The 72,089-nt window shown below is 46.7% G+C and overlaps 2 non-coding genes across 2 annotated transcripts; both read right to left on the minus strand.

The window, feature by feature from the left end:
- Positions 1-33,076: 33,076 nt before the first annotated feature.
- Positions 33,077-33,140, minus strand: LOC123073167 (small nucleolar RNA snoR101). The gene has a single exon (XR_006435619.1). It is a non-coding gene; the product is annotated as a small nucleolar RNA snoR101 (small nucleolar RNA).
- Positions 33,141-33,447: 307 nt separating this feature from the next.
- On the minus strand, positions 33,448-33,510 carry LOC123073169 (small nucleolar RNA snoR101). The gene has a single exon (XR_006435621.1). It is a non-coding gene; the product is annotated as a small nucleolar RNA snoR101 (small nucleolar RNA).
- Positions 33,511-72,089: the final 38,579 nt, after the last annotated feature.

Below are 72,089 nucleotides of genomic sequence, written 5' to 3' on the forward strand. Positions count from 1 at the left end.
CCGCTACCTTTACCAAATCGTGTTCACACACTTAGCTCACACACAGTAGGACATGTTTACACACCTCCGATTCATTCCCGATGAATCAGACCTGACTCAACTCTAAGCAGTAGCAGGCATGACGAACAAGCATGAATGAGTAGGCACATCAGGGCTCAAACAACTCCTACTCATGCTAGTGGGTTTCATCTATTTACTGTGGCAATGACAGGTCATGCAGAGGATAAAGGGGTTCAGCTACCGCAGCAAGTAACAATTGAATCATTATTGTCCTAATGCAGTAAAAGAGAGCAGGAGCGAGAGAGTGGGATTGTATCGGAATGAACAAGGGGGTTTTGCTTGCCTGGCACTTCTGAAGATAGTATAGTTCTTCATCGGTGTCATCGAACTCATCGTCGGAACAACGTCTACTAAGGGGGGGACAAACACCGGCAACAGAGAAAGAACACAATCAATGCAATCTAACAATATGATGCATGCTCATGACATGGCAATATGATGTGGTTTGAGCTAACGCAACTAGTAGCAGGTTAAATGAAGTTCGTTTGAATCCAGGATTCAAATTCAAACTCCATATGTGAAGGTTTAAATGCCATTTATATGATTTGTGCTAAACAGCAGCTATAAGTTGTTCTAACATGCATGAAAATGGTGCAGATGGATAGATTGGATTTTTCTGATCATTTTTCATATATAAATTATTTCATTTGGAGTTACGGTTGAATTTCTATGAATTTTAGAAGTTTTAGACATTTTCTGGAATTACAGAGTTATTTTTAATCCAGAAAATGATTTACTGCGTCAGCCTGACGTCAGTGTGACGTCAGCAGGTCAACAGGTCGGGTACAGGTCAAACCTCGCGCGTGGGTCCCGCGTGTCAGTGTCATTAGTTTAACTAACGAAATTAGCATTAGATTAACTCCTAATCTAGGTTTGACCAGGGGCGGGGCCCACATGGACAAATGGGTCAAACCCACCGGCGACATGACGCCGGCGAGGCCCGAGATGGCGGCGCGGTTCGGAAACGCAGCACAGGCGATAAAACGAGCGGCGGTTTGGCTTGGCGAGAAGCTGGTGCTCGTCCGCATCCAACGGAGCCATCAGCTCGCGCCGGAGTTGACTAAATCGATGACGGCGGCAACTTTTGCGGCAGCCGGAGTTCGTGCAATCACGGGCTAGACGCGAGGATCTGTTTCTGGATGAGCTAGTGGGTTTGGTTGGCTCCTGGGAGCACGAGGAGTGCGGTGGTGTGCTTCGCTGCAAGCTGCAGTGGCTGTAGCCACGGCGGCGACATGGCTGTGCGGCGGCGAGCTTCGGGCACGGCGACGTTAGCGCTAGAGGACGTGTGGGGCGACGGGGACAGGGACGAAATGAAGAGGGGCTCACCCCGGGTCGGTTGGAGGCATCAGCGAGCTTGGGGGAGGCCGGACGATGATGTGGCGTTGCCGGGGATCTCAGGCGCTGAAGGTTGAAGACGACGGTGGTGGCGGCGTTGCAGGGGCTCCTGCGGTCGCGTGTTTTGCCGTGTGGCTCCACGACGTTGGGGCGGAGCTAGCGAGCCGGACTGTGAGGCGAGGCGTGCGCGGTGGCTGCGGTGGCGGTGAACGGCGGCGACGGGCTCGCTCGGGTGGCTGCGGGCGCGAGCGCTGGGGGGAGAGAGAGGAACTAGAGGGGGGAGATGCAGGGGGTGCCAGGCGTCTCCTGGCGCAGACAGGCTCGAAGGGGAGGCCGCCAGCACGAAGCAGGAGGTGGAAACCTCAGGTGCATGCGCGGGCGACACGCCTCTGCCTACTGGCAGAGGTTGAAGACGGTGGGGAGTTGGGCTAGCCTCAGCCACAGTGCTGGGCCAGGTGGGGCGCTAGGTGGGCTCAAGGTAAGTCTAGGTAAACCTTTTTCCTCCTTATTTTCTTATTTGTTTTCTATTTTGTTTGTTTGTTTTTAAACTTTGCCACTATTTAAATTCCAAAACAGATTCTAAACAGTGCCAAATATCCTCTGGGTATTTCTATGTTGCTGAATGAACTAATCCAAAGCACATAAAATGTTCCAAGGTATTTGAAAATATATTCTATATATATTATGAATATAATTCAAATGCAAATAGAATAATGATTTAAATTCAGTGCCCAAAATATTCCTCAAAAATGTTCATTATTTTTGGTTTGGTGCAAAACCTTTGCCAATGTATAACCAACATTATTTAAGGCCATTTTGGAAATACTGAATGCATTTTCCAGGGTTCTTTGCCCTTCTCTTAAAATTTGTGAGGCTTGGAAAATTCCCTCAATTCAAATTCCTTGAATTTAAACATGATACAACACCAGATGCTAGCACTTGGCATTAACAGAACTAGGGACGTGACAACTCACCCCCACTAAACAAGAATCTCGTCCCGAGATTCAAGCATAGGGTAAGATGAAGGGGGAACGCAAACTAACACATTCTTCACGATCCAAGTTGCACTTCATAGGGGCGTTGATTTGATCACCATCTTTGTCTCGACGTCTTGCTCTGAGAACTCCATCCAACATGACAACAAGAAGAAAGGAAAACTCTAGAAGAATCGATCTTCTCGAAGATCGAGCAACTCACGGAATGAGACGTAGAACCATCTCTCGGGTTGAGACACAAAACACACATCTAGAGGGATGGAGTGGAACAGATGACGAGGGTTCACTAGGTAGACAACAATTCCACACTTAAGAAGGTGGTAAACGATTGCCAACGTAGCGAGGAGTTGAGTTGCCATGATACCATAACGGGGCACCTTAGGGAAGGTGACTTGTAGAAATATCTCCTTAAGTGGCAAAAAGAATTACCTTTGATTCAGAGATCATTGAAACTCTTTATACCAGCCTAAGGCAATTCTCAAGCGATCATTTGGAGGGGTTCGGTAGAATGACATACCCGAATTAGAATGGATGATGTGGATTACGTTGTTGAAAACAACACAAGGAATGATTTTGCTTGCGCGTGCTCTCAAGAACTTGAGCAATTCCATAATCATCATAGTTCTACCAACATTTATGAAAAGAATGTTAATACAACTACATACTACCATGATGAATAACGATGGAGGATGCAGATGGAAAGGAAGACAACACTTTCTCAGATTTCACCCTAGCAATGCTAAGGAAACAAAATCTAGAAGATCGACCGAGAGACATTTAGTACTCCGCTTATAATGTTCTCCTTGATGTGCTAGCGTAACCCATTCATAGATATGGTTTGATATCTAGAACATCAAGTAAAAGGTCAGACTTCGGGAGCATAAGAATCCATAAGGGACAACTAGGGAGTAAATCCTATGAAATCCTTATGGGTAGTGACCAAATGGCTTAATCAAGATACTACAATGATAGTACTTTCAGCTAGGTGCGTCCACTTCACTGGAACCTATATCATAGTTCTTGGAATAGTTCCAACCATCATATGTGCCTGAGATTCAGATCTGGTTGGTAACAAGACATTTTAGACAGCATGTCTGGAAAAGAAAATTTGCAACACAAACCGAAGAGATGACATTGCGAGATTCTCGGGAAAATGAACTATGATAGCATTCTCCAAAACATGAGCTAGTTCTGATACAAACCTATGAGCACGCTGTACAAGACAAGCATGACCACGTAGTAGTCTTATAATAAAAACACTACCGAGTTCAAGTGGGGAACCATCATCAAGGATATCGAAGTATAAGTCTTGCTCTTAAGAAGGAACTACTTCTCCTTGAACAATTCAATTAGTGGCTTGGTGTGCTAGGAATACATATAGAATGAAGGTTGCAAGTCTCCAAACCACAGAATACTTCGCACGTATACATGACTGACTTGGGATGGTTCCAAAGAAAGCAACATTGACTTTCTCGAATCCACGGCGGCAACTTGCATCAAATGCACATGAGTTAGAGGAAGTCACTTATTTCATCCGGGCATGTGCTTCATGCATGGGACATGAAGATAATGCTTATAGAAGTTTCCAATACTAGCTGGATGTTCAACAAAATTATGGAAAATACAAGGATGTTGTCGCTGGGCTCAACAACAATTCATCCAGGTTTCCATATAAATGGAATTCCATAATTATGTGAACAAGGTGATAGCACTGGTCAGACCAAAGGATGTAATGGTGTAAGCTCGAGGGATCAACCACGAGTAAGACAACATTACGAACATCATTGGTTCTGATTCGATTTGACGATAGCCCATACTCAAATCAAAGTTTTTATAAGACAATAGGTCCAACAACTGATCACAGGGACCAATCAATGAAGATATCATCTTTCTTCAACTAAAACACCAACACCAGGATATCCCTTTGAAACAAACTAAGTTAGGTAAGCTTTTATCTTCCAACTCTCCAAGTTGTCGTTTAGCTTAACCAACTAGCTCAGGGGTATCCAACACAGATTCTTGGAGAAAGGGTGGTTTCGAAAACCAACTTGATCACGAGCTCAACATAGCGGTCAGGTGACAACCTGGTGATACTTCCGAGAAGATAATTGGAAAATCACGAACCACCGGTATGCTTCTAAGCTCGAGAACAATCTTGCTTTTCAGGGCAAGACGATATGATCAAATAAGCAAGGGATTGGCACAATCCTAACTCATTGATCGAGGAGTGCACCGGAAATAAGGACTAGGTAGCACGATCAACCCTAGGGTGACGATTCAATAATCAACACGCTAAGGATGAGATTGTTGTCCATTAACTACCAAGCAACACGGTTGCTAGGAGTATTGACTTCACACATCATAGTTCACTTGTCGGCATTCCGGCTGCGACAACACGAAACCGAGGAATGAATAATGATGGCAAGAAGTATCACTGTATCAAGAATTCAAAGGAGGGTGTGCAATTCCCATGATATTCTTGATATAAAGATGGTAACACTCCAAGGTGGAACAAAACAAAAACTGGATTAGTATTTTGATCTACGGAGTATGACTACTTTGACCCAATCCTAGATATGGATGAGGTACTGGAGTTCATTTCTCCTAGTCATTCTGGAATAGAATGATTTAACGGACCACAGAATTAACAGGCATCGATAACACGAATGCATAACTACTCCTGACCATCAATTGATAGACGAGGGCTAGAAGACAACTAAAGAGGGACAACTCAAAGGAACATATGATTTTCTGAGCTGTGGGTGCATAGATTAGCATGTCGAACGAGTTCAACATATTTCTTAAGGATAACCCATGCCGAAAGGTTGAGCTGGCAGAGTCATAACATGGAATCGAGAACTCATCAAGAGCACTCTGGTGGTGATCTTTTGGTTCAAAAGAACTTCTGCCATAGGCAGTTCATGGTATTTGGAAGAAGGAAATACCACAGACCTCGAGGACTATTGCAAAGGTTGCTAATAACCTAAAGGAACGAGCAAAAACTATCAACATGAAGCAAGTAGGGTGAATCTCGGGTTCAAAACAAAACCCGGGAGTAGAATACCTACTACTAAGTGGCATCACGGGATGCTTTCGAGAATGATGGCCAGAATCATCACACTGGGAACACAAAGCATGGCTGGATTACTAGGTGATACTCTAGACACCTAGAGTCATAATAATAGCTCCAACTTATATATCGAGGCAATGAAGTACCTCAACACACTGGGTAGTGTGGTTAATCTGACCCAAAAGGACATCAGGAATAGAAAGAAGGGATTTGCAAATGCATCAGACTATTTAGAAACCTGGGTTGACTCGGACAGCATAACGACTGTAAATGCTCAAAAAAATTGAGACATCCTGCAAATTGGTGGCGTAACCACTCAACATCACAAAATCAAGGTTCTGAGGCCAGCTATGAACACACGAAAGTAGTAGGGACTGAACCGAGGCTTGAATTCATCAATCTTACAAGTCTACAGATTAGTAACATGTGATCCTGATAGAAAGAGGAGATAGCCTAATTTCTTAACCCCGCAGGAAAGATAAGATGACTCAGATCAGAAGGGCATAAGGTATAAGAAGTAAAAAAGAGCCTTACGTTCCATCCCACAATCAATTCCCTCATATAACTAAAGAATTTCTAGACTCAACTTCGACCATTTTGGCTTGGTAATCCTACAGGCAATCAAGCTCTGATACCAAAGCTGTCAGGACCCCGATCCTAAGTCACACCGATCTAGCATGTAACACATGATATCATTTTGCGGCCTCACGCACGGTATTCCCACGGGTGCCACCTTACCTGGCCCGGGACCATTTGCGCCTTTTGGCTCACGTATATGATAGTGCCGCTAGCATCCATATGACAAAGAACCCAGGCTGACATGGCTAGTCGTGAACCCAAAGTGGCACTAACTTACAGGGACAAGCATACATGACCCAACAAAGAACGTGTCAGTCATTAGCGAGTGAATCCAGGCTGTAGCACTGGGCTAGCAGGACTCCGGTGAACCGGGCTATAGCGGGCTAACAGGACTCCGGAATTCATCGCGTGACATTTCCCCGAGGGGACAGACACAGGAACGAAGAAGGACACATGCCGGCCAGCCTAAGTGTTCCGGAGCGGTAGCAAGCTACCATGGCTCAGTGGAAACACTAGGAGACATTTCCCGGTAAGAGAGGCTACTAAGGATAAACAACTAGATAGTCAGATCCCACACATACCAAGCATTTCAATAACATACACACAATATGCTAGATATGTGCAAATACAACATGGCATCACAACATAACTCTATGACTCAAAGTATTTATTCAATAGGCTCCGAGGAGCGAGATATTACAAACATGGGTCACTCGACCCAGCATTCAGAGCATACAAACAATAAGCACATGCGGAAGCTTAACATGTATGAGTACAGACATCTACAAATGAAAAGGGCTGAGAAGCCTGTCTATCTACCAGATCCTGCCGAGGGCACAAGATCGTAGCTGAGGTAACAAGCTAAACGTCGAAGTCCATGCGGAACTACTAGTGAGACGGAAGTCTCTGTAAAAACATAAAATAGGCAAACATGAGTACAAATGTACCCAGCAACACTTACATCAGAACTAACTACATATGCATCATTATCAACAAAGGGGGTGGTGGGGTTTAACTGCAGCAAGCCAGCTTTGACTCAGTGGCTAACCTGAACTACGACTACAAGTAACTCTTTTGAGGTGGCACACACGAGTCCACATATTAACCATATCAATACACCACTATGGATCCGCTCCCGTCTCCCTACGAGAACGCCATCCATAGCACTCACGCTTATCTTGCGTATTTTAGAGTATCCACTTTCACTTGTCTATGAACTGTACAGGCAACCCAGAAGTCCTTTACCGCGGACACGGCTATTCGAATAGATCATATTAACCCTGCAGGGGTGTACTTCTTCACACACGCTCTCACCACTTACCGCCGTTTACACGACATGTACTCGGCAACCTTCAAGCAAAAGCCCAGCGAGGGTGTCGGCCACGACCTGACTAACCACACAAGTCTCTCGTCCAGGTTTATCGCCTATTCGGGTTCCATCCGCAAGGAGATCCAGCCGGGGTGTCGCTCACGGCCCCAAATGATGTGTGTAGGGTTCCCAAGCCCACCATCCGGGTGCCACTTGGTACACCGGGCCACTGTGCCTAGTCTGTCCCAAGCCCACCTGTACCGGGTGCCACTTGGTAGACTACTAACACTACCTACAAACACCAGAAACTAGTTGCAACTCCTGGACAGATATCAGGTTGATTAATAAGTCGAGAGAGCTTGGAGCGCCCGGAGCCCAATGTGTGGTAGTAACTGTTCATGGATCACAAACACAGAACTCAGTTCCTGAGGACGGCTGCAATGAGACAACCCACCATGTACTCCTACATGGCCTCTCACCGCTACCTTTACCAAATCGTGTTCACACACTTAGCTCACACACAGTAGGACATGTTTACACACCTCTGATTCATTCCTGATGAATCAGACCTGACTCAACTCTAAGCAATAGCAGGCATGACAAACAAGCATGAATGAGTAGGCACATCAGGGCTCAAACAACTCCTACTCATGCTAGTGGGTTTCATCTATTTACTGTGGCAATGACAGGTCATGCAGAGGATAAAGGGTTTCAGCTACCGCAGCAAGTAACAGTTGAATTGTTGTTGTCCTAATGCAGTAAAAGAGAGCAGGAGCGAGAGAGTGGGATTGTATCGGAATGAACAAGGGGGTTTTGCTTGCCTGGAACTTCTGAAGATAGTATAGTTCTTCATCGGTGTCATCGAACTCATCATCGGAACATTGTATACTGAGGGGGGAACAAACACCAGTAACAGAGAAAGAACACAATCAATGCAATGCAACAATATGATGCATGCTCATGACATGGCAATATGATGTGGTTTGAGCTAATGCAAATAGTAGCAGGTTAAATGAAGTTCGTTTGAATCCAGGATTCAAATTCAAACTCCATATGTGAAGGTTTAAATGCCATTTATATGATTTGTGCTAAACAGCAGCTATAAGTTGTTCTAACATGCATGAAAATTGTGCAGATGGATAGATTGGATTTTTCTGATCATTTTTCATATATAAATTATTTCATTTGGAGTTATGGTTGAATTTCTATGAATTTTAGAAGTTTTAGACATTTTCTGGAATTACTGAGTTATTTTTAATCCAGAAAATGATTTACTACGTCAGCCTGACGTCAGTGTGACGTCAGCAGGTCAACAGGTCGGGTACAGGTCAAACCTCGCGCGTGGGTCCCGCGTGTCAGTGTCATTAGTTTAACTAACTAAATTAGCATTAGATTAACTCCTAATCTAGGTTTGACCAGGGGCGGGGCCCACATGGACAAATGGGTCAAACCCACCGGCGACATGACGCCGGCGAGGCCCAAGACGGCGGCGCGGTTCGGAAACGCAGCACAGGCGACGAAACGAGCGGCGGTTTGGCTTGGCGAGAAACTGGTGCTCGTCCGCATCCAACGGAGCCATCAGCTCGCGACGGAGTTGACTAAATCGACGACGGTGGCAACTTTTGCGGCGGCCGGAGTTCGTGCAATCATGGGCTAGACGCGGGGATCTGTTTCCGGACGAGCTAGTGGGTTTGGTAGGCTCCTGGGAGCACGAGGAGTGCGGTGGTGTGCTTCGCTGCAAGCTGCAGTGGCTGTAGCCACGGCGACGACATGGTTGTGCGGCGGCGAGCTTCGGGCATGGCGGCGTTAGCGCTAGAGGATGTGTGGGGCGACGGGGACAGGGGCGAAATGAAGAGGGGCTCACCCCGGGTCGGTTGGAGGCGTCAACAAGCTCGGGGGAGGCCGAACGACGATGTGGCATTGCCGGGGATCTCAGGCGCTGGAGGTTGAAGACGACGGCGATGGCGGCGTTGCAGGGGCTCCTGCGGTCGCGTGTTTTGCCGTGTGGCTCCACGGCGTCGGGGCGGAGCTAGCGAGCCGGACTGCGAGGTGAGGCGTGTGCGGTGGCTGCGGTGGTGGTGAACGGCGGCGATGGGCTCGCGGGTGGCTGTGGGCGCGAGCGCTGGGGGGAGAGGGAAGAACCAGAGGGGGGAAAGATGCAGGGGGTGCTAGGCGTCTCCAGGCGCAGACAGGCTCGAAGGGGAGGCCGCCAGCACGAAGCAGGAGGTGGAAACCTCAGGTGCGTGTGCGGGCGACACGCCTCTGCCTACTGGCAGAGGTTGAAGACGGTGGGGAGTTGGGCTGGCCTCAGCCACAGTGCTGGGCCAGGTGGGGCGCTAGGTGGGCTCAAGGTAAGTCCAGGTAAACCTTTTCCTCCTTATTTTCTTATTTGTTTTCTGTTTTGTTTGTTTGTTTTTAAACTTTGCCACTGTTTAAATTCCAAAACAGATTCTAAACAGTGCCAAATATCCTCTGGGTATTTCTATGTTGCTGAATGGACTAATCCAAAGCACATAAAATGTTCCAAGGTATTTGAAAATATATTCTATATATATTATGAATATAATTCCAAATGTAAATAGAATAATGATTTAAATTCAGTGCCCAAAATATACCTCAAAAATGTTCATTATTTTTGGTTTGGTGCAAAACCTTTGCCAAAGTATAACCAACATTATTTAAGGCCATTTTGGAAATATTGAATGCATTTTCCAGGGTTCTTTGCCCTTCTCTTAAAATTTGTGAGGCTTGGAAAATTCGCTCAATTCAAATTCCTTGAATTTAAACATGATGCAACACTAGATGCCAGCACTTGGCATTAACAGAACTAGGGACGTGACATGTGCGGTATTGAGTACTTTGCCCCATCTGATTCTGAGTGCATCTTCCGCTGTTTTGAGCCTCCGCTTCTTCTTTTTCAGGCTACGGGCAGTGGCAAGGAGCCTTTGGTGGAGGTTCTGATGTTCCAGCGATTTGTCCGGCGTGAGGTCGTCCGGACTATAGTCCTTCCCGGAGATTGGTTGTTCGGATTGTGTGCCCTGTTTGGACAGTTGCTCGATGGCATGTTCGTCTTCCATTGATTCGCCCTGCTCTATGGCTGGGTCTTTGTCGAGGTGGGGCTTGGCATGGCGCTTATGTCGCCGCTTTGATTGTTTATCGAGAGAGCGATCCCTGGTTACGCCCTTTTGATCCTCGTTATCATTTCTCTTAGGTGTGTCCACCATGTATACATCGTATGATGAGGTGGATTTCCAGTGCCCTATAGGTGCTGGTTCTTGGTCGTCTCCTCCATCGGCGTCCATACCGTCGATGTTTCGGAGTCGTAGTCGAGCATGTCGGTTAGATCGTCGATAGTGGCTACAAAGTGGGTGGTGGGTGGGTTTCGAATTTCCTTGTCGTCCGTATCCCAACCCTGCTGACCATAGTCCGGACAGGGCTCTCCTGACAAAGAGAGAGACTTTAGTGAATCCAGGATATCGCCAAAGGGCGAGTGCTGAAAGACTTCCGCGGCAGTGAACTCCATGATCGGAGCCCAATCGGGTTCGATCGTGAGAGGTGCAGAATATTCGGAGTCCGGAACGGAGTCCGGCACCTTGGAGTCACGGGCCTTGCAAAGGACTAGGCTGGTATTCGGCTCTATCACCGTAGAGATTGAGGCTCCTGGGGCGGCGTCCAACCGGCCGTCCCTGACTAGCGTAGTCGGCTCTGAGTTAATGGTCAGAGCGGACACCTGAGCGGCGCTCCGAGCGCTGTCTGGCGGCAGAGCTAGATCATGCCTATCGAGACAGTGCGGCACACTCGGCCGTGGCTCGAATCCATCGAAGATCATGTCCCTGCGGATGTCGGCCGTGTAGTTTAAGCTTCCAAACCTGACCTGATGGCCAGGGGCGTAGTTTCCGATCTGCCCCAGATGGCCAAGCGAGTTGGCCCGCAGTGCGAAGCCGCCGAATACGAAGATCTCTTCGGGGAGAAAAGTCTCACCCTGGACTGCGTCACAGTTGACGATCGAAGAAGCCATCGGGCCTAACGGTGACGACACAGAGGAACTCTAAATGAAAGCACCAATGTCGGTGTCAAAACCGGCGGATCTCAGGTAGGGGGTCCTGAACTGTGCGTCTAGGCGGATGGTAACAGGAGACAAGGGACACGATGTTTTTACCCAGGTTCGGGCCCTCTCGGTGGAGGTAAAACCCTACTCCTGCTTGATTGATATTGATGATATGGGTATTACAAGAGTTGATCTACCACGAGATCAGAGAGGCTAAACCCTAGAACCTAGCCTATGGTATGATTGTTGTTCGTCCTATGGACTAAAACTCTCCGGTTTATATAGACACCGGAGAGGGCTAGGGTTACACAAAGTCGGTTACAATGGGAGGAGATCTTCATATCGTATCGCCAAGCTTGCCTTCCACGCCAAGGAAAGTCCCTATCCGGACACGGGACGAAGTCTTCAATCTTGTATCTTCATAGTCTGGGAGTCCGGCCAAAGGTCATACTCCGGCCATCCGGACACCCCCTAATCCAGGACTCCCTCAGCCGGCCTCCTCCTCCCTTGCTCCTTTATATACGGGGGCAGGGGGCACCCCATAGACAACAATTGATCTCTTGATCTCTTAGCCGTGTGCGGTGCCCCCCTCCACCATAGTCCTTGATAATATTGTAGCGGTGCTTAGGCGAAGCCCTGCGATGGTAGAACATCAAAATCGTCACCACGCCGTCGTGCTGACGAAACTCTTCCCCGACATTCTGCTGGATCGGAGTACAGGGAACGTCATCGAGCTGAACGTGTGCTAGAACTCGGAGGTGCCGTAGTTTCGGTGCTTGATCGGTCGGGCCGTGAAGACGTACAACAACATCAACCGCGTTGTTCTAACGCTTCCGCTTTTGATCTACGAGGGTACGTGGACAACACTCTCCCCTCTCGTTGCTATGCATCACCATGATCTTGCGTGTGTGTAGGAATTTTTTTGAAATTACTACGTTCCCCAACAGTGGCATCCGAGCCTGGTTTTATGCGTAGATGTTATATGCACGAGTAGAACACAAGTGAGTTGTGGGCGATACAAGTCATACTGCTTACCAGCATGTCATACTTTGGTTCGGCGGTATTGTTGGATGAAGCGGCCCAGACGGACATTACGCGTACGCTTATGCGAGACTGGTTTTACCGTCGTGCTTTGCACACAGGTGACTAGCGGGTGTCAGTTTCTCCAACTTTAGTTGAACCGAGTGTGGCTACGCCCGGTCCTTGCGAAGGTTAAAACAGCACTAACTTGACGAACTATCGTTGTGGTTTTGATGCGTAGGTAAGAACGGTTCTTGCTCAGCCCGTAGCAGCCACGTAAAAATTGCAACAACAAAGTAGAGGACGTCTAACTTGTTTTTGTAGGGCATGTTGTGATGTGATATGGTCAAGACGTGATGCTATATTTTATTGTATGAGATGATCATGTTTTGTAACCGAAGTTATCGGCAACTGGCAGGAGCCATATGGTTGTTGCTTTATTGTATGAAATGCAAACGCCCTGTAATTGCTTTACTTTATCACTAAGCGGTAGCAATAGTCGTAGAAGCAATAGATGGCGTAAACGACAACAATGCTACGATGGAGATCAAGGTGTCGCGCCGGTGACGATGGTGATCACGATGGTGCTTCTGAGATGGAGATCACAAGCACAAGATGATGATGGCCATATCATATCACTTATATTGATTGCATGTGATGTTTATCCTTTATGCATCTTGTCTTGCTTTGATTGATGGTAGCATTTTAAGATGATCTCTCACTAATTATCAAGAAGTGTTCTCCCTGGGTATGCACCGTTGCGAAAGTTCTTCGTGCTGAGACACCACGTGATGATCGGGTGTGATAGGCTCTACATTCAAATACAACGGGTGCAAAACAATTGCACATGCAGAATACTCAGGTTAAACTTGCCGAGCCTAGCATATACAGATATGGCCTCGGAACACGGAGACCGAAAGGTCGAACGTGAATCATATAGTAGATATGATCAACATAGTGATGTTCACCATTGAAAACTACTCCATCTCACGTGATGATCGGACATGGTTTAGTTGATTTGGATCACGTGATCACTTAGATGACTAGAGAGATGTCTGTCTAAGTGGGAGTTCTTAAGTAATATGATTAATTGAACTTAAATTTATCATGAACTTAGTCCTGGTAGTATTTTGCAAATTATGTTGTAGATCAATAGCTCGCGTTGTTGCTTTCATATGTTTATTTCGATATGTTCCTAGAGAAAACAGTGTTGAAAAATGTTAGTAGCAATGATACGGATTGGATCCGTGATCTGAGATTTATCCTCATGGCTGCACAGAAGAATTATGTCCTTGATGCACCGCTAGGTGACAAACCTATTGCAGGAGCAGATGCAGACGTTATGAACGTTTGGCTAGCTCAAAATGATGACTACTTGATAGTTTAGTGCACCATGCTTAAAACGGCTTAGAATCGGGACTTCAAAGACATTTTGAACGTCATAGACCATATGAGATGTTCCAGGAGTTGAAGTTAATATTTCCAGCAAATACCTGAGTTGAGAGATATGAAGTCTCCAACAAGTTCTATAGCTAAAAGATGGAGGAGAATCACTCAACTAGTGAGCATGTACTCAGATTGTCTGGGTACTTCAATCGCTTGAATCAAGTGGGAGTTAATCTTCCAGATAAAATAGTGATTGACAGAATTCTCTAGTCACCATCACTAAGTTACTAGAACTTCGTGATGAACTATAGTATGCAAGGGATGACGAAAACGATTCCCGAGCTCTTCGTGATGTTGAAATCGACGAAGGTAGAAATCAAGAAAGAGCATCAAGTGTCGATGATTGACAAGACCACTAGTTTCAAGAAAAGGGCAAAGGGAAAGAAAGGGAAACTTCAAGTAGAATGGCAAACAAGTTGTCACTGCCGTGAAGAAGACCAAAGCTGGACCAAAGCCTGAAACTGAGTGCTTACACTGCAAAGGAAATGGTCACTAGAAGCGGAAATGCCCTGAATATTTGGTGGATAAGAAGGATGGCAAAGTGAACAAGGGTATATTTGATATACAGGTTATTGATGTGTGCCTTACTAGTGTTTATAGTAGCCCCTGAGTATTTGATACTTGTTCGGTTGCTAAGATTAGTAATTCGAAACAAGAGTTACAGAATAAACAGAGACTAGTTCAAGGGGAAGTGACGATGAGTGTTGGAAGTAGTTCCAAGATTTATATGAACATCATCGCACACTCCCTATACTTTCGGGATTAGTGTTAAACCTAAATAAATGTTATTTGGTGTTTGCGTTGAGCATGAATATGATTTGATCATTCTTATTGCAATACAGTTATTCATTTAAAGTCAGAGAATAATTGTTGTTCTGTTTACATGAATAAAACCTTCAAATGGTCATACACCCAATGAAAATAGTTTGTTGGATCTCGATCATAGTGATACACATATTCATAATATTGATGCCAAAAGATGCAAAGTTAATAATGATAGTGCAACTTATTTGTGGCACTGCCGTTTGGGTCATATTGGTGTAAAGCGCATGAAGAAACTCCATAAAGATGGATTTTCGGAATCACTTGGTTATGAATCATTTGATGCTTGCGAACCGTGCCTTTTGGGCGAGATGACTAAAACTCCGTTCCCCGGAACAATGGAACGAGCTACTGAATTATTGGAAATAATACATACCGATGTATGCGATCTGATGAGTGTTAAGGCTCGCGGCGTGTATCGTTATTTTCTGACCTTCACAGATGATTTGAGAAGATATGGGTATATCTACTTGATGAAACATAAGTCTGAAACATTTGAAAAGTTCAAAGAATTTCAGAGTGAAGTGGAAAATCATCGTAACAAGAAAAATAAAGTTTCTACAATCTAATCGTGGAGACGAATATTTGAGTTACGAGTTTGGTCTTCATTTGAAACAATGTGAAATAGTTTCACAACTCACACCACCAGGAACACCACAATGTAATGGTGTGTCCAAACGTCCTAATCGTACTTTACTAGATATGGTGCGATCTATGATGTCTCTTATCGATTTACCACTATCGTTTTGGGGGTTATGCATTAAAGACAACTGCATTCACGTTTAATAGGGCACCATCTAAATCCGTTGAGACGACACCGTATGAACTATGGTTTAGCAGTATACCTAAGCTTTCGTTTCTTAAAGTTTGGAGTTGTGATGCTTATATGAAAAAGGTTTTCAACCTGATAAGCTCGAACCCAAATCGGAGAAGTGCGTCTTCATAGAATACCCAAAGGAAATTATTGGGTACACCTTCTATCACAGATCTGAAGGCAAAACATTCGTTGCTAAGAATGGATCATTTATAGAGAGGAGTTTCTCTCAAAAGAAGTGAGTGGGAGGAAAGTAGAGCTTGATAAGGTAATTTGTACCTTCTCCCGAATTGAAAAGTAGTTCATCACAGAAATCAGTTCAAGTGATTCCTACACCAATTAGTGAGGAAGCTAATGATGATGATCATGAAACTTCAGATTAAGTTACTACAAAACCTCGTAGGTCTTCCAAAGTACAGTCCGCACCAGAGTGGTACGGTAATCCTGTTCTGGAAGTCATGTTACTAGACCATGATGAACCTACGAACTATGAGGAAGCGATGATGAGCCCAGATTCCGCGAAATGGCTTGAGGCCATGAAATCTGAGATGGGATCCATGTATGAGAACAAAGTGTGGACTTTGGTGGAGTTGCCCGATGATCGGCAAGCCATATTGTATAAATGGATCTTCAAGAGGAAGACAGACGCTGATAGTAGTGTTACTATCGACAAAGCTCGACTTGTCGCAAAAAGGTTTTCGACAAGTTCAAGGTGTTGACTACAATGAGATTTTCTCAACTGTAGCGATGCTTAAGTCTGTCTGAATCATGTTAGCAATTGCCACATTTTATGAAATCTGGCAAATGGATGTCAAAACTGCATTCCTTAATGGTTTTCTTAAAGAAGAGTTGTATATGATGCAACCAGAAGGTTTTGTCAATCCTAAAGGTCCTAAGAAAATGTGCAAGCTCCAGCGATCCATCTATGGACTGGTGCAAGAATCTCAGAGTTGGAATATACGCTTTGATAAGTTGATCAAAGTATATAATTTTATACAGACTTGCGGTGAAGCCTATATTTACAATAAAGTGAGTGGGAGCACTGCCGCCTTTTTGATAAATATATGTGAGTAACATATTGTTGATCAGAAATGATGTAGAATTTTTCTGGAAAGCATAAAGGGGTATTTGAAAGGAGTTCTTTAAAAGAAAGACCTCAGTAAAGCTACTTACATATTGAACATCAAGATCTATTGAGATAGATCAAGACGCTTGATAAGTTTTTCAATAAGTACATAGCTTGTCAAGATTTTGAAGTATTTCAAAATGGAACAGTCAAAGAAAGAGTTATTGCTTGTGTTGCAAAGGTGTGAAATTGAGTAAGACTCAAATCCCGACCACGAAAGAAAATAGAAAAGAGAATGAAAGTCATTCCCTATGCCTTAGTCATAGGTTCTATAAAGTATGCTATGATATGTACCAGACCTATTGTATACCTTGTTCTGAATTTGGTAAGGGAATACAATAGTGATCTAGGAGTAGATCACTGGACATTGGTCAAGAATATCCTTAGTGAGGACTAAGGAAATATTTCTCAATTATGGAGGCGATAAAAGAGCACGTCGTAAAAGAGCTACATCGGTGCAAGCTTTTACACCGATCCAGATGACTCTAAGTCTCAGTCTGGATACATGTTGAAAGTGGGAGCAATTAGCTAGAGTAGCTCCGTGCAGAGCATTGTTGACATAGAATATTTGCAAAATACATATGGCTCTAAATGTGACAGACCCGTTGACTAAGCTTCTCTCACAAGAAAAACATGATCACACCTTAGTACTCTTTGGGTGTTAATCACATAGCGATGTGAACTAGATTATTGACTCTAGTAAACCCTTTGGGTGTTGGTCACATGACGATGTGAACTATGGGTATTAATCACATACAGATATGAATATTGGTGTTAAACTACATGGTGATGTGAACTAGATTATTGACTGTAGTGCAAGTGGGAGACTGAAGGAAATATGCCCTAGAGGCAATAATAAAGTTAATATTTATTTTCTTATTTCATGATAAATGTTTATTATTCATGCTAGAATTGTATTAGCCGGAAACATAATACATGTGTCAATACATAGACAAACATAGTGTCACTAGTATGCCTCTACTTGACTAGCTCGTGAATCAAAGATGGTTAAGTTTCCTAGCCATAGACATGAGTTGTCATTTGATTAACGGGATCACATCATTAGGAGAATGATGTGATTGACTTGACCCATTCCGTTAGCTTAGCACTTGATCGTTTAGTATGTTGCTATTGCTTTCTTCATGACTTATACATGTTCCTATGACTATGAGATTATGCAACTCCCGTTTACCGGAGGAACACTTTGTGTGCTACCAAACGTCACAACGTAACTGGGTGATTATAAAGGAGCTCTACAGGTGTCTCCGAAGGTACATGTTGAGTTGGTATATTTCGAGATTAGGATTTGTCACTCCGATTGTCGGACAGGTATCTCTGGGCCCTCTCAGTAATGCACATCACTATAAGCCTTTCAAGCAATGTAACTAATGAGTTAGTTACGGAATGATGCATTACGTAACGAGTAAAGAGACTTGCCAATAACGAGATTGAACTAGGTATTGATGTTGGAGAACGTTGCAGAAAATAAAAAATTGCCTACGGTTTCACCAAGATCCATCTATGAGTTCATCTAAGCAACGAGTGATGAGAGTGCATCTACATACCTTTGTAGATCGCGAGCGGAAGCGTTCAAGAGAACGGGGATGATGGAGTCGTACTCGCCGTGATCCAAATCACCGATGACGAAGTGCCGAACGGACAGCACCTCCGCATTCAGCACATGTACGGAGCGGATGACGTCTCCTCCTTCTTGATCCAGCAAGGGGGAAGGAGAGGTTGAGGAAGAAGGCTCCAGCAGCAGCACGACGGCGTGGTGGTGGTGGAGAGGCAGTACTCTGACAGGGCTTCGCCAAGCACTTAACGGAGGAGGAGAGGTGTTGGGGAGGGGAGGGGCTGCGCCTTGGATGTTGTGTGCAGCCCTCCCCTTCGCCCCTCTATTTATAGGGGAAGGGGGAAGGGGGCCGGCCCCCTCTAGATGAGATCTAGAGGGGGGGCGGCGGCCAAGGGAGGGGGCTTGCCCCCCAACCAAGGGGGGCGCCCCCACTAGGGTTTCCCCCCAACCCTAGGTGCATGGGCCCAAGGGGGGGCGCCCAGCCCTCCAGGGGCTGGTTCCCTGCCCCCTACGGCCCATGAGGCCCTCCGAGAGAGGTGGCCCCTCCCGGTGGACCCCCGGAACCCCTCCGCTGGCCCTGGTACAATACCGATATGCCCCCCAAAACTTTCCGGTGACCGTATGACAACTTCCCATATATAAATCTTCACCTCCTGACCATTCTAGAACTCCTCGTGACGTCTGGGATCTCATTTGGGACTCCAAACAACATTCGGTAATCACATACAAGTCTTCCTAATAACCCTAGCATCACCGAACCTTAAGTGTGTAGACCCTATGGGTTCGGGAGACATGCAGACATGACCGAGACGGCTCTCCGGTCAATAACCAACAGCAGGATCTGGATACCCATGTTGGCTCCCACATGCTCCTCGATGATCTCATCGGATGAACCATGATTTTAAGGATTCAATCAACCCCGTATACAGTTCCCTTTGTCAAATGGTACGTTACTTGCCCGAGACTCGATCGTCGGTATCCCAATACCTCGTTCAGTCTCGTTACCAGCAAGTCACTTTACTCATACCGTAATGCATGATCCCATGACCAAACACTTGATCACTTTGAGCTCATTATGATGATGCATTACCGAGTGGGCCCAGAGATACCTCTTCGTCATACGGAGTGACAAATCCCAGTCTCGATCCGTGTCAACCCAACAAACACTTTCGGAGATACCTGTAGTGCACCTTTATAGTCACCCAATTATGTTGTGACGTTTGGTACACCCAAAGCACTCCTACGGTATCCGGGAGTTACACGATCTCATGGTCTAAGGAAAAGTTACTTGACATTGGAAAAGCTCTAGCAAAATGAACTACACAATCTTGTGCTATGCTTAGGATTGGGTCTTGTCCATCACATCATTCTCCTAATGATGTGATCCTGTTATCAACGACATCCAATGTCCATAGTCAGGAAACCATGACTATCTGTTGACCAACGAGCTAGTCAACTAGAGGCTTACTAGGGACGTATTGTGGTCTATGTATTCACACGTGTATTACGATTTCCAGATAATACAATTATAGCATGAATAAAAGACAATTATCATGAACAAGGAAATATAATAATAATCCTTTTATTATTGCCTCTAGGGCATATTTCCAACAGTCTCCCACTTGCACTAGAGTCAATAATCTAGTTACATTGTGATGAATCGAACACCCATAGAGTTCTAGTGTTGATCATGTTTTGCTCGCGAAAGAGGTTTAGTCAACGGATCTGCGACATTCAGATCCGTATGTACTTTGCAAATATCTATGTCTCCATCTTGAACATTTTCACGGATGGAGTTGAAACGACGCTTGATGTGCCTGGTCTTCTTGTGAAACCTGGGCTCCTTGGCAAGGGCAATAGCTCCAGTGTTGTCACAGAAGAGTTTGATCGGCCCCGACGCATTGGGTATGACTCCTAGGTCGGTGATGAACTCCTTCACCCAAATTGCTTCATGCGCTGCCTCCGAGGCTGCCATGTACTCCGCTTCACATGTAGATCCCGCCACGACGCTCTGCTTGCAGCTGCACCAGCTTACTGCTCCACCATTCAACATATACACGTATCCGGTTTGTGACTTAGAGTCATCCAGATCTGTGTCGAAGCTAGCATCGACGTAACCCTTTACGGCGAGCTCTTCGTCACCTCCATAAACAAGAAACATGTCCTTTGTCCTTTTCAGGTACTTCAGGATATTCTTGACCGCTGTCCAGTGTTCCTTGCCGGGATTACTTTGGTACCTCCTACCAAACTTACGGCAAGGTTTACATCAGGTCTGGTACACAGCATGGCATACATAATAGATCCTATGGCTGAAGCATAGGGGGTGACACTCATCTCTTCTTTATCTTTTGTCGTGGTCGGGCATTGAGCCGAGCTCAATCTCACACCTTGCAATACAGGCAAGAACCCTTTCTTGGACTGATCCATTTTGAACTTCTTCAAAATCTTATCAAGGTATGTGCTTTGTGAAAGACCTATGAGGCGTCTCGATCTATCCCTATAGATCTTGATGCCTAATATGTAAGCAGCTTCTCCAAGGTCCTTCATCGAAAAACACTTATTCAAGTAGGCCTTAATGCTGTCCAAAAGTTCTATATCATTTCCCATCAAAAGTATGTCATCTACATATAATATGAGAAATGCTACAGAGCTCCCACTCACTTTCTTGTAAACGCAGGCTTCTCCATAAGTCTGCATAAACCCAAACGCTTTGATCATCTCATCAAAGCGAATGTTCCAACTCCGAGATGCTTGCACCAGCCCATAAATGGATCGCTGGAGCTTGCATACTTTGTTAGCATTCTTAGGATCGACAAAACCCTCCGGCTGCATCATATACAGTTCTTCCTTAAGATGTCCGTTAAGGAATGCCGTTTTGACGTCCATCTGCCATATCTCATAATCATAGTATGCGGCAATTGCTAACATGATTCGGACGGACTTCAGCTTCGCTACGGGAGAGAATGTCTCATCGTAGTCAACCCCTTGAACTTGTCGATAACCCTTAGCGACAAGTCGAGCTTTATAGATGGTAATATTACCATCCGCGTCCGTCTTCTTCTTAAAGATCCATTGTTTTCTATCGCTCGCCGATCATCGGGCAAGTCTGTCAAAGTCCATACTTTGTTTTCATACATGGATTCTATCTCGGATTGCATGGCTTCAAGCCATTTGTTGGAATCTGGGCCCGCCATCGCTTCTTCATAGTTCGAAGGTTCACCGTTGTCTAACAACATGATTTCCAGGACAGGGTTGCCATACCACTCTGGTGTGGAACGTGTCCTTGTGGACCTACGAGGTTCAGTAGCAACTTGATCCGAAGTACCTTGATCATCATCATTAATTTCCTCTCCAGTTGGTGTAGGCACCACAGGAACATTTTCCTGAGCTGCACTACTTTCCGGTTCAAGAGGTAGTACTTCATCGAGTTCTACTTTCCTCCCACTTACTCCTTTCGAGAGAAACTCTTTTTCCAGAAAGGATCCGTTCTTGGCAACAAAGATCTTGCCCTCGGATCTTAAGTAGAAGGTATACCCAATGGTTTCCTTAGGGTATCCTATGAAGACGCATTTTTCCGACTTGGGTTCGACCTTTTCAGGTTGAAGTTTCTTGACATAAGCATCACATCCCCAAACTTTTAGAAACGACAGCTTAGGTTTCTTTCCAAACCATAATTCATACGGTGTCGTCTCAACGGATTTAGATGGAGCCCTATTTAAAGTGAATGTAGTTGTCTCTAGAGCGTATCCCCAAAATGATAACGGTAAATCGGTAAGAGACATCATAGATCGCACCATATCCAATAGAGTGCGATTACGATGTTCGGACACACCGTTACACTGAGGTGTTCTAGGTGGCGTGAGTTGTGAAACGATTCCACATTTCCTTAAGTGTGTACCAAATTCGTGACTTAAGTATTCTCCTCCATGATCTGATCGTAGGAACTTTATCTTTCGGTCATGTTGATTCTCTACCTCATTCTGAAATTCCTTGAACTTTTCAAAGGTCTCAGACTTGTGTTTCATCAAGTAGACATACCCATATCTACTCAAGTCATCAGTGAGAGTGAGAACATAACGATATCCTCCGCGAGCCTCAACGCTCATTGGACTGCACACATCGGTATGTATGATTTCCAATAAGTTGGTTGCTCGCTCCATTGTTCCGGAGAACGGAGTCTTGGTCATTTTTCCCATGAGGCATGGTTCGCATGTGTCAAATGATTCATAATCTAGAGACTCTAAAAGTCCATCAGCATGGAGCTTCTTCATGCGCTTGACACCAATGTGACCAAGGCGGCAATGCCACAAGTATGTGGGACTATCGTTATCAACTTTACATCTTTTGGTATTCACACTATGAATATGTGTAATATTACATTCAAGATTCATTAAGAATAAATCATTGACCATCGGGGCATGACCATAAAACATATCTCTCATATAAATAGAACAACCATTATTCTCGGACTTAAATGAGTAGCCATCTCGTATCAAACGAGATCCAGATACAATGTTCATGCTCAAACTTGGCACTAAATAACAATTATTGAGGTTTAAAACTAATCCCATAGGTAAATGTAGAGGTAGCGTGCCGACGGCGATCACATCGACCTTGGAACCATTCCCGATGCGCATCGTCACCTCGTCCTTCGCCAGTCTCCGCTTATTCCGCAGCTCCTGCTGTGAGTTACAAATATGAGCAACGGCACCGGTATCAAATACCCAGAAGTTACTACGAGTATTGGTAAGGTACACATCAATTACATGTATATCAAATATACCTTTAGTCTTGCCGGCCTTCTTGTCCGCTAAGTATTTGGGGCAGTTCCGCTTCCAGTTACCCTTCCCTTTGCAATAAAAGCACTCAGTCTCACGCTTGGGTCCATTCTTTGACTTCTTCCCGGCAACTGGCTTACCGGGCGCGGCAACATCCTTGTCGTCCTTCTTGAAGTTCTTATTGCCCTTGCCCTTCTTGAACTTGGTGGTTTTATTGACCATCAACACTTGATGTTCTTTCTTGATTTCTACCTCTGCTGACTTCAGCATTGAAAATACTTCAGGAATAGTTTTCACCATCCCCTGCATATTGTAGTTCAACAAAAAGCTATTGTAGCTCGGTGGGAGCGACTGAAGGATTCTATCAATGACCGCCTCGTCCGGGAGGTTAATGTCCAGCTGGGACAGGCGGTTGTGCAACCCAGACATTTTGAGTATATGCTCACTGACAGAACTGTTTTCCTCCATCTTACAACTATAGAACTTGTCGGAGACTTCATATCTCTCGACCCGGGCATGAGCTTGGAAAACCATTTTCAGCTCCTCGAACACCTCATATGCTCCGTGTTTCTCAAAATGCTTTTGGAGCCCCGGTTCTAAGCTGTAAAGCATGACGCACTGAATGAGGGAGTAATCATTAGCACGTGACTGCCAAGCGTTCATAATGTCTTGGTTCTCTGGGATGGGTGCTTCACCTAGCGGTTCTTCTAGGACATATGCTTTCTTGGCAGCTATGAGGATGATCCTCAGGTTCTGGACCCAGTCCGTATAGTTGCTGCCATCATCTTTTAGCTTGGTTTTCTCTAGGAACGCGTTGAAGTTCATGTTGACATGAGCGTTGGCCATTTGATCTACAAGACATATTTGCAAAGGTTTTAGACTAAGTTCATGATAATTAAGTTCATCTAATCAAATTATTTAATGAACTCCCACTCAGATTAGACATCCCTCTAGTCATCTAAGTGTTACACGATCCGAGTCGACTAGGCCGTGTCCGATCATCACGTGAGACGGACTAGTCATCATCGGTGAACATCTCCATGTTGATCGTATCTTCCATACGACTCATGTTCGACCTTTCGGTCTCTGTGTTCCGAGGCCATGTCTGTACATGCTAGGCTCGTCAAGTTAACCCTAAGTGTTTTTGCATGTGTAAAACTGTCTTACACCCGTTGTATGTGAACGTAAGAATCTATCACACCCGATCATCACGTGGTGCTTCGAAACGACGAACTTTAGCAACGGCGCACAGTTAGGGGGAACACTTTCTTGAAATTATTATAAGGGATCATCTTATTTACTACTGTCGTTCTAAGTAAACAAGATGCATAAACATAATAAACATCACATGCAATTATATAATAGTGACATGATATGGCCAATATCATATAGCTCCTTTGATCTCCATCTTCGGGGCTCCATGATCATCTTCGTCACCGGCATGATACCATGATCTCCATCATCATGATCTCCATCATCGTGTCTTCATGAAGTTGTCACGCCAACGACTACTTCTACTTCTATGGCTAACGCGTTTAGCAATAAAGTGAAGTAATTTACATGACGTTCTTCAATGACACGCAGGTCATACAAAAAATTAAAGACAACTCCTATGGCTCCTGCCGGTTGTCATACTCATCGACATGCAAGTCGTGATTCCTATTACAAGAACATGATCTCATACATCACAATATATCATTCATCATTCATCACAACTTCTAGCCATATCACATCACATGACAATTGCTGCAAAAACAAGTTAGACGTCCTCTAATTGTTGTTGTATCTTTTACGTGGCTGCAATTGGGTTCTAGCAAGAATGTTTTCTTACCTACGAATAACCACAACGTGATTTTGTCAACTTCTATTTACCCTTCATAAGGACCCTTTTCATCGAATCCGCTCCAACTAAAGTGGGAGAGATAGACACCCGCTAGCCACCTTATGCAACTAGTGCATGTCAGTCGGTGGAACCTGTCTCACGTAAGCGTACGTGTAAGGTCAGTCTGGGCCGCTTCATCCCACAATACCGCTGAAGCAAAATAAGACTAGTAGCGGCAAGCAAGTTGACAAGATCTACGCCCATAACAGATATGTGTTCTACTCGTGCAATAGAGAACTACGCATAGACCTAGCTCATGATGCCACTGTTGGGGAACGTTGCAGAAAATAAAAAATTTCCTACGGTTTCACCAAGATCCATCTATGAGTTCATCTAAGCAACGAGTGATGAGAGTGCATCTACATACCTTTGTAGGTCGCGAGCGGAAGCGTTCAAGAGAACGGGGATGATGGAGTCGTACTCGTCGTGATCCAAATCACCGATGACCAAGTGTCGAACGGACAGCACCTCCGCATTCAACACACGTACGGAGCAGATGACGTCTCCTCCTTTTTGATCCAGCAAGGGGGAAGGAGAGGTTGAGGAAGAAGGCTCCATCAGCAGCACGACGGCGTGGTGGTGGTGGAGAGGCAATACTCCGACAGGGCTTCGCCAAGCACTTAACGGAGGAGGAGAGGTGTTGGGGAGGGCAGGGGCTGCGCCTTGGATGTTGTGTGCAGCCCTCCCCTTCGCCACTCTATTTATAGGGGAAGGGGGAAGGGGGGCGGCCCCTCTAGATGAGATCTAGAGGGGGGGCGGCCAAGGGAGGGGGCTTGCCCCCCAAGCAAGGGGGGCGCCCCCACTAGGGTTTCCCCCCCAACCCTAGGCGCATGGGCCCAAGGGGTGGGGCGCCCAGCCCTCCAGGGGCTGGATCCCTACCCCCTACGGCCCATGAGGCCCTCCGAGAGAGGTGGCCCCTCCCGGTGGACCCCCGGAACCCCTCCGGTGGCCCCGGTACAATACCGATATGCCCCCCGAAACTTTCCTGTGACCGTATGACAACTTCCCATATATAAATCTTCACCTCCTGACCATTCCGAAACTCCTCGTGACGTCCGAGATCTCATCCGGGACTCCGAACAACATTCGATAATCACATACAAGTCTTCCTAATAACCCTAGCGTCACCGAACCTTAAGTGTGTAGACCCTACGGGTTCGGGAGACATGCAGACATGACCAAGACGGCTCTCCGGTCAATAACCAACAGCGGGACCTGGATACCCATGTTGGCTCCCACATGCTCCTCGATGATCTCATCGGATGAACCATGATGTCGAGGATTCAATCAACCCCGTATACAATTCCCTTTGTCAAACGGTACGTTACTTGCCCGAGACTCGATCGTCGGTATCCCAATACCTCGTTCAATCTCGTTACCGGTAAGTCACTTTACTCGTACCATAATGCATGATCCCGTGACCAAACACTTGATCACTTTGAGCTCATTATGATGATGCATTACTGAGTGGGCCCAGAGATACCTCTCCATCATACAGAGTGACAAATCCCAGTCTCGATCCGTGTCAACCCAACAAACCCTTTCGGAGATACCTGTAGTGCACCTTTATAGTCACCCAATTACGTTGTGACGTTTGGTACACCCAAAGCACTCCTACGGTATCCAGGAGTTACACGATCTCATGGTCTAAGGAAAAGGTACTTAACATTGGAAAAGCTCTAGCAAAACGAACTACACGATCTTGTGCTATGCTTAGGATTGGGTCTTGTCCATCACATCATTCTCCTAATGATGTGATCCCGTTATCAACGACATCCAATGTCCATAGTCAGGAAACCATGACTATCTGTTGACCAACGAGCTAGTCAACTAGAGGCTTACTAGGGACATATTGTGGTCTATGTATTCACACGTGTATTACGATTTCCGGATAATACAATTATAGCATGAATAAAAGACAATTATCATGAACAAGGAAATATAATAATAATCCTTTTATTATTGCCTCTAGGGCATATTTCCAACAATTGAGATACCAACGATCGAATCTCGGGCAAGTAACATACCGATGACAAAAGGAACAATGTATGTTGTTATGCGGTTTGACCGATAAAGATCTTCATAGAATATGTAGGAGCCAATATGAGCGTCCAGGTTCCGCTATTGGTTATTGACCGAAAATGTGTCTCGGTCATGTATACATAGTTATCGAACCCGTAGGGTCCGCACGCTTAAGGTTTCGATGACAGTTTTATTATGAGTTTATGAGTTTTGATGTACCAAAGGAGTTCGGAGTCCCGGATGAGATAGGGGACATGACGAGGAGTCTCTAAATGGTCGAGATGTAAAGATCGATATATTGGACGACTATATTAGGACATCGAAAAGGTTCCGAGTGATTCGGGTATTTTTCGGAGTACCGGGGAGTTACGGGAATACGAGGAAGAGTATTGGGCCTTAATTGGCCTTAGTGGGAAGGAGCCAGGAGGTGGCGCGTGCCCCTCCCAAGCCCAGTCTGAATTGGACAAGGGGTTTGGGGTGTGGCCCCCCTCTCCCTTCCTTCTCCACTCCCCTCCTTTCCCCCCTTCTCCTAGTTGAACTAGGAAAGAAGGAAACCTACTCCTACTAGGAGTAGGAATCCTACTCCCTTGGCGCGCCCCTCCTAGGATCGGCCTCCTCCTCCCTTGCTCCTTTATATACGGGGGCATGGGCACCCCATAGACAACAATTGATCTCTTGATATCTTAGCCGTATGTGGTGGCCCGGTTGGTCCGGTTGTTCCTCATCAACCGGTACTACCGGAAGTTCGAGCGGTTCTTCCACTCTTACCTTAGCCGCTCAAGCGCTCCAGGCCAAGCAGTTGCACCGGCCCCGCACCGCCCAACTACCGCCCTAAAGGGTGACTCCGTTCTGTTTCAGTGCGGTAGTTGTGCGGTGGCTGGGCGGTTGGTCCAGTTATTTTCTAATAACCGGTACTACCGCCTGGTGGCCCGGTTGTACCGCCTGGTAGAGTTCTGCCGTTACATCGTGAGCCCCGGTTGTACCAGGACAAGGAGCGGTTGTACCGTTGTAGTGCTGAAAATGTAGTAATGGTTGGATTTATTAGGATTGCTATATAAGATGGTTCTTCCACCTACCACTCTCACCTCTTACCTCTCTCACTCCACCATTAATGCTCTCAAGCTCTCTTGCCCGATCTCTCTCTCTAGCCACTCAAACTTGTTGATTTGCTAGGGATTGAAGGAGGAGACCTAGATCTACACTTCCACCAAAGGATATTTGCTTCCCCCATACTTTCTAGTGTGGATTTTGTTACTCTTCAGTGTTTGAGCACCCTAGACGGTTGAAGTCACCTCGAAGCCATATTCCATTGTGGTGAAGCTTAGTGGTTTCATTGGGAGCCTCCAATTAAGTTGTGGAGAGATCCCCAACCTTGTTTTGTAAGGGTCCGGTTGCCGCCTTCAAGGGCACCAATAGTGGAATCACGACATCTCGCATTGTGTGAGGGCGTGAGGAGAATACGGTGGCCCTAGTGTATTCTTGGGGAGCATTGTGCCTCCACAGCGCTCTAACGGAGACGAATTTCCCCTCAAAAGGAAGGAACTTCAGGAACACATCCTCGTCTCCACCGGTTCCACTCTTGGTTATCTCGCACCTTTACTTTTGCAAGCTTACTTGTGTTGTTTCCTTTGCTTTCTCGTGTGCTTGTTGTTGTTGCATCATATAGGTTGTTCACCTAGTTGCATATCTAGATAACCTACTTTGATGCAAAGTTTAATTTGGTAAAGAAAAGCTAAAAATTGTCAGTTGCCTATTCACCCCCCCCCCTCTAGTCAACTATATCGATCATTTCAGTGGACAACACTCTCCCCTCTTGTTGCTATGCATCACCATGATCTTGCGTGTGCGTAGGAAATTTTTTGAAATTACTACGTTCCCCAACATGCACCAACAGAGCTTCTCCGTCTCATACGCCATCGGGCTCTCACGGTAGGGCACTGGAGACCTGGATTCGTCCCCTCTCCTTCCAGAGGCTCGACGGAAGCTGGGGGCCTGAGAACGACCCGAAGACCACAACATGGACATTGACTTGGACACAGCCGCCGCCGCCGCCGACTGCGAGATCGCCTCCGCCGCTGGCCCGCTCAGGAATCGCCTCCGCCGTTGCCTAACCCTAGTTTTTTCCCAAATGCACAAACCGTTTCCTGTTCGGCCCCGCGCATTGCTTTAATAACCAGGGCCACCACTGTTGAGCATTTTTGCTCTGTTTTTTTTTCTCTGTTTAATAACCAGGGCCAGAGTTTGATTTTGGTTTGTTGTGAGGGCAACAGCAGCTTTTTTTTGCTCTGTTGTTTGATTTGGCCAGAGTTTCATTAGCTAAATAACTTGAGCCATCTAACTTGAGCATTAGCTAATTATTTCATCACAGGTTGAAGAGGAGATAACTTGAGCATACAGGAGTTCAACATGACCATGGATTCTTACATAATTACTAGATTCTTACAACATTAGCTAAAGATCATAGCATAGTGGAGTCTCCAACATTGTTCACAACTACTACATCCATACATTACACTTAACTAAACCACCCTTCACAAAAGATTAGCAAAGCCTTCTATCAAACCAACTTATATCATGATAGGTATGCTCTGCCTCATCTACCCAGATCATCTTCATCTACCTCATTCCTTCAAGATGTCATGGATTAACTTCAACTTCTCTTTGCTCTTCTCAAGTGACTTGAACTTCATAGCAAGCTAGAGCTTTAACTCATCCCTGCGTTTTATCAGATTCTCATGTCCCTTCTTGAACTGCACATTCTCTTTTGTGAGTTTTTTCACAGACTGGGTGAGCTCATCAACCTGAATCTTTAAATTGTTGTTGCCTTCAGCTAGCTTTTCCTTCTCTTTCAAATGATTCATCTTTAGGTTCCTAATGACACTGCCTTGAGCTTCTACCAGGTTCATCAACACTTTGTACTTCTCTTGCATCTTGAAGTTCTCTGCTTCTTTCTTCTCCATCTCATTCTTCATGGCAGCCACAACTGATGCAGTAGCAGCCTCAGCTTTCTTCTCCTTAGCCTGCACATAACTTAAATCCAACACCCTGTCCTCCTGGGCATTGAGAAGTTGATGGACATCTTCAACTAGTTTGTCATAGTTGGTATCCAGGTTCCTTTTCTCTTCTTTAAGGTGGTGGATAGTAAGTGAACTTTCCAGGTTATCCTTCCTCCTAGCAGTCATGCTGTCTTCAAACATTTCCCAAAGCTTCAACAATGCATTTTGCATTGTGGGAGGCCACTCTGGGTCGACCCAAGCAAGGAAACCACAATTGACAGCTTCCTGCAATATAGCAAACAATTATATTGTTACTCTCTGAAGAATTACCACTTTTAAAAAATCAACTAACAACATAAGAAGTACAACCTATACATGTGGCCAACCAAACAATGCTACTTCTACTACAACCTATACTGCCTCAATTAAACTATTAGCATCTACACTGCCTCAATCAACTAACAGCACATGCCTAAACAACATATTGTTGTGAGCTTCAGTACTAATAACTAACTAAACTATGAGCTTCTCCACTGCCAACTAAGCTGCTGCCCATATAAATATTATAGTCAACATAAGCATGAAACTTATATATATTACAGTGAACATAGCCAACTAAACTATTGCAGTGACCATCAGTACTATAAGCATCATAACTACTAAATGGTAAAAACAATATGCTTCATCATCAGTAGTAGTAACTATATTACAGTGAACATGAGAGAGCATCAAACTTACAGGCTGAGCACAAACTAGAAACCTCCTGCCAGTCTCAAATGATTCAAAAGCTACACGGCGCTCAGTTGGCAGCCGATGCTCCACGCAGAGCCCCTTTGGTGCCTTCTCCAAGCCATTGTAGTCTTGGTCTTCAATGCTAGCAGGAATCTATAGGGAGCAAATACTCAAATCAGAAAACCAGATCATGAAATCCCCAAATCACCAAATCACCTAACCCTAGCCCTAGCTCTACCACTGACCTGATAATGCATCCCGTCGGAGGAGGAGGAGATCTGTAGGCTGGACAAGTCATCGCTGCTCTCATCCTCGAAGACCATGGCGCGGCGGGGGCAGATGCGGCGGTCTGCGCGGCGAGCGGCAACGGCAGCGGCTGGAGAGACGGGGGCGATGCGGCGAGGAGAGGGACAGAGTGGAGTGTCGAGTGCGGCTGGCTACGTACGGGTTCGACCGGACCAGGCTACATGGAGCGACCGAGACGAATGCGAAACTTATCGAGCGGGTGCGCGCGGGTAAGCCACGGTGGCACCTGACCAGTGGGCCCTTTAGGTCAGATACATGGTCAATACACGCTTATACGGCTGTCAGACTGTTATACAACACTTAGGCTTAGAGTTGGTACTGCATGGCAAAAAAAGTGACTAGTGGTACTGACTCGTTACAACGTGCCGAACTGTGGTAGTTCCGTGCAATTAACTCCCCGGTAGTGCTGGAAGCTGGTAGGGTTTTGAGTTGTTGTAGCTCAGGGGTTGTAGATTTTCCATCATATGGATTTATTATGGTCAATGTTTTTTCTAATTATTGATGGTGAAGTTTATTGGCATGCGATGGACTTGGGCGCCCAGGTTTGGTCATTAGCTTACCACCAAAACAAACACGCTGGGTTTCTCTAACAACGCTTTTTTTAGGATAACTACGTTTAAGATCGTAAGTTTGTAACAACTTAAAACTATGTTTGATAGTAGTCCCTAATTTTCCGGCAAGTGAAAATGCTTTCCAAGTAAAATTTGATGTCCCTGTTCTTTAGGAAGATCGACAAGATAGAACGCAGGCCCCGTCCCCCTCGGCTAACATTGTTAACGGTGCAACATTTTCTACAGGAAACTTGGTCGAGTGGTTCAAGTAACCAATCTGCACCCACAAGCACACTGGATTCACATCAACTGATCATCAAACTTCACTCACCCGCAAAAAAAAAATTTACTCCTGATGTCCTTCAATCCTTAAAGTGACTAGTCAATGTGTACATGCAATGCACGTTAATTTGGAATTATATTAAGTGCATGCGGATACTAAGTACTCCCTTTGTTCCCAAATATTTGTCTTTCTAGAGATTTCACCAAGTGACTACATACGAAACAAAATCAGTGAATCTACACTCTAAAATATGTCTACATATATATGTATGTTGTGTCCATTTGAAATGCCTAGAAAGACAAATATTTCGGAACGGAGGGAGTAGGATATTATTTACGAGTTATTATGTGATTAGCACTATATTTGGCATGAAATTAACTGCATGCTAAACGTGTTGAGCACTCGACATTGAAGCAGTCTAGGTTGTTGGATTGACATGATTTGATGGCCGAGATTAATTGGATCTACCCCTTTGGGTCTTTTTATATCCTTAATAAAGTGATGAAAAAAAATGACACCATCCGAAGTTTGCAACTAAAGAGTCAAAGATATATATGGACCGCTTCAAGTAAGATAAATCATTTGGAATCAGTTAAAAGATCAGCAGTAATCATGCTATGCTATATGCTTGTGTGCGTTAAGTATAGCAGCTATAAATAAATGCCGACCACAGTGCCAGACAATGAGATACATTTTAACAACAAAGAAGGAACTGGACTGTAACAAATAAAACGCTGAATGGAACATGATAGTACAGTGCTGGTATATCACATCGTGCAGTGTATTACAGTGTCTCTAATAGCATCGCCCTAATTTTCACCTTCAGCTCATCTGGGACCTGAGTTGCTTGTTTGTCAGAAAGCTGCCTCTGTGATGCTTCTGCAGAGCTTCTATCAGAAGTACTTGAGTCCTTGTTAGCACCTCCCAGACCCTTGTCATGGCCACCGTCTTGGAGGCCTGAAGAACGGCTATCTTTGCGCTCCATAGACCTTCTGTCTTTCCGTTCTGAACTCCTCATGTCTCTGCGCTCTGAAGAGCACCTTCTGTCTTTGTGATCTGAAGAACCACCACGGGATTTGGACTGCACAGAAAATTCAGCAAACACAGTAGAGTGCGGTTACAATTTGCGTTGGTACCAGAGCCACGATATCAAAACAGAATATGGCACCTTAGAAATTTAGAAACAATTCCAGTATTAGACTATCCAAAGTAACAAGAAAACAATAAATCAACGCATATAGGAAATGCCAGAAAACATAGTGATGCAATACAGTTAAACCAAATACTTCAGTACTTGGCTGGAAATATGAATAAAAAGGGAAAAGGCAGTGCATCCGTGATTCATATTGTCCACATAAGAACTTACCTCAAGTTCAGAGATCAAGTGTAAGACATCATGTGCACTTGAAAATTAAGATCAAAGAGAAAAAGCAATCTTGGCAAAAACAGGCCATAAGCATATAAGATGAATATTCATTAAAGCCCGATGGTATACATTCAACAGAAAATATAGAACAACACATATAAAGGAACAATCAGACTAAAGCAACTTATAGTTTACAAAAACACTTATATAAGGAAAATGAGCCAGAATTTTAAAAAACTTTCCAAACTAAGAAGAAAACCATGACATCAATCAAATCATATATATAATTGAAGAGAATTGTATCAATTGGAATTGAATAAATAAGAATAAACTGTGCATCAGGACTGATATAATGTCGACACGAACTTACCTGAAGTTCAGAGATCAAGTGTAAGACATCATGTGCACTTAAGAAATAAAAAAACAAGCAATTTTAGCATGAAAAGTATTCAGAAGTCCAAGCATGGGTAAATAAGTTAATACATTAGTCAGACAAAAGCGAGTGATCTAGAAGAACAAAGGAAACAAAAAATAAACCTCAGAAACTGAAGAACATTAGACCAAAGCTTATATTAAGTTATTATAGCATTGGTGGCTGCTGCAACTTTAAGTGAACATGCCTAGTGGTTCACAACTAACTCATTTAAACAAAGCATGAATGATGAAATGACCAATTAATGGTGTGAATTCTGACAAATGTTTAGTAACTAACAAAACACCGAGGTGGTCGGCCACCATAAGTTCGCTCTCTTAGAAATGTAGCATGGTACAAGTAAAAAAGATATGAATTCTTTGGTCACATCAAGATGTGCAAACAACTTACTCTATTCGACTGTACAATATCACATGAACAAGACGACCCCATTTATAAACACCTAAACCACAATCTAACATGTGTACCAAACAACTACACCTATGCTGCCTACCACCTATGCCTACGAGGAGCTAACTGGGACAATGAGCTGGTACAGTACTATCCCAATGCCAGGTTGCACGATTGTGATTCATAGCACCAAGGTGCACGGCCACCATAAGTTTGCTCTCCCAGAAACACAATGTAGCGACCATACCTCAAACAGTCTGATCTCTGTGCACCAGTGTCATCCCTGCACCGGTAATGCTGACACACACAGTACTTAAAGGATTTATAACAGAGTAGCAATCACACACTTATTACATCGAATGTCTCAAAAGAGAACTTATTACAATAAATATGGCTTAAGGCCATCTAACAACGATAATAGCGGAAGGCTTGGAAGATAAAGTGAGTCCATCAACTCCAACGGCATCACTAAGTGAAAGATCACGACCTAAGGCACCTTACTCGTCGTCTGAAAAGTCTGCAACATGAATGTTGCAGCCCGAAAACGGGTCAGCACATGGAATATGCTGGCAAGGTAACACATAGTGAGTAATGAACAAAATAATGCTATCACTATATGCATATATGGCTGGTGGAAAGCTCTATGGTTACAGTTTTGCATAAAACCAATTTTTCTCTACAACAAAGGAATAAATTATATTTAACTATCATGGTGGTTGTTAAACATTGAGAAGATTCACCCAACTCAATCCCAATTAAGCATCAACATTAACCCAATCAAATTATATTAAGAGTGATGAGATCCACATGATAATCCAAGAACAGATACTCAAGATGTCCATAACCGGGGACACGGCTAACCATGATTAGTTTGTACACTCTGCAGAGGTTTGCGCACTTTTTCCCACAAGACTCGATCTCCTCCGTTGAATTTCTCGCAGTACATGGTGTTTGAGAAACGGATGACCGAGACACAGTCTTTCAGAAGTGTTAGCACCTTACGATGGGTAGACAGTACCACCTACATCCCCTACATCTGCTAGTCTACCACTGTAAGAGTTCACACGACTTAATCAACTATGCTAGAGCCATAATAGCTTGTGGCTGCACATGGAAGTTTCTAGCATGAATAATCTTATGATCCCTTTGAGCCTGGGTGGCGGTCCATAAGAAAATCACACGGTACCCCGAGATTTCCAAAAATATAGGTAACACTAGGTTCCCTAGGTGCCTCAATCCACCCAGATGTGTATTTAAGTAGCCACCTTAAGTTGAACCATAATTAACAATCTCACATCTGTCATGAATTCACTCAAACCCAATCCACGTCTACTAGCATAGCATAGCAATATAAGCAACGTAGAAGTAACTCCTAAGGGTTTGATAATAAACAGGTAATAGGTACTACCTCAACTACTTCCCAAACCCACATATTAATCAGATCCTAACCATGTAATTGTTTGAGGATTGATCTAATGCAATAAAACTGGGTAGTAAAGAGGTATGGATCAAAGTGTTACTTGCCTTGCTGATGATCCGTGAAACCTAGAGACTCATAGTAGCACGCTTCGCACTCCGGTACTCTATCGCAAACAAACAAGCATACAATAAGCACTCAACTGGAAGCACGGGTAAAACTCAAATAAGATATCTAACCAGAAAGTTCAACTTAAGAACTCCGGTTTGCAAAAAGAATCGAATCAAACGAAGCAACAAAACTCAAACTGCAAAAGAAACAAGCTTCATTTACTAATCTGGACTTAAGTCAAATTTTACAGCAGTAAAAACTTGTTTAAGTTGGTTAAACAGAAGAGGGCTTCGAGACGAAATTCTAGGCGCTTGAATCGCCCGATTCTGATAAATGAGGGAAAAGTTATACTAAAACGAAAAACAGGGCAGAAATCACGATCGAAAAATATCACGAAAAAACCCTGGAAAAAGAGAACTGACGAACAGGCTAACAAACGAACTGTCTGCGGCAAAATGATGAAAACCGTTCGTTAAAAGGAACGTACAAACGGGCGTTCGCTAAATAACTAAACCGAAAAAACCGATCTGAAAAAAACGCATCTAGGTTTTCGAAATAAAACCGAACGGTTTTTAAAAAAAAAGGCGGCTACCTCGGCGTTCGTGACGACGGCGGCGGCGGTGGTCAACTCCAGCGATGGCGGCGTCCGGCGGTGACGGCGGGGTCGGCGGCGAGGCGACGGCGGCGGCGGCTAGTGTTTCGAGGCGGGCGGCTGGGCTGGCGGGTGGCCTCGGCCCCTTATAAAGGTCGGCCGGGCTAGTGTCCGGCTCGGGCACGGCCCGGTTAGGTCGGTTGATTTAAAAAAAATCATTCTGCAGAGAAAAACGAAGAAAAGAAATACTAAACGGACTCCAAAAATCCTGCAATAAATTTTTCCCGTCCTCTAAAAATATAGCTGAGAAAGTGAACATTTATTTGGGCCTATAATGCAATTTTGAAAAATGCATATTTTTCCTAATTCAAATAAGATAGCGATAAAACTCCGAACAAAAATCCTATTTGATTTTAATATTAAATCTCCAATATTTCTTTATTTTGGGAAAGTCATTTTATCCCCTCTCTTTATTTTTATAAAAGAAATATTCGAAGAGAAAATAATTAAAATCAAACGATCCTCTTTTCAAATTTTGAGAAAACTCAAATGTGAAAATAACGAAATCCCCAACTCTCTCCGTGGGTCCTTGAGTTGCATAGAATTTCTAGGACAAGCCAAAATGCAATAAAATATGATATGCAATGATGATCTAATGTATAACATTCCAAATTGAAAATTTGGGATGTTACACATAACGTGGTACAAGTCATAACATACTTAATTGTTTTTACAAGTCATAACATAAGTTTTGATGTTTGGTGTACCGGTAGCACAACAACTCTTGGTGCACAGGATACACTCTCCACCAATGGTGGGTATGCGAAGGCGGCAACCATGTGAATGCAAGTACCAAAGAAATATTATCACACATTCACAAACTTGTTCTTCATCTGCTTTCCATAGCTGTTATCAAGACATCATGAGACATTGAGACTCCTTTTACAACAAACTCCATGTCCGTTTATGTTTGTTTGCAAAGCCAAAGCAGCCTGCATATTCACGTGATAGGCCGACAGTGCATAATCAACAACTTTCAGTTGACAAGGGTTAGCTAGCAGAAGGTACTTAATATACCCTTTCCAGATTTGTGAAATTTAGTGTCGGGTCCAATGCACCTACTACCAAAGGACACATGAAACTAGCTCAATCTCTTCCATGATAGCATCCTTTCTGATGTGGTATCTCTCTCCAACATGGATGTTAAGAACAATTATGTACTCGATCATTTGGGATGCTGTTATGACCGGCATATTAGGGGCTTAGCCCAGTGGGCTGTGGCCCAAGTTATCTTATCGTTATTAGAGGCTTAGCCCAATTATCTTATCATTATTAGGGTCGTTTGCTTAGGAGTCAAGTAAACCTCTCTATATAAGGACAGGAGATGTATTTTTTTAAAAAGGAGGATGACCCTCGGCCTCTGCATCTGGAAGATGCATACGACCACTTTATTGATTATTCTTGAGGACCTTACAAAGTATTACAACAATGTGCCTGAATCCACCATCTTGGCAGCATATGCCACTACTCCTATCCAAAATGATGAAGGGGTGCTAGTTGGGCCACTACCCAAACCACTCATCTAAGCTTAACATCAAAAGCCGGAAGCCGAAACTCAATCGGAAGCCCCAGCCGAGCCACATACCGGGTCTGGGGCACAATCCGGTCAGACGCACTCGTGTGTCGTCGCCGCCATCTTCCACAGGTCCGTCTTCAGATCATATTGAGGCTTCTACCTTGTCTGGCCACTCTACCATCGATGTCACCATGACGCCGGACAGCAACCTCCTCCTGCGCGAGTCCATCTCTGTGCATCGGACGCCGAGCCTCCACAGCGCCATGTCGCCGATATCCGCCGCCATCAATGTGTGAGATGAAGCACCGCTCCACCATCCCCCCAGCCAGCACTTACTCCAAAACGATGCCCCCAGGAGGGAAAGCGATAAAACGCCATCATCGTCCGATCCGGAAGACCCAGATCTAGGGTTTCCCCCGTAGCATCCCGAGCCTGATGATGCAGACTGCAATGACGATGCCTCGACAAGGGAACGACATCCAAGACGCCGCCGTTGTCCGCCATGACCGTAGTCGGCGCGATTTTCATAGGCAGTTGCTCCACCAGACGTGCACCGCCGACGTCGCTGGTCCCTTCAACCGGAGCAAACTCCAAAACAATGCCCTAAAGAGGGACTACGACGCAAAAGCGCCGCCATCGTTTGATCCCAAGGAGATCTAGGGTTTCCCCCCGGAGTTGCCCACGCTGTCAAGGACCAGACAAGGGTAGAATCCCGTGGATCTGCACAGCTGCCGACGAGTCGCACCCACCACCGTGCCGACGGCAGACCAGCGATCAAGGCCCACGCATGGGCATAGATCCGGCCGCGCCGTCGCGAACCGATCCGGTCATGCCGCCGCCGTCCTTGGCGGCCGCAACGCACCAGATCACAAGACCTCCTGCCACGGGGAAGCGAGGTCGTTGATGCGCCGCCATCCACAGCCTACCGCGCGGCCAATCTGCCGCCGCCTCGAACCGCCGGCGTGCGCCGCGCTGTGGTGCCCCATCACCGCCACACCACACCTCGCAGCAGCCATGTTCGCCCGCGAAGAACTGCTGCATGAGGAGGCAAGGGGGGCCCCGCCGCCGCCGGCATCGGCCGAGCTTCGCCCGGTCGCGCCCTGTGGCGGCGGCGAGGGAAGGGACGGGAAACGGGAAGCCTGCCGGCGGGGATTTGGGGGCGCCTCCCGGTCGCCTCGCGGGGATGACTCAGGAGGGCAGTTTTTTATCCCGATCTTATCAACAAGGGGCAGGAGACCAGAAGAGGAGATGTATCAATCTAATCAAGCAAGAAACAATCGGTACTTGCTCGGCTTCCCTTAGGGAGCCGGGAGACCTAACCCTAGCTACCTCTTGCGCCGCAGCCGCCTCTTCTCCATCATGCAAGGACGGCGCCCAGCCACCCCCTCGACCTCGTCTTCCTCCATATTTCCCCTACAATCTCCGTCCTAGAACCGGCGAAACCCTAGCTCCTAACAGATGCGCTATAATATCAGGGAGACTGACATGGAACACACGGAGTATTAGCAAGACACTTTATGAGTATTGGGGATGCCCTGGTATCAAAGTGGCAAACTCATGGAACTGCATTACCTTAAAATTAGCTTCTTTATTTGATGAACAGAAGGACACAATAGTTGCACTAAAAGAAGATTCAAAAAATTAAACATTATCTTAAAATTAGCTTCTTTATTTGATGAAGAGATATGGAAGGACACAATAGCTGCAGTAATAGAAGATTTAAAAAATTACACATGATAGGCATGTTTGCACCAAAATAGGACGAGCAAGACAATCTAATACAAGGTCATCAACCTGGTCAGCCTCGTGAACAATATTCACAAGACTTTCTGATACCCAAGGGATCAGGCACGGAGAGAACATCATAGCAAACAAAATCATCACAAGTAAGATCAGATCTAAAATCAATTTGAGCATCTCGAGAAGCCCTACTATCCAGACATAGGAGTTGGTGCTGATTAGCTATCCATTTATTGTTGCAACTGTCGTGGACCCCAAACTTCATTGACTCGAGCACTTTAGCATTCACCGCAAAGAACTTGGCCAAATCCACATCCGGCTACTTGCCCTGGTAGCGCTTCAGCACCACCTCTGTGAGATGGAGCTCAAGGCATGTGATAGGATCTTGCGGGTTATAACCATGTCCATAATTTTTGCCACACTTCCGCAGAGAAGACGTGATGTACAGTTTCGTCGGGTATGGGAAGCATCTCAGCAAGTCGGTAACATCATCGAGATCAGGTTCACAAGCCTTGAGAACCAAAACCCTCACGTCGCGCATAGTTGTTTTGAAGCTTTCCCGAACCACTTTCCTGAATTTTCTGAATGAGTCCAAGATGTCCAATTTCCGTGCGTGGGGTACCCAGAAGAACATCGGGGTGTAATAAGTGTAATAGGAACTATGAAAGTCCCGAGATGTGATGAGTCTTTCCAGCCGAGGGGCATTCTCGATGACTACTTGAACTGTGTAGCCATTCTCGTTGATCCTGAGAGACGGTGAGTTGATCAGCACCCGGACAATGTCAGGTGTACGGCGAACATCAGTGTCAATCAGAAGGCTCTCGAGCACAGGGCAGTTAGAGAGCACGCCTTGGAGGTCGTCATTGGGGATGGTCACGTCATGGAGGGCGGGTCTTTTCAGTTGCCTAAAGATGAGCGCGTGGGGCGCCTGCTCAGGGAAGCGGCAGAAGACGAAGGTGGCGGCCCGGACGGTCGGCGCGAAGGGGATCACGGGCAGCGGCAGCGGATCTTGGCCTCTATAGCTGTAGCTGATGATCTCGATCTCCTCGAGGTTGCTGAGGGCGGGGGACGTGAGCCAGCCGCCGAGCGTGTCATGGATGTCGTTGTAGTGGCGGAGGGAGAGGCGGCGGATGGAACCCTAGTGCCTGGACAGGATCTTGGAGATGACGGCGATAAGCTGGGGCTTATTCTTGGAGAGGCAGTTGACGTTGAGGCCACGCTGGTATGAGGGGCAGGGGAGGAGGTAATCACAGCGCTTATCGCCGCTGATGTCGTAGTCGTCGAGGTTGAGCAGGGAGGAGCGCCAGAGGTGGCGCCAGCGACGGGAGAGGGCGGTGGTGCGCGCGCCGTCGTCCGTGGGCAGGAGGGAGATGATGGTGCCTAAGATCTCATCGGCGAGGAGGCTGATAAAATCGTTCTCGTCTAGTTCCGCCGCCATGGCCATGCCCGGTAGCGAGTTAATTGCAAGGAACTACCACACTTCGGCACGTTGTAACGAGTCAGTACCACTAGTTTTTTTTTGCCATGCAGTACCAACTTTAAGCCTAAGTGTTGCATAACGGTCTGACAGCCGTATAAGTGTGTATTGACCACGTATCTGACCTAAAGGCCCACTGGTCAGGTGCCACCGTGGCTTACCCGCTCGCACCCGCTCGGTCAGTCCTCTCCCTCTCCACTCCCTCTCTGGCGATGGCGACGGCGACTCCCGACGGCGCGGGCGGGTACGGGGACCTTCCTAGCCTTGGCCCCGATGACCACTTAGGTCTGGACGACGTCGACGGCTCCAGTTCGTACTACTCCAGCACAGACGACGAGGGTCTGGAGGAGGAGCCCGCGCTGTCCATGGAGGAGAGGGTGAAGCTGGCAGAGATATGGGTGGCCCACCCTAGCAGCAGCCATTAGTGGACCAGTGGAGCTGCTGGAAGCGTGCTATAAGTCCTTCTCCATCTCTGCTTCTTTCTATATCCAAAACAGGGGGCTAGGGTTAGTGTTTCTTATGACAGTTTAGATGATGTTGTAATTTGTGCTGTTAATTGTAGTTTGGATGATGCTGTTTGGGATGTTCGGATTCATTTTGATGCACAACACAATCTGAATAGGAAGATATGCAGTTCAGATGTCACATTTCTGAACTTATATGCACTGATGTGCACACAAGGTTATTCCTTCTCTGATGAACTGTACCACCTGAAGAATTTAGGCATTGGAGAGGAAAGAGAGCTTGGGTTAGACTTAATTGACACAAACATCAAGCTGCAGCAACTTAAAAAGGAATATCAGCATAGTTTAGTTCTGAATTTGCTAGTGAGGGCAACAACACCTTTTGTATGTCAGATAGAACAAGAAGATTTACTGAGATCAAACTATAGCAATTTCTGTCAGAGGAGAGAAGAAAATTTAGCAACTATATTATATAGACCACCTGTTGTGTATGATCTCAGTGAGCCTGCAGTTCTTGCTGTTGATCAACAAGGTGTTGTTTTTCATAGTCAGTGCACACAAGAGAGCAGAAATTTCAGTAAGGGCAAGCTGAAAGCTGTAATGGAGGAAGATGCAGTGGTAGAAGAGGGACATAATAACAGTGATGACTCTGAGGCTGTTGCATATGACAGTGACACCAATCCTTTCTGCATGGAGAAGTACAGGATAATTGAAGACACGGAGATAATTGAGGGGAATAAACTAGCAGATCAAGAAGTTGAAGATGAAGATTCAGATGAAGATTCAAATGAGGATTCAGAAGAGGAACAATTACATTATGAGGGTGACACTGAGGTTGAGGACTTATTTGAGATGGACGAGGAGGAGGAGGAACAGGGGAAGGAGGATGAGGTCAAAGTTGTCGCAACAGAAGAAGCACCAATGCAAAAACCTGCAAAAAAGAGGAAGAAGATGGCAGTTAGGAGAGGCCCTACTACTAGGACACACTCAAGTGTGTTGGAGGAGGTGCAACCTGATTTCATTCCTTCATCAGATGAAGAAGATGATGGGTTTCTATTTGAGGATGAAGATGATGGACATGAGCCACTGTCATTTGTTCTGCCCAAAGGGAGGAAGAGTAGGGCCAAGAAAAGGAAGCCAAGGATCTGGTACAATGACAAACTTGAGCAACCACATCAGTAGTTATGTCTGTACATGTGCTTCAAGAATCAACAGCAATTCAGAGATGCTTTGTTGAGCTTGCACATCACACAGGCCAGAGACTTTAGGTATCACAGAAATTCAGACCAAAGGATCATTGCCTGTTGTAAGCAAGAGCACTGCCAGTTTTGCATAGTTGCTGCAGTTATCAAAGGGGAGAAAACTTTTTCTATCAAGAAAATAAGGATGGAGCACACTTGCCCTAGCAACACTGAGACATCTAGGATAAGTGCCAAGTGGCTTGCAAAGACCTATGAGTCCTTGTTCAGGTCTGATCCAACCACCAGCATACACACTCTGATTGACAACTGCAGTGAGAAGTATGGTGTTGATGTGCCAAGGCACATGGCCTATAGGGCCAAAAATCTTGTTGTGGAAGCTGTGCTAGGAGAGCACAAGCAGTATCCCAGGCTTAGGGATTATGCTCAGACCATCATGGATACAAACCCTGGTAGTAGAGTTGTAGTTGCAACAGTTACTCCAAGACCAACTACAAAAATACCACATTCAGGACCAAGGTTTCATGCTATGTTCTTCTACATAAATGGAGCAAGGGAGGGATTTCTTAGTGGATGCAGACCATTCGTTGGTTAGTAATGCTTTATAGTTCTTTGTCAATGGATGTAGTGGTGCTTTACAGTTCTTCATACTTAAATATAAAGTTTAGTAATGCTTTGTAGAAGTTTAAATTGTTATTTGGTTGCAACAACAGGTGTTGATGGATGCTTTATTAAGCTCACCACTGGTGCTCAAATCCTAGCTGCCACTGGAAGAGATGGGAATAATAATATTTTCCCACTTGCATTTGCCGTTGTTGGACAAGAGGACACAGCTAACTGGTGTTGGTTTCTACACCAACTGAAGATATGTCTAGGAGGAGAAGTTGGCAAATTTGGGCCTTATACTATCATGTCTGATAGACAGAAGGTATGCATGCATCTTTCTGTTACTATCTTGCTTTATAGTTCTTCTTCATTAGCATGTTATGTTCTTTGTTTTACTAGTACATCAGCTAAGTCTAGCATGCTATGTGAACAGGGGCTACTAAATGCAGTAAACCAAGTTTTTCCAAATTGTCATCAAAGATTTTGCCTTAGACACCTCTATGCAAATTTCTAGAACGCTGGGTTTAGGGGGGAAGATCTTAAGAAATGCATGGATAATGCCAGCTATGCCTATAACTAGCACAAGTTTAACATTGCCATGAATGACTTGAAAAATGAGAGTGTGGAAGCTTGGAAGTGGCTTAGTGAAATACCTAAGCACACATGGGCTAGGCATGCTTTTGACACTAACTGCAAGACAGACTTGGTTGTTAACAACCTCTCTGAGGTGTTCAACAAGTACATCCTAGATTTTAGGGAAAAACTATTAGGACCATGATTGATGGTATTAAGGACAAGCAGATGGTGAGGTGGCATAGGAATAGAGAGAAAGGAAGGGAATCTCTGTGGGAGATCACACCACATTATGCTGAGAAGCTTGAGGAGGAAAGGGAAAGGGCCAGATTCTGCAAACCTATCCAAGCTAGTGTAAATCTTTGGCAAGTGACCAGTGGCCAGCAAACACATGTTGTAAACTTGGAAGTTTATACATGTGGGTGCAGAAAGTGGGACCTGTCTAGAGTACCATGCAACCATGCCATATCAGCAATTAACAAGGCAAAAAGATTTCCAGAGGACTATGTTTGCAATTTCTTCAAAAAACCTTTTTACCTTGCTGCATATGAACCAATGATATATCCGGTTCCTGGTGAACATGATTGGACAAGGACAAGTGGACCAGACATAGAGCCACCCCAATTTCATGTGAAGAAGGGGAGAAGGAAAGAGAAGAGAATAAAGGGAAAATTTGAGGTGCCTAAACCAAAGGACAGTTCAAGAATGGCCACTATAACATGCAGCAACTGTGGCCTCCAAGGCCATAGGTACACCAACTGCAAGAAAGAGTTGAGACAAGAGTTGGCTATGAGGAAAAACAAGCATGTGGTAAACCCTTGTGAATGACTTTGTTAATTAGTCTTCTTTCCTTCTTAGTTTTTTGTTATAAACCTTTGTGACTAACTAGCATGTTTCTTTTATGTTTGCAAGGCACCTGCAAGATCAAGGAATGAAGGTAGTCAAGCTGCAAGATCAAGGACTGAAGGTACTCCATCAGGATCACAGCAGCCACCAGCAAGGTCTGCTTCTGCAAGGTCTTCTTCTGCAAGAACTACTTCTGCAAGAACTACAAGTGCAAGTGCTAGAGGTTCAGCTAGTGCAAGTGCAACATTTGCAAGGCCTTTCATTGCCCCAAGATTTTCTGCAGGAGCTTCATCTTCTTGTGCTCCTTCTTCCAGTGCCCCAGGGAAATATACTCGTTTGATGTCATTCTTCACTGCTAGTGGTAACACCTGAGTGAGAGAATTGTTGCTACTTTGGTATGATGGAGTACCAGAATTGAGTTCTAATGGAGTACCAGAGTTGAGTGTTAGAAAACTAAGTTATTTGTGCTGGAAAACTAAGTTATTTGTGCTATAAAACTGATGTATGTTGTAATGGAGCACTAAGTTTGTGTGCTTAGGTCATTTCTGAACTTATAATGCTCCTGTGAACATATTATGCCTGCAATATCTGCAATATTTGGTCATTTGGCACTTGTGAGCAACTCAATGCTTTTTGTCATGTTCATTTGGTCATTTGGCACTTGTGAACAACTCAACTCAATGTATATTTGCTCATTTGGCAATATTTGGTCATTTGGCACTTCTGAACAACTCAACTCAATGCTCATTTGGCATTTGGCATCTCTGAGGTGTTCAACATTTGGCACTTGTGAACATTTGCACTTCATTACTAGGATGAACATACCAATTTTTTATTACAAAGACACCTGACACATTACTAGGATCAACAATAGTAGGATGAAACCTGGCACTAACTTGCAACACCTGACACTAACTTGAAAAGATCAACCTGACACTTACTTACTGCAGCAGCATCTTGGCTGTGACTAAACCTACCACAAAGACAAGAAAAAGGAAGACAGCATTCTGATATTTCCCCTTCAGTGCATCTAGCTCTGCATTTTTCTCCTTGAGCTAGTCTTCCAAATCTAGCACCTCTCTTCCTCTTTGAGCTTCAGGCAGAGCAACAACTGCACTGTATTCTTCAAACACAGCAACACTTGATTCACCTCTCAGCCTACGCACTTCATCTCGCAAATCTCCAATCAAATCACTCAAAAACTTCGGCAGAGGATCATCATGTCATTCAACGTAGCCACAACCACCTTGATGTACCAACAGAAATCAGGGTTTGAGAGGGGAGAAGATCTAATGAACAGAAAAGTAGAACAAGAATGAAACTTACCATGGCATCCACGCAGGCGTAGTACCTCCGGCCTGGGTTTTGACGACTCCATGAGATCCATCTTGGCGCCTTCCTACGCGGCCTGCACTGAAGGAAATATGCCCTAGAGGCAATAATAAAGTTATTATTTATTTCCCTATTTCATGATAAATGTTTATTATTCATGCTAGAATTGTATTAACCGGAAACAAAATACATGTGTGAATACATAGACAAACATAGTGTCGGTGTCAAAACCGGCGGATCTCGGGTAGGGGGTCCCGAACTGTGCGTCTAGGCGGATGGTAACAGGAGACAAGGGACACGATGTTTTACCCAGGTTCGGGCCCTCTTGATGGAGGTAAAACCCTACGTCCTGCTTGATTGATATTGATGATGTGGGTATTACAATAGTAGATCTACCACGAGATCAAGGGGGCTAAACCCTAGAAGCTAGCCTATGGTATGATTGTTGGTATTGTTGTTGTTGGGTCCTACGGACTAAAACCATCCGGTTTATATAGACACCGAAGAGGGCTAGGGTTACACAGAGTCGGTTACAATGGTAGGAGATCTACATATCCGTATCGCCAAGCTTGCCTTCCACGCCAAGGAAAGTCCCATCCGGACATGGGACGAAGTCTTCAATCTTGTATCTTCATAGTCTTGGAGTCCGGCCGATGATGATAGTTTGGCTATCCAGACACCCCCTAGTCCAGGACTCCCTCGGTAGCCCCTGAACCAGGCTTCAATGACGACGAGTCCGGCACGCATATTGTCTTCGGCATTGCAAGGCGGGTTCTTCCTCCGAATAATTTATAGAAGATTGTGAACACCAGGATAGTGTCCGGCTCTGCAAAATAAATTCCACATTCCACCGTAGAGAGAATAATATTAACACAAGTTCAATCTGCTGACGTATTTCGTGGCGTGACGTTACACCACAACCAAGCCTTTACTTGAATCGTTTATTATACCACCTCAGCGCGTTTAGCGAAGCGGTTTCCTTGGCACGTCTTGTCGAAGCAGAGATCGTGTTCCCCTTATTCCGGGATTCCCATCAATACGGACGTGGGTAACCCAACCGTGCCATTGATTGCGGCGCTTGGGAGAAAAGCGAGTTTTATCAGGCCGGTGGGGACGCATAGCTTCGTCCGCCCATATATAAAGGGATAAGGATCCACCTTTTTACCTACGCCTTCTTCCTCCTTTGCTTATCCATCTCCGCGCACTCGAGCTCCAGCGCCCAAGTTCGCACATCTCACCTCAACCTCCTCCAACTATGTCCGGAGCGGGAGGAAAGTGGATGGCCTCCTCCGTTACGGAGGGGCACATCAAGAAGCTGCGCAGTGCCGGATATCTGTCCAGCGACATCGCGCACCGGCTCCCCGACGAGGGGCAGCCCATCCCCACCCCCAGGCCCCATGAGAGGGTTTTATTCCTTCCCCATTTCCTCCGTGGACTGGGCTTCCCACTTCACCCCTTTGTCCGGGGGCTCATGTTCTACTACGGCCTGGATTTCCATGATCTGGACCCGAATTTCATCCTCAACATCTCGGCGTGTATCGTCGTGTGCGAGGCTTTCCTCTGCATCCAGCCCCACTTCGGCTTGTGGCTAGAGACCTTCAATGTCAAGCCGAAGGTTGTGAAGGGCAGTCAAGCGGAGTGCGGAGGCGCCATAGTGGGCAAGATACCCAATGTTACTTGGCTCGAGGGCGCCTTCGTGGAAACCATCAAGGGGTGGCAATCGGGGTGGTTCTACATCACCGAGCTGCGTGACCCTAAATGGGCAGCGGCCCCCGAATTCTGATCTGGCATCCCCACACGGCTCACCTCTTGGAAAGAGAGTGGCCTGACTTGGGGCGATTCGGAGGAGCTGACCGGACTACAAGCCTGCATCCAAAAGCTGGTGAACAAGAAGCTAAAGCTTGTCAACGTAGTCCAGGTCATGCTCATCCGCTGGATTCTCCCGTGCCAACAATGGGCCTTCAAATTGTGGGAGTTCGATCCGGCTCAGCACCGAACCTTGAGCGGGCTCTTCGACACTAGGTACGAAGATGCCTGGAAGGTGTTGTTTAAGGGCGCTGAGGCTCCAGCATCCGCTACCGAAGATCGCGGATTCAGCTCGCTGCGCCAAGCTAGCGAGGTAAGTGATTCTACCCTTTATGGGACACTTGTTTTTCATAGTTTGACTCTATGTGGGATCTAAACTCCCTCTGGTTGCGGCACCCCATGTGGTGCCGGAGAAGAAGGCCAAGAAGGAGGCAACGGGCACTCGAAAGAGTTCCCGTTTTCAGGTGCCCGATGACTCCGGGGCGGACTCCTCCCCCGAGGACGAGGAGGAGAAGAAAAAGGCCTCTCCCCCAGCGGGGGGAGGGAAGAAAAGGAGGGCCTCCCCAACGAGGGAGGCCGAAGGGTCCAAGAAGGGACGAACTCTTCCCCCGGACTGTTCCCCAACGCCGATGACGACGACGAGGATTGGCCTCCAAGGGCCAAGCCCCTAGCGAGATCGTAAGTATCCGGACTCCCAAATGACTTCATGATTTTTCTTTTTGCCACATGGTGTCTTTCTAACGCCGCATACAACCCTGCAGTCCGCCCAAGGACGATCTTCCCGCTTCATTGAGCGGGTCCTTGGGCACGTCGGATGTGAATAGTACTTCACTTCCAACCGCCTCGTCCCCCCGTGACGCTGACGACGCCGAGGTGGGATCCTAGAGAGGGACCCACCCGGAGGAGGAGGACCCGGAGGTGCCACAGGGCGACCTCCCGGACTTCGTGCCGGACTCCACACCGGAACCTGCAGTGGTTCCGGAGTCCGGCGGGCGGCCCCTTCACAAGAAGGGCAAGACCGTGGTGTCGGCGGCCTCCGTCCAACCGGAGGCGCCGGATAACTTGCTGGAGGCGCTCAACGGTGCTTCCATCGAGGAGGAACACCGCACTGTCATGAGTGCGGTGATTCAGAAGGTCCAGCTCGCCAAAAGCGGGCTGACTGAAGCCTGCAGCAGCCTTCCATCAGGCTTTGAGGTAAGAATATTAATATATGTAAAATAGTAGCGCATAGACAGTAGCCCCTGATGCTCGGTTCGGTGTTCGGAAAGAAAAGCCGGACTGAGGATCTAAAAAGATATACGCAGGAGTCTTAATAAATATGTCAATATGGGATTGCAGGCTGCGCTGCTGACCTCTGCCGCACTGACTGTGGAGGTCAATGCTTTGAAGCAAAGCCTCAAGCGGTCCGAGAACGAGCTCGGCCGTGGCAAGAAGCAGCTCGAGGACAAGGAAGGTGAGTAACACCTTATTAAAGTTGTACCTTACAGAAAAGGATTTGGTTGCAACATAAATGACAAGGATAACGTGGGTACTTCAGGGGCCACGAACGAGGTGGCGACCTTGAAGGAGGCGGTGTCCGCGGCCGAACGTAATGCGGTCGTGGAGCATGCTGGGCGAGAGAAGCAGGAGGCGCGGGTGGCGGAGTACAGCAAGAGCTCCAGGCTCTCATGGAAAAGCATAAGAGTTTGGAGCGCGACTCGAAGACTCGAGAGTCCGAGCTTGCATCGGCTCTTGAGAGCGCCAAAGCCGCTAAGGCCGAAGCCCACAAGGCCCTTCAGGAGATCGAGGCGTTGAAGAAAATAGCGGCGGGTAAGACATTTTTCATGCAAAGCAAGCATGTGAATGTGAATTACCTGTTACTTACCCGAATTCGGAGCTCTCCAGGAGCGTTCGCAGATCTGCCCCGCAGCGTGTCCGATGCTGCCGCTTTCTATAGGGCCGAGGAGGGGAGCTCGACGGAGAAGGTCTTCTGGTCTCAGTATGCTGAGGCCGGACATCCGGTGCCCCTTAGCGACCAGCTGAAGCAGCTGGTCAAGCTCCACAAGGTGGCCGAACAGGCCATGAAGGGCCTCATAGTTCGGTTGTGGCCCAATGAGGCCATGCCTGGGAGCTACTTTGGCCTGGTGCGGCGGCTGGTGGATGCTTGTCCATGGGTTGAGGTCATCAAGCGATCCGCCTGTATTGAAGGTGCCTGCCGGGCCCTTGCCCGTGCTAAGGTGCACTGGAGCAAGATGGATGCAGAGAAGCTTGTGATGGACGCGCCACCGTCGGGCAAGGAGTATCGCACGCCCGAGATGTATTACAAGAGTGTCCTGAAGGGTGCCCGCACTATTGCGGGTGAGAGCTCCAATAATGTAATATTTGAGTAGACTCGCATTTTGTTATCCTGTGCGCAGACAACTTTGTTCATATGCGCTAAGCAACGCTTGTTGATTTAAAATATTACCTTCTGTGCCGCTGTTTATCAAATCTGAGAGATGGCAAGTCGTCGGCTTCAGCCCCCATGCCACGAGTGCTGGGGTGTTCGCGATAAATTTGAGCACTCTTGTTCCCATATTTGGGTCCATCTAGGGAGGCGCTCAACACAACGAACTAGGCAACCGGACTTATAATGCTTGAACACTCTCACTTAGCCATAGAATTCTATAATTTTAAATTTCGGCGAAGCCCCTAGTTTTCGGAAGGCGAATTTGGGGCGCTATCCACGCCTGGGCCGGACAAAGCCGGTTCCTTGCTCTAAGCGGCATAAGTCTTTAGGGACTTGAAAAAACCTCTCGAACAGCGACCGGCTCTCGCCTCATCATGATGGTCAGTTTTAGCTTTCTCCACTGAGGCGCTCGCCCAGCTCAACCGGGGCGCAATCGCAGTGGTTCTCCCAGTGCTACCTTAGCCGATAGAACGGAACATAAGGTACCAAAACATGGGAGCCGGGCAAACCCAACTATTGACCCAAGACATGATTCGAAGCCGATGCATACAATGCTATAAGTTCGGGGTGCCGCACTTGTGAAAGTGTTCGGACTTATCACATCATAATGTGGGGAACTTAAGCCCCTGGTGTATTTAGCCGTACCAAAGTGTACGGATGCGACATGTCATAAATGAACATATGTATAAAAAAGGAATGTGATTAGAAGCAAAAAGGTGCTGCATTGTTTATTCAAGAAATACTGCCATGAATGCAGAACGATACAAGTAGTGTGATAAGTAAGGGATGGGACTATTAAACATGTCCCCCTCCAGGGGTAGGCTGCGGAATGGTGTGTACAATAGATTTAGTGCTCGTAATTGAGACCACCTGGATATTCGTCGTAGCCTTTCACCTTCCCTGGCTGTTGCATCGTGAGTTCGGCCGGTCTAATGCTGGACAGGGCCTCTGGTGAACGGAGTCCTGTGGGTAAGAAAGAAAAATAAAAAAAAGGAATGACACATTTGGGAGCCCCTGATGTGGTTGAGCCGCATTCTGGGCCTGTCGTGGTCGTGCCCCTTCCCCTATGCCCATGGTATCTCCAGAGTGTAATGATGTACACGAAGGACCAGTCTTGCGATCTTGCGAGGGCTGGGGTTGGGGCCGCATTGCTACGCGTGCTCAGAACGTGCCAGGTGGTCTTGTTGTAGGTTACTCCGGGCGCGTTTAGCCGTGTCCAGTCGCTTAACGGCCGGACTCGAGGATTGCCTTAAGAGGCTGCATTGTACTTCTGCCGTGAGAGCCGCTGTATGTTCCTCCATTCAGAGGGAGCGTTCGGTGTTTCCGTTGACCGTGATGACTCCTCGAGGGCCTGGCATCTTGAGCTTCAGGTATGCGTAGTGTGGCACCGCGTTGAACTTTGCAAACGCGGTCCGTTCGAGCAGAGCATGATAGCCGCTGCAGAACGGAACTATGTCGAAGATTAACTCCTCGCTTCGGAAGTTATCCGGGGATCCGAAGACCACTTCCAGTGTGACTGAGCCCGTACAATTGGCCTCTACACCTGGTATGACGCATTTGAAGGTCATCTTTGTGGGTTTAATCCTTGAGGGGTCTATGCCCATCTTGCGCACTGTGTCCTGATAAAGCAGGTTCAGGCTGCTGCCGCCATCCATCAGGACTCTGGTGAGGTGAAATCCATCGACGATTGGGTCTAAAACCAATGCGGTGAATCCGTCGTGGCGGATGCTGGTGGGGTGGTCCCTTCGATCAAAAGTGATCGGGCAGGAGGACCATGGGTTGAACTTCGGGGCGACTGGCTCCATCGTGTATACGTCCCTGAGTGCACGCTTCCGCTCCCTCTTGGGTCTGTGGGTTGCGTATATCATATTCACCGTCCGCACTTGTGGGGGGAAACCCTTCTGTCCTCTATTGTTCGGCGGTCGGGTCTCTTCTTCTTCATCGCTATGCAGCCCCTTGCCATTATTTTCGGCAATTAGCTTGCCTGCCTGCTTGAATACCCAACAGTCCATGTTGGTGTGGTTGGCTAGCTTTTCGAGGGTGCCATGTATCTGGCACGAGCGATCGAGTATTTGGTCCAAATTGGACGGACCCGTAGTTGTTCTTTTGAATGGCTTTTTTCCGCTGACCGGGTTTGGAGCCTCTAAATCCGGCAGTGACTGCCGTATCCTCATTATTGTTGCCGTTAATGCGGCGTTTGTTCTTGTTGCGACGCGACCTGCCATTGCGGTCCTTTTTATCCGGACTGCCAGATTTTTTGCTGAGGTTGTTGCTGCAGGCTAGCCAGCTGTCCTCTCCCGCGCAGAAGCGGGTCATGAGGGATGTGAGGGCTGCCATGGATTTCGGCTTTTCCTGTCCCAGGTGCCGGGCAAGCCACTCGTCGCGGATGTTATGTTTGAAGGCCGCGAGGGCCTCCGCATCCGGACAGTCGACGATTTGATTTTTCTTATTTAAGAACCATGTCCAGAATTGTCTGGCTGATTCGTCTGGCTGCTAAATTATGTGGCTTAGGTCGTCAGCGTCTGGTGGTCGCACATACGTGCCCTGGAAGTTATCCAGGAATGCGGCTTCCAGGTCCTCCCAACACCCAATTGATTCTGCTGGCAAGCTGTTAAGACAATGCTGGGCTGGTCCTTTAAGCTTGAGTGGGAGGTATTTGATGGCGTGAAGATCGTCACTGCGGGCCATGTGGATATGAAGGAGATAGTCTTCGATCCAAACCGCGGGGTCTGTTGTGCCATCATAGGATTCAATATTCATGGGTTTAAACCCTTCGGGCATTTGATGATCCATTACTTCATCTGTGAAGCATAGTGGGTGTGCGGCGCCCCTGTATTGGGCTATATCGCGACGGAGCTCCAACGAGCTTTGTCTATTGTGTTCGGCCCGGCCGGACTTACTGTGTCCGGCACGACGGTTGTCGTCACGTATCATGGGGCGCCCACGCGATCCGTAGATCGATCTTGATTGTCTTGCCTTATCCTCCAATATATCTCGCAAGTCCGGAGCGTTCCCCTGTGGCCTTGTGCTTTTCGAGCGATGCCGGGGTACGGTTCTAGTGGAGGGCTTAGAGACCTCTCTGTCGCGGCCACGAGGTGGCCGGTCAGCCGTATTGTGCTCTGGTGATGCAGGTTTATATGCCTCCTCCTCTAATCGGGGGAGCAACTTGCGTTTGGGGTAGCTTTTGGAGGGGCTTTCGAGCTCATGCTCTTCGGCCGCAAGGACTTCAGTCCATCTGTCGGCTAGCAGATCCTGATCAGCTGTAAGCTGTTGCTGCTTTTTCTTGAGGCTGTTTGTCGTGGCCATAAGCCTGCGTTTAAAACGCTCTTGTTCGACGGGATCCTCAGGCACGACAAATTCGTCGTCGTCGAGGCTTGCCTCGTCTCCGAAGGGAGGCATGTAATTATCATCCTCTACCTCTTCGTCTGCCGCTCTCTCATGAGGGCTGGCATCTCCGTCCTCCTGCCTGAATCTTGCTGGAGGGGGTTGTCTTCGGCACTGTCTAGGGTATTATTATCTCCGGTGCCAGAATCGCCATTCTTGCTATGGCGGGATTTAGAGCGGCGCCACTGACGCCGGCGCTTGGGCTGTTTCTTGGAGGGGTCTTCCTCCGCTGTTCCTTCGCCATTCCCATCCTTTGGGATATCCACCATGTATATGTCGTATGACGAGGTGGCTTTCCAGTGCCTAGTAGGCGCTGGTTCTTGGTCGTCTCCGGCATCGTCGTCCATACCATCGATGTCTTCGGAGTCGAAGTCTAGCATGTCGGTTAGATCGTCGACAGTGGCTACTAAGTGGATGGTGGGTGGGTCTTGAATTTCTTCGTCGTCCGCATCCCAACCGTCCTGACCGCAGTCCGGCCAGGGCTCTCCTGATAACGAGAGATACTTTAGCAAACTTAGGATGTCGCCGAAAGGTGAGTGTTGAAAGATGTCTGCAGCGGTGAACTCCATAATCAGCGCCCAATCGGATTCGATTGGAGGGGGTGAGGGAGGTTCGGAGTCCGGCAAGGAGTCCGGCACCTTGGAGTCACGAGCTTCAGAAGGGACAAAGTCAGTATTCGGCTCTATCGCCGTAGAGGTTGGAGCCCTCGAGGCGGTGTCTAACCACCCGTCCTCGATCTGCACAGCCGGCTCCGAATCGAGGGTCGGAGCGGACTCGTGTGCGGCCTCTAGGGCACTGTCCGGCAGCAGAGCTAAATCATGCCCATCGTGACAGTGCGGTGTGCTCGGCTGTGGCTTGAATCCATTGAAGATCAAGTCTCCGCGGATGTCAGCCGTGAAGTTAAGACTTCCAAATCTGACCTGACGGCCAGGGGCGTAGCTTTCGATCTACTCCAGATGGCCAAACGAATTGGCCCGCAGTGCAAAGCTGCCGAATATGAAGACATGTCCGGGGAGGAAAGTCTCACCCTGGACCGCGTCGTTGTTGATGATCGAAGGAGCCATCGAGCCTATCGGTGACGACACAGAGGAACTCTCAATGAAAGCACCAATGTCGGTGTCAAAACCGGCGGATCTCGGGTAGGGGGTCCCGAACTGTGCGTCTAGGCGGATGGTAACAGGAGACAAGGGACACGATGTTTTACCTAGGTTCGGACCCTCTTGATGGAGGTAAAACCCTACGTCCTGCTTGATTGATATTGATGATGTGGGTATTACAAGAGTAGATCTACCACGAGATCAAGGGGGCTAAACCCTAGAAGCTAGCCTATGGTATGATTATTGTTATTGTTGTTGTTGGGTCCTACGGACTAAAACCATCCGGTTTATATAGACACCAGAGAGGGCTAGGGTTACACAGAGCCGGTTACAATGGTAGGAGATCTACATATCCGTATCGCCAAGCTTGCCTTCCACGCCAAGGAAAGTCCCATCCGGACACGGGACGAAGTCTTCAATCTTGTATCTTCATAGTCTTGGAGTCCGGCCGATGCTGATAGTTCGGCTATCCGGACACCCCCTAGTCCAGGACTCCCTCACATAGTGTCACTAGTATGCCTCTACTTGACTAGCTCGTGAATCAAAGATGGTTAAGTTTCCTAGCCATAGACATGAGTTGTCATTTGATTAACGGGATCACATCATTAGGAGAATGATGTGATTGACTTGACCCATTCCATTAGCTTAGCACTTGATCATTTAGTATGTTGCTATTGCTTTCTTCATGACTTATGCATGTTCCTATGACTATGAGATTATGCAACTCCCGTTTACCGGAGGAACACTTTGTGTGCTACCAAACGTCACAACGTAACTGGGTGATTATAAAGGAGCTCTACAGGTGTCTTCGAAGGTACATGTTGAGTTGGCATATTTCGAGATTAGGATTTATCACTCCGATTGTCGGAGAGGTATCTCTGGGCCCTCTTGGTAATGCACATCACTATAAGCCTTGCAAGCAATGTAACTAATGAGTTAGTTACGGAATGATGCATTACGTAACGAGTAAAGAGACTTGCCCATAATGAGATTGAACTAGGTATTGCGATACCAACGATCGAATCTCGGGCAAGTAACATACCGATGACAAAAGGAACAACGTATGTTGTTATGCGGTTTGACCGATAAAGATCTTCATAGAATATGTAGGAGCCAATATGAGCATCCAGGTTCCGCTATTGGTTATTGACCGGAAATGTGTCTCGGTCATGTCTACATAGTTCTCGAACCCATAGGGTCCGCACGCTTAAGGTTTCGATGACAGTTTTATTATGAGTTTATGAGTTTTGTTGTACCGAAGGAGTTCGGAGTCCCGGATGAGATCAGGGACATGACGAGGAGTCTCGAAATGGTCGAGACATAAAAATTGATATATTGGATTACTATATTCAGACATCAGAAAGGTTCCGATTGATTTGGGTATTTTTCGGAGTACCGGGGAGTTACGGGAATACGAGGAAGAGTATTGGGCCTTAATGGGCCTTAGTGGGAAGGAGACAGGAGGTGGCGCGCGCCCCTCCCAAGCCCAGTCCAAATTGGACAAGGGGTTTGGGGCGCGGCCCCCCTCTCCCTTCCTTCTCCACTCCCCTCCTTTCCCCCCTTCTCCTAGTTGGACTAGGAAAAAAGGAAACCTACTCCTACTAGGAGTAGGAATCCTACTCCCTTGGCGCTCCCCTCCTAGGGCCGGTGTCGGTGTCAAAATCGGCGGATCTCGGGTAGGGGGTCCCGAACTGTGCGTCTAGGCGGATGGTAACAGGAGAAAAGGGACACGGTATTTTTACCCAGGTTCGGGCCCTCTCGGTGGAGGTAAAACCCTACTCCTGCTTGATTGATATTGATGATATGGGTATTACAAGAGTTGATCTACCACCAGATCAGAGAGGCTAAACCCTAGAAGCTAGCCTATGGTATGATTGTTGTTCGTCCTAAGTATTAAAACTCTCCGGTTTATATATACACCGGAGAGGGCTAGGGTTACACAAAGTCGGTTACAATGGGAGGAGATCTTCATATCGTATCGCCAAGCTTGCCTTCCATGCCAAGGAAAGTCCCTATCCGGACACGGGACGAAGTCTTCAATCTTGTATCTTCATAGTCCGGGAGTCCAGCCAAAGGTCATAGTACGGCCATCCGGACACCCCCTAATCCAGGACTCCCTCAGTAGCCCCTGAACCAGGCTTCAATGACGATGAGTCCGGCGCGCAAATTGTCTTCGGCATTGCAAGGCGGGTTCCTCCTCCGAATACTTCATAGAAGATGTTTGAACACAAGGATAGTGTCCGGCTCTGCAAAAATAAGTTCCACATACCACCGTAGAGAGAATAATTTCCACACAAATCTAATCTGCTGACGTATTCCGCAACATGACATCACGCCACAGTCCAGCCTTTATTCGAATTGTTTTAATGTTCCACCTCAGCGCGTTTAGCGAGGCGGTTTCCTTGGCACGTCTTGTCGAAGCAGAGATTGTGTCCCCTTATTCCGGGATTCTCATCAATACAGGCGTGGGTAACCCAACCGTGCCTTTTGGTATGACTCTCTAATTGAAAGCGAGCCCCAAACGGTTAGGGGAGGGCTCTTGGCATTCAACTCCTTTATAAAGAGACCAAGGCTCGACTCCCTTTTCTTTCAATCCAATCGAATCCGCCTCTCGCCTCGAGTTCCAACACTCAAAGCTTCTAGTTTTAGGCGCTTCGGACTTTCGACGATGTCCGGTTCCGACCTTCAAGGCCGGTGGGTGCCTTCCTCTGTTACGGAAGAGCACGTGAGAAAGCTGAGAGATGCCAGGTATCTAACCGGCAAAATCTCGCATAGGCTGCCTGCTCAAGGGCAGGCCATTCCTTCTCCCCAGCCCGGTGAGAGCGTGGTGTTCGCATCTCACTTCCTTCAGGGGCTAGGCTTCCCGATTGATCCCTTCTTGAGGGGGCTGATGTTCTATTACGGGCTGGAATTCCACGACCTAGCTCCGGAGTCCATCCTCCAAATTTCATCATTCATTGTTGTGTGTGAAGCCTTCCTCCATATTGCCCCTCACTTTGGATTGTGGCTTAGAACCTTCAAGGTGGAGCCGAAGATGGTCGAGGGGCAGCACGCAGAGTGCGGAGGAGCCATCATAAGCAAGATAGCCGGTGCTCCATGGCCCGAGGGCACTTTCCAAGAAGAGTTTGGCTTATGGCAACGGGACTGGTTTTACATCGCAGCCCCCAGGGGCACCACATGGGTGGCGCCGCCTGCTTTTCGCTCGGGTCCCCCACCACGGCGAGCGTCATGGGTCAATGAAGGGCTTATCTAGGGACCGTCCAAAGACGTGCCCCTTCTACAGGACCGCATTCGAGATCTCCTAGAAAGAGATATTAACTTGACCGTGGTGGCGCAAGTTATGCTGATTCTCCGCACGCTGCCCTGCAAACGTCACCCTCTTCGCCTGTGGGAATTTAATCCGAAGGGACCGCGAGTCCTCCAACAATTTATGGGCGCGACGCCCGTGGAGATGTACAAATTGTTCTTCGGACCACAAGCAAGGTGTCCGGACTTGTCCGAGGACGCAGGCCTGAGCTGTAATCGCCAGGATGCTAAGGTAAGTAGCCCCGTGTTTGGACACACCGTCCGTATTTTCATTATAAAGTTGCCCTTTAATAGAGCTTATCCTTTGAACAGGAGTGGATAGCGAAGGCAAAGCTTATCAGGTATCCAGCCCCCTGCCCGAGACCGCGTCGGATCTTGTGTTAACAAGGATGCTGGAGATTACGCTTTCAGCAGAGGGCGAAGAGGGGAACCAAGGAGCTACCGCCTCCACGAAGGAGACTGTCAGGAAGGAAGGAATCGAGAATCCCCCCAACCTGGGAAAGAAAAGGAGTGCCTCTGAAGACCCGGAGGGGATAGCCTCAAAACGGGGGAAGAAATCTTTGTCAGAGGACCCGGCGCCGGAGACTGCCCCGGCCGCATTGCGCCCTCAAGGGGATCAGTTTTCCTCCGAGCCGTAAGTAAAGAGAGGGATTCAAAAATTAGTGGTATCCCTGTTTTACTTCTGAGGAAGATAACCAAAATATTACCTTGCAGTTCGGACCTCAACCCTTCTCAGCAGAGCCCGTCTTCTGGGGATCTTCGTCCGGAAATGATGGAGAGCGAAACGCCTCCCCTAGCTGCACCCACTTACGAGGCAAGCGACCCCGAGGTGTCGTCCCGGCGGATTTCTCCAAGTCCGGATCCTGAAAATGGTCGTCGGGCTAGTCCGGTGCCCTCTGGTGCACAGTCGGAGAGGCTGAAGGATCTGCTTGGGCGAGCGTCCGTCTCAGAAGAACACCGTATGTTGATGAACATGGTGATAGGAAGGATTTCATCCGCGGAAAGCGGGTTGTACGAGGCCGCCAGGAGTTTACTGGCAGGCTTTGAGGTACGCGAGAGGTGTACCTTTTGGTAGAGCCGCATAAAATGCGCCCTGTATAAATAGTAGCCCATGAGACTCTGTGTGTCGTCAAGAATGATGGCGCACAGAGGATCAAAACCCCAAGTATAAAATGTCACCTTTTTATGAAGGTGGCGAGGCGTTCGGTGGCTAGCCGGACTGATGAATCTGCCGAGCTGAAGCGGCAACTTGACGTGGCGGATGCCGACATCGCCCTTGTAAATAAGCGGCTAGACGAGGCACAAGGTATGCTCCATAGATATCTGATAAGAGGAGTTCGATGCTCGTGCCTTACAATATATGTGCTTATTGCAGATGGTGTTGCTGCCATGGAGAACCTGCGGGCGGAACTTGCCCGAGTCAAGGAGCGAGCAAGGAAAAGTGATGCGGCTGCCGTTAAGGCGGCTGAAGAGCTGAAAGCCGAACAGGCTGCTCACTGCTAGAGTAAGAAGGTAATAGCCGAGATGGCCATAAAATTGAAGGATGCTACCGGCCGCTGTAAATTTCTTGAACAAGAAGGAAGGACGGCGCAGGAGGACCTTGAGAAGATCACCGCGGAGACCAAGGATGCTCGCTCTGCCATGAGAGCTATGAAGGAGGAGTTGCGTCAGGCCGGAGATATCACGGCTGGAAAGCCCTATATGCTGCGGATGAAGTTCGGGGATCCTAGGTATGCTCTGTTAGACAGGCAGTTGAGTGTGGAAAACACTTATCTGGATGTGGCAGCGAGTGCGGCGGACGCAACCGAGCACTTCCGAGGCCGAGGCGACCATAAATTGGAAGAACTTTTTGGTCGCAGTTCCATAATCCAGAACGCCCACTTCCGGTATTCGACCGTTTGGCCGCCTTTGTGGAGCTGAACAGGTTATCTGGACTCGCCATGAAGTATGTTGCAAGTCGTTTGTGGCCGGGGGAGCCAGAGCCGAAGAGTTATTTTGGATTGGTGCAGCAGTTCCTTGGTTCTGTGCCGCATGTTTATGCGATGAAGAGGTCGGCGTGCATAGAGGGTGCACAAATGGCTCTTGCCCGTGTCAAAACATACTGGGCGGATATGAAGGCCAGTATTGTTGCATCCCGGGATTCAGACGAAAGCCGAGTACCTGCCAAGCACTTCTTTGAGGAAGTTCTTCCGGGCGCTCGTTTAATAGAAGCGCAGTGCTCGAAGGATGTAGTGTTCGAATAGCATGTGCTATTGTAAAAGGAATATTTTAATAGAATATAAAAGCTTTTTATACTTGTGCTTGCAAGAATTATAATACCTCCTGTGCGGCCGTTTTTAATGTATATGTGTATATAACCTGAAAGATGGCAGTCGTTGGCTTCAGCCCCCATGCATATAATGCGGGGGTGTTTGCAAAAAGGCGCTTTTTCACACTTAATCCAACGTCTTGGTCCTACAAAGGAGGTGATAGCGTGGCGAACTAGGCAACCGGACTATAATGCTTTATCACTTTCACTTAGCCATAGGAGTTTGACAGTGGGCCTACTTAATAGCCCCTAGGGGTACCGCGCTCGCCCGAATTTGGGGCGCGTGTGTGCCTGACCGGGAAGCGGCCCTTCGTTAATGCGGAGGAATCCTAAAGATTCCGAGAGTCATCGAGTGGTTGACCAGTCTCTCGCTATATCATGACAGTCAGTTTTCGGCTTTCTCTACTGAGGTGCTCGCCTGGCCGAATCGGGGCACAATCGCAGCAGTTCTCCTGGTGCCGCCTTAGCCGATAGAGCGGAACATAAGGCAGCAAAACATAGGAGCCGGGCAAACCCAACATTTGACCAAAGACATGATTTGGAGCTCATGAATATAAGGCCAAACTCGCGACGCCGAACACTCCCTAAGGTATTCGGTCTTTATGAAGACGGGCCGAAATAGAGCCCTTGGTAAAAAAGCCCCTGGTGTCCAGGTACGCGCAAAATTCTGGTGTGGCCACATGCCAAGACGCCAGCCTCCTCCTCGGTCATAGCAAAAACCGGGGGATGTTGTCAACAAGAGACAGTAAAAAAGGTTTATGCAGGGTCTTAATCTGAAAAGAATCCTTGAAATGGGTCCCTACTGCACATATGCGCCTGTGTCTCCGTTGTGCCGTATCCTGGACGGGCGTAGCACGGTGTTCGTCTGCGAGAAAGAGGAACTTTAGTAAAGAAAAAATAAACGTGCGAGAAATCTATATTAGAATAAACAAAATATAGTTGGAACAATAAGTGAGTCGTATTGTCTCCTGGCGTGAATACGCGGAGTCCCTTGTACAGGGTTATGCGGCTATTAAGCCCATGTATGTTGACGCCGGACTCGTCGAGCCGTCTCCGGGATAGTAGGGCTAAATTAGTGTGCGGCTGTCCAGGCTGCCGCACCATGACCCGTACTTTGGGGGTCAATTGATATTCCCCTGTAATGAGATGATGCCTCGTGGGCCGGGCATTTTAAGTGTAAGGGATGCGTAATGCGGTATTGCGTTAAAGCGGGCGAAAGCTTCACGTCCCAGTAGTGCTTGATAGCGACTCACGAACGGGGCGATGTGGAAGTTTAGCTTTTCGCTTCGGAAGTTGTCAGGTGAGCCGAACATGACTTCTAACGAAAGGGAACCCATGCTCTGGGTATCTGGGCCCGGCGTGACTCCTTTAAAGGAAGTGTTGCCATGGCGGATTATAGCTGGGTTTACCGCTAGTTTGCAGATTGTGTCCTGATACAACAGGTTTAAGTCACTGCCGCCGTCCATAAGGACTCTTGTAAATTGCAGTCTGTCAATAACCGGATTTAAGACCAAGGCAGTCCAGCCTGCGTTCCAGGCCCCTCTGGAGTAATCCTGACAATCAAAGGTGATTGGTTGTAACAACCAGTGGCGGTGCTCCTCTAAGGCAGGCCGTTTGGCGCATGTCTTCGTGGGCGTCGTTTTGTTTTTCCTTTTTGTCATCTGAAGTGAATTTACTGCTTTGACTTCTTGTGGGAACTTCTTTTGTTCTCCGGTGTTCTGCTTGTGGGGGGCGTCGTCATCCTCACTAGGTGTGTCAAGCCCCTTGTGTTCGGCGTTGAGTTTACCGGACTGTTTGAAGACCCAACAATCTCTGTGGGTATGGTTTGCAGGTCTCCCAGGGGTACTGTGGATTTGACATATTTTGTCCAGGATTTTGTGAGGTTAGACAGCTCGTCCCTGTCATCTTTGGGTGGCGGTTTTTTCTGATTTTGCCGAGAGCTTTTGAATCCTGCGTTGACCGCCGTGCTCATCGGGCTATTATCCTTTATCCAGCGCTGTTCTTTGTTACAGCGCAGTTTCCCGTTTCCATCTCTGAGTTTGGATGTACTCGGGTCACTGGTGCTACTTCTTGCCAACCAGCTATCCTCTCCTATGCGAAAGCGGGTCATGAGGCTTGTTAATGCAGCCATTGTTCTTGGCTTTTCTTGGCCGAGGTTTCTGGCGAGCCATTCGTCTCGGACACTGTGTTTGAAAGCTGCTAGGGCCTCAGCGTCCGGACAGTCGACTATCTGATTCTTTTTAGTAAGGAATCTGTTCCAGAGTTTTCGGGCTGACTCTCCGGGTTGCTGAGTTATATGACTCAGATCATCTACGTCCAGAGGTCGGACGTAGGTCCCTTGAAAATTTGCCCGGAAAGTGTCCTCGAGCGCTTCCCAACTTCCTATGGTGTTTTCGGTAAGGCTTTTAAGCCAATGCCGGGCTGGCCCTTTGAGCTTAAGGGGTAAGTATTTTATGGCGTGAAGGTCATCTCCTCTGGCCATGTGTATGTGGAGGATATAATCCTTGATCCAGACTCCGGGGTCTGTTGTTCGGTCGTATGCTTCTATGTTCACGGGCTTGAATCCCACTAGAAATTCATGATCCAGCACCTCATCGGTAAAACATAAGGGATGTGCGGCTCCCCTGTATGTAGGTGTGCCGCGATGTTCGGATATTTTTTGTGTTGCACTGCTCGCTGGAGCTTGCTTTCTTGGCCCATATATGGATCTGGCTGGGCCAGTTCTTTGATGTGAATCCTTAGGAGGATTTCGCGTCGAATTGGGTGCGGTGCCCTTTGTCGCTTGAGACCGATTGTGGGGTCGTCTATCCGACCTGGTGGCTTCCTTATTTTTTGACTGTGGGGGCTTTATGGCCTCTTCATCAAATTCCGGTAGTAGTTTCCGCTTTGGATAGCTTTTTGTGTGACGATTGTTGCCGTACTTGTGTGCGGTATTGAGTACTTTGCCCCATCTGATTCTGAGTGCATCTTCCGCTGTTTTGAGCCTCCGCTTCTTCTTTTTCAGGCTACGTGCAGTGGCAAGGAGCCTTTGGTGGAGGTTCTGATGTTCCAGCGATTCGTCCGGCATGAGGTCGTCCGAACTATTATCCTTCCCGGAGATTGGTTGTTTGAATTGTCTGCCCTGTTTGGACGGTTGCTCGATGGCATGTTCGTCTTCCGTTGATTCGCCCTGCTCTATGGCTGGGTCTTTGTCGAGGTGGGGCTTGGCGTGGCGCTTACGTCCCCGCTCTGATTGTTTATCGAGAGAGCGATCCCTGGTTGCGCCCTTTTGATCCTCGTTATCATTTATCTTAGGTTTGTCCACCATGTATACATCGTATGATGAGGTGGCTTTCCAGTGCCCTATAGGTGCTGGTTCTTGGTCGTCTCCTCCATCGGCGTCCATACAGTCGATGTCTTCGGAGTCGTAGTCGAGCATGTCGGTTAGATCGTTGACAGTGGCTACAAAGTGGGTGGTGGGTGGGTTTCGAATTTCCTTGTCGTCCGTATCCCAACCCTGCTGACCATAGTCCGGCCAGGGCTCTCCTGACAAAGAGAGAGACTTTAGTGAATCTAGGATATCGCCAAAGGGCGAGTGCTGAAAGACGTCCGCGGCAGTGAACTCCATGATCGGAGCCCAATCGGGTTCGATCGTGAGAGGTGCAGAATATTCGGAGTCCGGAACGGAGTCCAGCACCTTGGAGTCACGGGCCTTGCAAAGGACTAGGCTGGTATTCGGCTCTATCGCCGTAGAGATTGCGGCTCCTGGGGCGGCGTCCAACCGTCCGTCCCTGACTAGCGCAGTCGGCTCCGAGTTAATGGTCGAAGCGGACACCTGAGCGGCGCTCCGGGCGCTGTCCGGCGGCAGAGCTAGATCATACATATCGAGACAGTGCGGCACGCTCGGCCGTGGCTCGAATCCATCGAAGATCAAGTCCCCACGGATGTCGGTCGTGCAGTTTAAGCTTCCAAACCTGACCTGATGGCCAGGGGCGTAGCTTCCGATCTGCCCCAGATGGCCAAGCGAGTTGGCCCGCAGTGCGAAGCCGCCGAATACGAAGATCTCTCCGGGGAGAAAAGTCTCACCCTGGACTGCGTCGCGGTTGACGATCGAAGAAGCCATCGGGCCTAATGGTGACGACACAGAGGAACTCTAAATGAAAGCACCAATGTCGGTGTCAAAACCGGCGGATCTCGGGTAGGGGGTCCTGAATAGTGTGTCTAGGCGGATGGTAACAGGAGACAAGGGACACGATGTTTTTACCCAGGTTCGGGCCCTCTCGGTGGAGGTAAAACCCTACTCCTGCTTGATTGATATTGATGATATGGGTATTACAAGAGTTGATCTACCACGAGATCAGAGAGGCTAAACCCTAGAAGCTAGCATATGGTATGATTGTTGTTCGTCCTACGGACTAAAACTCTCTGGTTTATATAGACACCGGAGAGGGCTAGGGTTACACAAAGTCGGCTACAATGGGAGGAGATCTTCATATCGTATCGCCAAGCTTGCCTTCCACGCCAAGGAAAGTCCCTATCCGGACACGGGACGAAGTCTTCAATCTTGTATCTTCATAGTCTAGGAGTCCGGCCAAAGGTCATAGTCCGGCCATCCGGACACCCCCTAATCCAGGACTCCCTCAGCCAGCCTCCTCCTCCCTTGCTCCTTTATATACGGGGGCAGGGGGCACCCCATAGACAACAATTGATCCCCTGATCTCTTAGCCGTGTGCGGTGCCCCCCTCCACCATAGTCCTCGATAATATTGTAGCGGTGCTTAGGCGAAGCCCTGTGATGGTAGAACATCAAGATCGTCACCACGCCGTCGTGCTGACGAAACTCTTCCCTGACATTCTGCTGGATCGGAGTATAGGGAACGTCATCGAGCTGAACGTGTGCTAGAACTCGAAGGTGCTATAGTTTCGGTGCTTGATCGGTCGGGCCGTGAAGACGTACAACAACATCAACCGCGTTGTTCTAACGCTTCCGCTTTCGATCTACGAGGGTACGTGGACAACACTCTCCCCTCTCATTGCTATGCATCACCATGATCTTGCGTGTGTGTAGGAAATTTTTTGAAATTACTACGTTCCCCAACAGTGGCATCCGGGCCTGGTTTTATGCGTAGATGTTATATGCACGAGTATAACACAAGTGAGTTGTGGGCGATACAAGTCATGCTGCTTACCAGCATGTCATACTTTGGTTCGGCGGCATTGTTGGATGAAGCGGCCTGGACGGACATTACGCGTACGCTTATGCGAGACTGGTTTTACCGTCGTGCTTTGCACATAGGTGACTAGCGGGTGTCAGTTTCTCCAACTTTAGTTGAACCGAGTGTGGCTACGCCCGGTCCTTGCGAAGGTTAAAACAGCACTAACTTGACGAACTATCGTTGTGGTTTTGATGCGTAGGTAAGAACGGTTCTTGCTCAGCCCGTAGCAGCCACGTAAAAATTGCAACAACAAAGTAGAGGACGTCTAACTCTTTTTTGCAGGGCATGTTGTGATGTGATATGGTCAAGACGTGATGCTATATTTTATTCTATGAGATGATCATGTTTTGTAACCGAAGTTATCGGCAACTGGCAGGAGCCATATGGTTGTCGCTTTATTGTATGAAATGCAAACGCCCTGTAATTGCTTTACTTTATCACTAAGCGGTAGCAATAGTCGTAGAAGCAATAGATGGCGTAAACGACAACGATGCTATGATGGAGATCAAGGTGTCGCGCCGGTGACGATGGTGATCACGACGGTGCTTCTGAGATGGAGATCACAAGCACAAGATGATGATGGCCATATCATATCACTTATATCGATTGCATGTGATGTTTATCCTTTATGCATCTTGTCTTGCTTTGATTGACGGTAGCATTTTAAGATGATCTCTCACTAATTATCAAGAAGTGTTCTCCCTGGGTATGCACCGTTGCGAAAGTTCTTCGTGCTGAGACACCACGTGATGATCGGGTGTGATAGGCTCTACGTTCAAATACAACGGGTGCAAAACAATTGCACACGCAGAATACTCAGGTTAAACTTGCCGAGCCTAGCATATACAGATATGGCCTCAGAACACGGAGACCGAAAGGTCGAACGTGAATCATATAGTAGATATGATCAACATAGTGATGTTCACCATTGAAAACTACTCCATCTCACGTGATGATCGGACATGGTTTAGTTGATTTGGATCACGTGATCACTTAGATGACTAGAGAGATGTCTGTCTAAGTGGGACTTCTTAAGTAATATGATTAATTGAACTTAAATTTATCATGAACTTAGTCCTGGTAGTATTTTGCAAATTATGTTGTAGATCAATAGCTCGCGTTGTTGCTTTCATATGTTTATTTCGATATGTTCCTAGAGAAAACAGTGTTGAAAAATGTTAGTAGCAATGATACGGATTGGATCTGTGATCTGAGATTTATCCTCATTGCTGCACAGAAGAATTATGTCCTTGATGCCCGCTAGGTGACAAACCTATTGCAGGAGCAGGTGCAGACGTTATGAACGTTTGGCTAGCTCAAAATGATGACTACTTGATAGTTTAGTGCACCATGCTTAAAACGGCTTAGAATTGGGACTTCAAAGACGTTTTGAACGTCATAGACCATATGAGATGTTCCAGGAGTTGAAGTTAATATTTCCAGCAAATACCCGAGTTGAGAGATATGAAGTCTCCAACAAGTTCTATAGCTAAAAGATGGAGGAGAATCACTCAACTAGTGAGCATGTACTCAGATTGTCTGGGTACTTCAATCGCTTGAATCAAGTGGGAGTTAATCTTCCAGATAAAATAGTGATTGACAGAATTCTCTAGTCACCATCACTAAGTTACTAGAACTTCGTGATGAACTATAGTATGCAAGGGATGACGAAAACGATTCCCGAGCTCTTCGTGATGTTGAAATCGACGAAGGTAGAAATCAAGAAAGAGCATCAAGTGTCGATTATTGACAAGACCACTAGTTTCAAGAAAAGGGCAAAGGGAAAGAAAGGGAAACTTCAAGTAGAATGGCAAACAAGTTGTCACTGCCGTGAAGAAGACCAAAGCTGGACCAAAGCCTGAAACTGAGTGCTTACATTGCAAAGGAAATGGTCACTAGAAGCGGAAATGCCCTGAATATTTGGTGGATAAGAAGGATGGCAAAGTGAACAAGGGTATATTTGATATACAGGTTATTGATGTGTGCCTTACTAGTGTTTATAGTAGCCCCTGAGTATTTGATACTTGTTCGGTTGCTAAGATTAGTAATTCGAAACAAGAGTTACAGAATAAACAGAGACTAGTTCAAGGGGAAGTGACGATGAGTGTTGGAAGTAGTTCCAAGATTTATATGAACATCATCGCACACTCCCTATACTTTCGGGATTAGTGTTAAACCTAAATAAATGTTATTTGGCGTTTGCGTTGAGCATGAATATGATTTGATCATTCTTATTGCAATACAGTTATTCATTTAAAGTCAGAGAATAATTGTTGTTCTGTTTACATGAATAAAACCTTCAAATGGTCATACACCCAATGAAAATAGTTTGTTGGATCTCGATCGTAGTGATACACATATTCATAATATTGATGCCAAAAGATGCAAAGTTAATAATGATAGTGCAACTTATTTGTGGCACTGCCGTTTGGGTCATATCGGTGTAAAGCGCATGAAGAAACTCCATAAAGATGGATTTTTGGAATCACTTGGTTATGAATCATTTGATGCTTGCGAACCGTGCCTTTTGGGCGAGATGACTAAAACTCCGTTCCCCGGAACAATGGAATGAGCTACTGAATTATTGGAAATAATACATACCGATGTATGCGATCTGATGAGTGTTAAGGCTCGCGGCGTGTATCGTTATTTTCTGACCTTCACAGATGATTTGAGCAGATATGGGTATATCTACTTGATGAAACATAAGTCTGAAACATTTGAAAAGTTCAAAGAATTTCAGAGTGAAGTGGAAAATCATCGTAACAAGAAAAATAAAGTTTCTACGATCTGATCGTGGAGACGAATATTTGAGTTACGAGTTTGGTCTTCATTTGAAACAATGTGAAATAGTTTCACAACTCATGCCACCTGGAACACCACAATGTAATGGTGTGTCCGAATGTCGTAATCGTACTTTACTATATATAGTGCGATCTATGATGTCTCTTATCGGTTTACCACTATCGTTTTTGGGGTTATGCATTAGAGACAATTGCATTCACGTTTAATAGGGCACCATCTAAATCCGTTGAGACGACACCGTATGAACTATGGTTTAGCAGTATACCTAAGCTGTCGTTTCTTAAAGTTTGGAGTTGTGATGCTTATATGAAAAAGGTTTTCAACCTTATAAGCTCGAACCCAAATTGGAGAAGTGCGTCTTCATAGAATACCCAAAGGAAATTGTTGGGTACACCTTCTATCACAGATCTGAAGGCAAAACATTCGTTGCTAAGAATGGATCCTTTCTAGAGAGGAGTTTCTCTCGAAAGAAGTGAGTGGGAGGAAAGTAGAGCTTGATAAGGTAATTTGTACCTTCTCCCGAATTGAAAAGTAGTTCATCACAGAAATCAGTTCAAGTGATTCCTACACCAATTAGTGAGGAAGCTAATGATGATGATCATGAAACTTCAGATTAAGTTACTACAAAACCTCGTACGTCTTCCAAAGTACAGTCCGCACCAGAGTGGTACGGTAATCCTATTCTGGAAGTCATGTTACTAGACCATGATGAACCTACGAACTATGAGGAAGCGATGATGAGCCTAGATTCCGCGAAATGGCTTGAGGCCATGAAATCTGAGATGGGATCCATGTATGAGAACAAAGTGTGGACTTTGGTGGAGTTGCCTGATGATCGGCAAGCCATATTGTATAAATGGATCTTCAAGAGGAAGATAGACGCTGATAGTAATGTTACTATCTACAAAGCTCGACTTGTCGCAAAAAGGTTTTCGACAAGTTCAAGGTGTTGACTACAATGAGATTTTCTCAACTGTAGCGATGCTTAAGTCTGTCTGAATCATGTTAGCAATTGCCACATTTTATGAAATCTGGCAAATGGATGTCAAAACTGCATTCCTTAATGGTTTTCTTAAAGAAGAGTTGTATATGATGCAACCAGAAGGTTTTGTCAATCCTAAAGGTCCTAACAAAATGTGCAAGCTCCAGCAATCCATCTATGGACTGGTGCAAGAATCTCAGAGTTAGAATATACGCTTTGATAAGTTGATCAAAGTATATAGTTTTATGCAGACTTGTGATGAAGCCTGTATTTACAATAAAGTGAGTGGGAGCACTGCCGCCTTTCCGATAAATATATGTGAGTAACATATTGTTGATCAGAAATGATGTAGAATTTTTCTGGAAAGCATAAAGGAGTATTTGAAAGGAGTTCTTTAAAAGAAAGACCTCAGTAAAGCTACTTACATATTGAACATCAAGATCTATTGAGATAGATCAAGACGCTTGATAAGTTTTTCAATAAGTACATACCTTGTCAAGATTTTGAAGTAGTTCAAAATGGACAGTCAAAGAAAGAGTTATTGCCTGTGTTGCAAAGGTGTGAAATTGAGTAAGACTCAAATCCCGACCACGATAGAAAATAGAAAAGAGAATGAAAGCCATTCCCTATGCCTTAGTCATAGGTTCTATAAAGTATGTTATGCTATGTACCAGACCTATTGTATACCTTGTTCTGAATTTGGTAAGGGAATACAATAGTGATCTAGGAGTAGATCACTGGACATTGGTCAAGAATATCCTTAGTGAGTACTAAGGAAATATTTCTCAATTATGGAGGTGATAAAAGAGCACGTCATAAAAGAGCTACATTGGTGCAAGCTTTTACACCGATCCAGATGACTCTAAGTCTCAATCTGGATACATATTGAAAGTGGGAGCAATTAGCTAGAGTAGCTCCATGCAGAGCATTGTTGACATAGAATATTTGCAAAATACATACGGCTCCGAATGTGACAGACCCGTTGACTAAGCTTCTCTCACAAGCAAAACATGATCACACCTTAGTACTCTTTGGGTGTTAATCACATAGCGATGTGAACTAGATATTGACTCTAGTAAACCCTTTGGGTGTTGGTCACATGACGATGTGAACTATGGGTATTAATCACATACAGATATGAATATTGGTGTTAAATCACATGGTGATGTGAACTAGATTATTGACTGTAGTGCAAGTGGGAGACTGAAGGAAATATGCCCTAGAGGCAATAATAAAGTTAATATTTATTTTCTTATTTCATGATAAATGTTTATTATTCATGCTAGAATTGTATTAACCGGAAACATAATACATGTGTGAATACATAGACAAACATAGTGTCACTAGTATGCCTCTACTTGACTAGCTCATGAATAAAAGATGGTTAAGTTTCCTAGCCATAGACATGAATTGTCATTTGATTAACAGGATCACATCATTAGGAGAATGATGTGATTGACTTGACCCATTCTGTTAGCTTAGCACTTGATCGTTTAGTATGTTGCTATTGCTTTCTTCATGACTTATACATGTTCCTATGACTATGAGATTATGCAACTCCCGTTTACCGGAGGAACACTTTGTGTGCTACCAAAGTCACAACATAACTGGGTGATTATAAAGGAGCTCTATAGGTGTCTCCGAAGGTACATGTTGAGTTGGCATATTTCGAGATTAGGATTTGTCACTCCGATTGTCGGACAGGTATCTCTGGGCCCTCTCGGTAATGCACATCACTATAAGCCTTGCAAGCAATGTAACTAATGAGTTAGTTCCGGAATGATGCATTACGTAACGAGTAAAGAGACTTGCCAATAACGAGATTGAACTAGGTATTGATGTTGGGGAACGTTGCAGAAAATAAAAAATTTCCTACAGTTTCACCAAGATCCATCTATGAGTTCATCTAAGCAACGAGTGATGAGAGTGCATCTACATACCTTTGTAGATCGCGAGTGGAAGCGTTCAAGAGAACGGCGATGATGGGGTCGTACTCGCCGTGATCCAAATCACCGATGACCAAGTGCCGAACGGACAGCACCTCCGTGTTCAACACACGTACGGAGCGGATGACGTCTCCTCCTTCTTGATCCAGCAAGGGGGAAGGAGAGGTTGAGGAAGAAGGCTCCAGCAGCAGCACGACGGCGTGGTGGTGGTGGAGAGGCAGTACTCCGACAGGGCTTTGCCAAGCACTTAACGGAGGAGGAGAGGTGTTGGGGAGGGGAGGGGCTGCGCCTTGGATGTTGTGTGCAGCCCTCCCCTTCGCCCCTCTATTTATAGGGGAAGGGGGAAGGGGGTCGGCCCCCTCTAGATAAGATCTAGAGGGGGGCGGCGGCCAAGGGAGGGGGCTTGCCCCCCAAGCAAGGGGGGCGCCCCCATTAGGGTTTCCCCCCCCCCCCCAACCCTAGGCGCATGGGCCCAAGGGGGGCGCCCAGCCCTCCAGGGGCTGGTTCCCTGCCCCCTACGGCCCATGAGGCCCTCCGAGAGAGGTGGCCCCTCCCGGTGGACCCCCGGAACCCCTCCGGTGGCCCTAGTATAATACCGATATGCCCCCCGAAACTTTCCGGTGACCGTATGACAACTTCCCATATATAAATCTTCACCTCCGAACCATTTTAGAACTCCTCGTGACGTCCGGGATCTCATCCGGGACTCCAAACAACATTCGGTAATCACATATAAGTCTTCCTAATAACCCTAGCATCACCGAACCTTAAGTGTGTAGACCCTACGGGTTCGGGAGACATGCAGACATGACCGAGACGGCTCTCCGGTCAATAACCAACAGCGGGATCTGGATACCCATGTTGGCTCCCACATGCTCCTCGATGATCTCATGGGATGAACCACGATGTCGAGGATTCAATCAACCCCGTATACAATTCCCTTTGTCAAACGGTACGTTACTTG

This window comes from Triticum aestivum, chromosome 3B, assembly GCF_018294505.1.
Source record: "Triticum aestivum cultivar Chinese Spring chromosome 3B, IWGSC CS RefSeq v2.1, whole genome shotgun sequence".
In the NCBI taxonomy this organism is placed as follows: Eukaryota; Viridiplantae; Streptophyta; class Magnoliopsida; order Poales; family Poaceae; genus Triticum; species Triticum aestivum.